The sequence below is a fragment of the Zonotrichia leucophrys genome, chromosome 4 (assembly GCF_028769735.1).
Source record: "Zonotrichia leucophrys gambelii isolate GWCS_2022_RI chromosome 4, RI_Zleu_2.0, whole genome shotgun sequence".
Classification (NCBI taxonomy): Eukaryota; Metazoa; Chordata; class Aves; order Passeriformes; family Passerellidae; genus Zonotrichia; species Zonotrichia leucophrys.
Window position 1 is genome coordinate 6,250,811 of NC_088173.1, and position 71,760 is coordinate 6,322,570.

The following is a 71,760-nucleotide window of genomic DNA, read 5'->3' on the forward strand; positions in this document are numbered from 1 at the left end:
CCTCTGCTCCCAGTCCTCAAGGTTAAGTCAGGACCAGCCAGGTTGCCTATATATCCTTCCAGCATCCTGGCCTGTTCCCCATTTCTGTCTTCCACCATAAAGACTGATCTATTCCTGAAATCACAGCAAAAGAATTCTTCCTACTTAGGTACAGACTTCTTTTGCCGGCATTTGCATACTAGTGGTATAAAATAATCAGGGAAAATTGCCTGAACAAATAAAAGTAATGATAGCTAGAGATAGTGTGGGAGAGCAATACCAGCTCAGATGATTATCAACTAGAACTCCAGTCATTAAGGATATACAGTAAGTTTAACACTCACAATGGTTTGGGGCAGCCTTTGCTATACACCAAGTTCTGTCTCAAAACAGATGCATGAACTACAAGATATATTTTAGACTGTTTCAGTGTATATAACTGTTCTACACAGCACTATTTATTTATTAGCTTAGTTTAAGATTAAAAAAATTCCTGAGCCAGAGATGAAGGAAGCACTAGCACCAGCACCCAGCTGAGATCTCCGGTTGGTGAAATGTTGGATTTGTGGTGCAAGGATATGAGAGAAGTAAAAAAAAAAAAAAAAAAGCAGCTGAACATGTTGGTTCCGATTTTATTCTTACTTAACATATGCAAATATATTGACTCACACACATGGGAATACTCCCAGTTCACAGTGATGTAAGCAAAACCAGAATCAGGCTTGATTAGTCTGACAGGCTTTGATGAATGGAAAGAGCTAAATTTGTCCTGTGGAAGGAGCAAGGTTAGCAGAAAGTCAGACTTTGTGTTCTTGCTTGCATCTTCCTGGAGTGGGTGCTACCACCGTTGGCTGGAGAGGATGGGGAAATCTGATTTCATTCAAACGACAGTGTAAAATGCAAAGCAGCTGAGACTTGGGCTTCTGCTAAATTTGGGGCTGCCATTGTTTCTCTATCTACAATGGAGCTGCCCTGTTTTACACTAAGGTGAGGAAGAACAAGTCCTGCTGCCGGGCTAGCAGCACTTTCCTCTTTTTCTCTGAAAGGACTGATACCCTTTGAAGAATATCTTTGCATAATTTTCCATAGTTAAAAAGCTGAAACTAAAGAAAATGTATACATTATTTTTAGAAACAAGCTCTCAACCAAATTATGTTCCTGGTGCTATCAGAAGATACTTATTTAAGTACAGAAGGATATCATAGTTTACACAGCTGAAGAGACACGTTAGTATTCAAATATATCTGAGATAAAATGGTAGCCTGAATTTCTAAGATAAACCCAAAGGCTTACTGCTGGGAAGTTATGGAACAAAAACACTGGATTGTGTCAGAGGTATTCTGCTGCCCTAAAACTGGAGCATTGAAAATACTTCGCTTTCTAATGACACCTAAAATGCATAGTATCTCGGCAAAAATATGATAATTAAAGTAATTTATTTCAATAATAATGGTTTAATATTCATTATAACTGTTGGCTATTCAGGAAGAAAAGTCAACAGGAAACATTTTTTCCGTTCTTTCTTTTAGCTTTCCTTTCATTTTCTTGATTATAATTAATTCAACTTTCTCTTTTTACTACCCTCATACATTTATTTCTCCAGGTGGAAAATAGCCTGTCTTCTCTAGCTTCCCACCTTCTTTTCATTTTATTCCCTTTCCTCCTGCCCTTCAACCCTTTTAAAAAATTTTTATTTTTATGGGAACATAAATAATAATGCTACTTGCCATTTATATAGCAGTTTGCACATTCAAGGTACTGCATTGACATTACAGATTGAGTAAGAACTTTCAAGAATCTTCTGATTCAGCACTATTTATCACAGAGGAAATGGAGAATTAGAGCCCCTTTCCTCTGACCTCAGTTGCAGGGCAGTAAAGCCCTTCCCAGAAAGGTCCCACCTTACTGCTGTCTGATGAATTGCTGTTGGCAGTCAGAGCTGTACTTCAGCAACATGGGAGAGCCCCTGTTGCCAGGGATATATAGATGAATTTGGAGTTCTGCACAACCCTGTTAACTTTGCTCCTGTAGGAAAGCTACATTCATACAGAAGAAGGAGGTCAAATACAGGCTACTATATTTTGTTAAGCAGAACAAAGAATATAAAATAAGAATATAAAATAGGTACTAGCAAAATTTATAGGAAGGCACTGCAAATTTAAGGGGGTGGGCAGAAAAAGACTGTTTCAATTTCTTTCTTCTCTAATTATTCTAGTTGTATGAAGATTTTTTTTTTAGTCTATCTGTCTCTGCACTCTAAAATAACATTGAAAGAAGATAATTCCAAAGAAGTAGCAAGAGTGTTAGAAAAACTGGGCTGGCATGTTATTCCTTTTTATTCCCTCCTTTAAAACCTGTTCAGAGCCTTTCCAGATTATATATGGCACAGATCTGTCCTTTTGTTCATATAAAATCCCACTCTAAAAATGGTGTGGTCTCCTCTTTCCACTGGAAGTAATACATCACTTTACCTGTGTCACCTTTACATTACATTTCAATTTTAAGCAGGTGCTTTGAAAGTAGGAAGAATTTTTAACACATAATCCCAGAATAACTGGCAGCAAATGACTCTTTTTATGCTGGTACCACATCTTCTGCAGCTTCACACTCATTATCACCTAGGCATGAGCTTGTTAGAAAAGAAATCCCTGAAGATTTCTACGACATCCTACCATCAACAATGTTGCTCCAAGGGCCAAACAGAAAACCATAGGTCCAGCGAGGTCTGTCTCGTTCATAATGCTGCCATCTGCAGGCTTCATGGGGTTTAGAACTGTTAATGTTTTCTGCCATATATGCTCAAAATTGATCCCAAGTTCTGCAACAAGAAATTTCAGGATTTTGTTAATTGCTCACAAGAAAACAACACTTTTACAAAACTCCATTAGACATCACAAAATTATAAAAAAATGCTTCAGTGAAGATAATACTGTAGGATGACATATTCTGTATTAGGAACATAATGGCCCTGCTATGTACTCAGTATATTTGAGAGTCAGCTTTAATTCTAAATTGGAATATTAATGTATTAAGTCTGATTTTAGTCAGTGAAGCAAAAAATGGCCTCAGCATTTTTGAGTTAATATTTGTTTTTCCTATATTTAAAACACACATATCTAATGCCACGCTAACATAGATGTTGAGAAACCCATTAATTAACAATAACTGCAGAATTTAAGATACTCTGCAACACTGAGGACAGAGATATATACTTTAATTCTGGAAAATGTGACAAGAAATGTGTCTTAAGCCTGAACTGCCAAAAGCACTTAAAAATGACATTTTTTCCTTCAAGGCAAGTTTATACTACTTTATACAGTGCTTTATAGGCTTAGGGGTTTGTAATGTGGTTGTTTTTTGGTTTTTGGTTTTTTTTTTTTTGGAGTGGCAGATATCTGCATTTAAAAAGTAATTAGTGAGACCCCAAAAAACAGAAGAAAATTCTGTCCCATTAAGGTTGATGGGAATGCTGCCATTAACTTTCCTGGGGCAAATCTTTATCTTATAACTTCTGGAGAAACGTTTCAGCTTGCATGAGTAATCATCTTCCCTGAGATTCTCCAGTAAGGGGAAAATAAGGTTCAGATCTGCTGGCAGAATGGCTGAGACTGACAATGAGTTAGATCTGTTAGGAAAGCCAAGTCTTTACCTTGTTCCACCTCTCCATCATCTTGAGCTCAGTCAAAACACTGCATATATAAAGCTATTCTGCATTAAAATGTGTGGTTTTGGTCAGATTTATGTGGTACACAGATAGGAATATCTCTAAAGCCTTGCAGATCACAAGCAGTTGTATTACAACATCCTTTTCCCAGGGTGAACCACATGGGGAATTAAATGGTTGGGGGTTTTAGAGGTAGAGATCCAGCAGTTATCTATATCAAACAGAATGATCTTGCTGGCTTTAAGGCAGTAGTCGTTCCTTTTGAGTAGCTAAAACTCCAGCTGCCTTCCAGTATGCAAACTAGCAGGCTGAAAATGCTCATTTTTTATTATGCTGAAATAATTGCAGACAAATGCTCCTTTTTTTTTTTCCTAATACAGCACAAGTATTTTACTAGCGACAAAATCAGCCACTAGCATTAGAATGGTCAATCATCATAAAGAACGGCGTTGCTCATCCAGTTAAATGATCAACTAATTGGAACTGAAAGCAGCTTTCTTAATTCCTTCCCCACTGAAACAAGCGACTTAGCATCTGCAAACTCCTAAATCAATTACTAGATAGGCAAAAAAAGATGATTATCCATCTTCATTAGTTATAGATTTTCCAATATGTACAGAGGATAAACGCAAGAATGGAAACTATTTTGGAAACGTGAATGAATGCAAAACTATTGTTCTGCTGTCATCTAGCGGTGGTACAGTATATCTGCTCTAGGCCACAAGGCTGCAGGAATCCAGGGCGGATTCGAAGGAGAAAACGCAGGTTTGGCCGCCAGGAGCTTTGGCTGAAGCTCACAGAGCGAGGCTTGCCAGCTCTGCTGCAGTTTCTGTGGTGAGTTCCATCTTCTAGCTGGCAGAGAAAAGTTAGAGGCACTCCCAGGAATCCTGGAGGTCATCTGTGGGATTAGTTTTGTTATAGATACATATTATAATATTGGCTTTTCACAAATATTGAAATAGATTTTATATGTGTAATGTTCAAGTAACTTTGTTATAATGATGCAGTTTTATTTCTGCTGTTAATCAAGCTAAGACATAGTAGTGAAATAGCTGATATACTTGTGTTAAAATATCTGCTTAGGTGAGTTTCATCCAATGAACATATGAAGAAAACACCTGCTACAGATATGCCAACTATCAGCACTCACCGTCTGAAGACAGTGTGAGCCAGAGCCAAAACTGAAAATAATGATAAAAAAAGACTAAAAGCATAACCAAAGAATACACATGCTCTAAAAAGGCAAATCCGAAGAGGAGATATGCTAAACAATTCTTAGAACATGTAAACTAGTTTGAAGGAAAAGTTTACTAAGCATAAGAGTCTATGAATATGCAAGAGGCTGATGTGAGGGACAAGATATTTAAAGTGTGTCCCCAAAGATAACAGTGTGCTCCTGACTGAGTGCCAGGGTGCACCCGGCCCCAATAACCTTTGCTCTGTAGTCCTTGTCTCCTATTGTCCTTTATTAAACTTAAATTTTCACAAGAGAGTGAATGTGCTTTTCACAGTTTTACCTTCTAGCAAAGGAGGTTCCTCATCAAATCCGTCAACGTAACCAAGCTGGGAAGGAGCGTTGGGGCTGCAGGCTGGCTGCAGGATGCTGCCCGAGTAGCTCTGCTGTGGGGACAGCAGCATGTCTGATGGCACAAACCCCCCGCCTGCAGGCTGCTCCTCTGCCTGGCGCCTGGGACAAGGAGCAAAGCACAAACTCATAGCTACAGTGAGAAACGTCTGTTACAGATGGATAATGAGATGATTGGCTCTCGCAATAAAGGGATAATTATTGTGTGAATATTAAGAAAAGTTTAGTGATGTGTAGTTATGCTATTGTAGTTTAGATGTCCTCTGTTCTCCTCACAGCTCCCTTTCCCCCCTGTATTGTGACCATCAGACAGCCGGGGTTGTCTAGGACAGGTAAAAGAAGGGGGGCACATGTGTCCATTGCATGGGGCAGTTGGGAATGGAAAAGCTTGGTGCTGAGGGGGTGCAGCATGGCAACACCTGACCTCCAACCAAGTTACACGAAAGCAATCTCCACTGATAAATGGCAAAGAAGAGCTGACTGACAGACTTTGGGAAGGACCAGGGCTGGCTGATGTAACCCCCAGGGGTATAAAAGACTGAGCATCCACCTTGAAGAACTGGCCACATGGTATGCATGAGGGGCAGTTCTCAGTGCTGCAGCTTTTTCCTTGTGTAGTCCTTTTGTTGTAATTTTGTCAAAGTTTAATAAACCCTTTTAAATTTTCAAAGTGAGCAGTTGTTTCTTACATGTCTTAGAGCTATTCACCATGTTCCACGTACTTTTCAGCTATTTTCAGTGTGGGGAACCTGGAATTTTTCTGGGTCCAGTCCTTGCTGTGGGGAATAAGAGCTGAGCTGTTGCTCCCTGCCAGCCTGCCAGGACTCTGCAGCCCCCAAACCCACTACCACTCCCACATCCAGGCACTTGGGGCTTTTTTCCCCAGCAGCCTGGTGACACTCCTTAGATCCATCCGTACTGCTAATGAAAGAACCATACATTTAAATTTTTTCCTTGAATCTCGGAAGGATCCTAAAGAATTTCCTGCAATATGCAGCCTAAATTTCACATTAATAACATGAAGCTCAGTTACTCCTGTCAGGTAAACAACCTGTAAGACCTCTACTAATAAAAGTAGCACAAAATCAAATCCTTTAAAAAGAAAAAAATCACTTATAAATATTCTGCCTTTCTGAAAGTTTAGATGATGTCTTGAACTTCTTTCCTGCTCCTGCAAGCCCCAAAACCGGCCCCAGAACCACCATCTGTTGGAGAGGGAAGCTGAACAACACCCACACTTACTTTCTGCTTTCACAGGGGTTTTTGTCTGAGCCATAGCTGTTGCAACCTTCTTCCTGGTCCTCTATGGTATAATTAGACTGGTAAAAGTCGATGTGAAACTGCTCAAAACTTGACATTCTGGTTAGAAAAAATGATTGCAAATATCATAAATAGCCTTTACAACAAGCCAAAAATCTATGTTTTGAACTGCCCTAAACTTAAATTAAAATAGCAAACTGTAAAGCCCCAAACTCAAGAGAATCTTTCTGTAGAAGCTCATGATAATTTGCAAGTGACAAAAAAAAGACCATTTAATTTCTTTAGCTGTAACAAGAGGAATTAATCTGCTTTTACTGGAAATTACAGTATATTAATTTAAAAGTGGTATATCAGACTTCCTATCTCAATATTGTTACCAAAAATAATGCAACTTTGAAGGAAGATATATATCTACAAAATATTTTTTTAAACAGTTCATTTTCCTACTTTCAATAAAAAAATTGTGACCCTATGTCAATGTTTAAAAATTAAGGTTTTAGGAAGTACTTAGGATTTCAAAAACAATTACTATTTACAATGTTTTGCAATATTATATATGACTGTAATAAAGCAATAGGAAAAAACCCCAGATTTGTTCACAAAATCTGTGATTTCTGTTCAAGGACACAGCTGGCACATCAGTGGTAGCAGAGGCACATTCTCACTGGCCAGCAACATGACTGGTAAAAGACAGCATACTGGATGATTGAATTGGATCAATGATTGGATGATTCCTCAGTGAAAAGATATGCTAAAGTATATATTTCCTTCCCACTGCATGTGTTTCCCCACTTGGCTAGCACTTAGGTAGTTAAGCCCTTCAAACCCACAGAGAAGTTACATAACCTGACTGAAAACCATAGCCATATCCAACTTACTTAGATTTTCATGTGAGATATTCATCTCTCCTAACATTTCTCTTTTTTTTCACTTTTGTCCTCATTTCCAACTTTCCAAATGCCATTGGCAAAATATGCTTTGGACCTCGCAGTTATTCTTAGAGTTATCTCAATATTTATCAAGCACACTCTGCTTATGGGAAAGATCTTTGCAAATCTCTTTGTAAGATAAAAGTGATAAAGATTACTGCTTCATCAGGGACCTTAAAATGCTGCATATTAGAATTTCTGATTTTTTTCCATTATCAGTCTAATCTTTGGGGACTTATTTCCTTATTTTACCTAGAGTTCAAAGTAGAAATTGCTCTTAGGTTATTTCCTTAACTCCTAATCAATTGTGCAGGTTTTCAAAATAATTTTTACATTTTAAATATGAATTAATAGAAATTATTTTACCAAGCTATTTACTGTGGCTTTATTTGGAATTGCACACCATTTAGTCATTCTTTCAATGAAGATTTCACACAGGGCATGTTTTAAGAAACTTTAGTTGGTAGCTCTACCTCAATAGTTCAATTCCAGTAAGTATTTAATGTCTTTTGCTGTCACTATACAGAATGAAATAATTGCTTAACCAGGTAGGGTTAACAGAGTTCAGAAAAGATAAATTTATTTTCCAAAAGAATTTGGAGTTAAGGTTACTTACGTTTTAAGATATTTGGTGAAAACTCCAGTCCGTTGAATTTACATGTTGGAGAAGACCTAAAATATCCTCTTGCTTCAACAGGGATGAGCTTAGTGCTATTTATAAGATTCTAAATTTGATATTTGAACAGATGCACATGAAGGAAAAAAACCTCACAACCTGTCAATATCAGGGCCAGCATTTAACAAGAGCTAACAACAATGGGCAGAGAAGGGTAGGAACCTTCGAGGAAAAATGAACAAAATGAACAAATATTGTTCCATATATTTCAACTCAATAATCTAGATTCCCTCTTAAGTAAGTATTCATGAAGATCTTGGTGGAGCCCTCATTAGCTGAGCTGTTGGACCTTAAAAAGGGTAATACTATCTGTTAAAGCAGAGGGCTGAATACACTTATTTGAGGGTGTGTTTCCAGCAGCCAGAGCCCTGGAATGGCTGTGGGATGCTCCCTGGGAACACTGTGGCAGAGGGAAGGAGGGAGGGAGGCTGAGCACCCTGCTGGGCCAAGTCCCAGTGCTGGTCCAGGGGCAGAGCCCCGTTCTCCAGGCACATCCCCCTGCCCTCTGCTCCTCCAGGGGCTCTCTCTGCTTGCAAAGCTGTCTCCTGAAGTGCAGTACCCACCTTGCCAGCATCAGTGCAAGGAACCTCTGTTCCATAGTCCTGGCTACTAGGAAACAGCAGCACAGGCTGGATTTTTAAATAGATTTCAAGCTTCAAAGATGACTTTTCAATTTACACCTGCTTTTGTTTGACAAACTTGACTAACCACAGCAAAGGCTGCTTTTTTCACTTCTTTATTTATTGGGTAGTTTCCCCAAAAAGCACTTGGGCTGTTAAATTTAAGGAATGCAACATTAAATTATATGTATTATCAGGTAATAAATCTATGCCTCAGGTGCATATTCAATCCTGTGATGTTGAAGGCCAAATAATTCCATTTCATTAGCAGAACAAAGATGAACTGGTAGCATATGACTTACAATGTTATAGAAGAGTTATAACGTAAGTGCATTTTAAAATAACTTAAAATGAAGTTTACCAAGTTTTTGCTCAGTAAGTATGTTCAAGAAAGAGTTCAGAAGTAAAGAATGGTGAAAAGAAGAAAAGATGTGACATTTGATTCTGAAGATTAAGGGTAATATAACTACAGTAGTTATCACAGCTATTGTTACGTCTCCCTCATGTTCTGCTATTTCTAGAGTAACAGTTTATGCTGCTACATCCACCTAGGTGAAATTTCATATTCAACTCATAGCAAACTGCTAACCTCTATAATGTTTGATCATCTCAGTTTAGATAAAATGGCTTCATCTTGTTTATACCGAATCCATAGGGGCAATGATACAGGATTAATTTCTGTCCCTCAGAAAGGTAATTCAAAAATTTCTTTTCAGGAATAGAAAAAAATCCTGACTTGCTAGGGTTTTGCCTGTTTATTTAAACTATAAAAGTGATTTGATTACTTTTGCTACTTTCTGTTAGAAATACAAATATATATACCTCTACACAAAAGTGGGAATAATTATCAGACAAAAAACTTCCCAGGAGGATTTTAAATAGAAAAAATTACAATGAATTGCATTGGAATGTGGCCAAATAATACTTTAATAGCCATTTAATATACCACAATTAGACAAGAAAGGCACCTGTAAATCAAAAAGAGAAAAAAAAAAAGGAACTTAAAATTGAGCCATATATATTTCTCTCCTTATATAAAATTATTATATAACTTATGATACATATTATATATAAATTATACACATATATTATATTAATAGCCCTGTGGATATGCACATATAAATGGACAAAAAATATAAAAATAGAAGATAATATTAGTTGGAAATTAGAAGTAGATGATTTAAAAAAAAAGCTAAGTTTAAGTAGCTGATAGGAAAGTGACTGGTTGAAATAAGGACTGCTCAAGTGCACTAAAAGCAGACAAAATTGAATTGCTACTGCCATGCTCCTAGCAGGTGTAAAAATAAAAGTATCAATAAACAAAAAGACAGATGTGTTTATTAGAAATGCTAAAAGCACCATTTTAAAATTCTGCATCTAAAAGTTTTAGAAGAAATAGTTAAAAACATTCTATATTATTGAGTAACAAAACAACAGGAAAGTATGGGAAGATCAAAAATAAGTAAACATGCTATCCTGTAAAAGGCTAAATAAGATGCCTTGAGTAATTACAGGCCTGTTCCCATGAGATTGATCCTAGCAAATTATGCGCTCAAATAATAACTAACTGCACTGATGAATCCAATCAACATGGGCTTTTAGAAACGAGCTCATTTCAAAGTAATTTATTTCCTAACAAGATTTGTACTTGGGAAAGGTAACCACTGATGACCCATATTTATACAAAGCCTTTTACTTTATTTTGGTTCAATAGATATGTAACCATCCCTGCTTGGTGTGACACCCATTATACTGATTAAATAGGTGCTATCTGATGCGTCTCAAATGTGATTGGGAAAGAGGGGAGGATTTGCATTGATGCCTTACAGGACAGAAGCTTTCCAAAGATCACCTAGCTGACACTCAGGTACATCACGGGTACCTGATGTTCAGTCCATCACTGAGAGACCACACTAGACAAGGCTGTCACAGATGCATTAACATAAAGGAAAAATAAATTATTGCATTTAAAGCCTTTAGAACAGAGTTTGAAGATATCTTCACTTTTCTTTGAATGGCAGGCACAGAGGATGCTAATAATCTACGGGGAAGATAGTTCGGATGAGGTCTAATCCTCAAAGATAAGAATGAGAATTTAAGCTGGGGAATACAAAAAAGATGAAGAAAATTAATGAAAAATGTGAGAATTTCTAGAAGAAATTAAAAACTTTTCTTAAAGGTTAACTCCTAGGTCTTCATTTACCTACTTTTTCCCATCTTTCCTAAAAAGGAAAATAGATGCAGCAAAAAGTGAAATGTCATCCCTTTTCATAAGTTTACATTTTCATTTTCAGGTTTTGTTTTTTATGAAATGGAATGATACTTCAACTTTTTTAAACTTTCAGGTGAGCATTTTTTGAAAAAAAATAATAGAATTAAATGAGATTAAATGGGAAAAGATAGAAAAGACTATAGAACTCTGGCTTTAGACTCAGGAATGTAACCATACATTTATTACTCAAAGTAAGCTGATGAGTATGGCAAATCCATTATAATAATTAGTCAATAATTTCATAGTTTTTACATCAAATGTAAAAGTTGATCTTATTAAGGATTAATTCAGCAAGCCTTAAGCTTAATTACTTACATTTACAGGCACCATTAATAATTTTGCAAGTGGACATTATTAAAATGTTCTCCTAAAGAAGAGAGGAAAATTTAATTGCAAATAAATATACCATTCACTACGAAATAGCATTTTTTTTACCACATTATTACATACATTATATAAAGTGGCGGCTTAGTGAATTTTATGTCTCAGACATATCATTACTGCAAGAGATAAATTCTTTCCTGTAACCAGTCTTCAGAAGGTGGATAAGATGCAAATTTTTAAAAAAAGAAATATGAAGCTATTTGTGTTTTCTTTTTTATGCATAACAAGTTTGCTAGAGTTGAAAAAAGAAGTGAGAAGTTACAGGTTCCTGCATGAGTAATTTTACCTATCAATACCCATTACAAATCAAACACACAATTCTCCTGCTAGTCATTATTAGGAAAAGATAGTAAAACAGAGGGCATCATTATCTCACTGCATGTATCTGTGATTCACTGACAAGTTGAATATTATTTGCAGTTCTTGCTGTGCTCTCTCAGAAAGTATTTGGGAGGATGGTGACCTGCTGAGAGAAGAGCAGGGGAGGTGTGTGAGGAACAGGCTCCATCTAACAACAACCAGGTCAGGTCCTTGGGCTGGAGAAGCAATGATTAATTGGGGTTTATGAAACTGTGACCAGGACTGCTGGGCAGGGAAAAGCTGGGGCCTCTTTCTTCTGCAAGACAAACAAAATTCAAGAGGCATTCAAAACTAGGAAAAAAAGGTTCATGAGTGACAGACTGCTGGAAATCCACGTCAAAGGAAGTTATGCATGTTAAATATCTCTATGGATCTGGAAGTCCATGACAGTTAAACCAACCAAGAATTACTGAATGCATAGAAACATTATGCAGCTCAAGAAGCCAATAAACAAGAATAAGTAGAAGACTAGAAAAATATTTATGGGAAGAATTCATGATCATCTTTGTGTATTCAATCATTGTCATTGTTAAACAGGGAATTCCTGTTTTGACTTATATAACCATTCAAATCCTTTATGTTTGTGAAGGAGGAAAGCAATGCATAAGATTACAGATTCAAATCTAAACAGGGAAGAAAGTCACTGCATAAGACCATAACATCCTTAATTCTCCATGGGCTGAATTTGCTGACTTCCAACAATTACCAAAACACTGCTTTGTATGACTTCTGTGATACCTTTCCTTCCACTCAGCTTCTACTTTTGATTGGAGTCCTTGTTCTCCCACGTCTGCTGTGAGTTAGCTGACTTCTGGTTTTGGATTCATAATATACATCTTCTCCATCCAGCCTTTTTTCTATCAGAAGCACAAAAACACAAAAACCAAACCAACCCAACAGACCAATGAACAAAACCACCAAAAAAAAAAAAAATCACCTTCAAATGAAGCTTTTTTTGGTGTATGAATCATGCACAAGAGCTGATTCCTAGCTTGATTCTTTGGTGTCTAATAAGCATGAGTGATGTTTTTATGTTTTGCTTAGTGTAGGTACCAACACAATTTCTTATCTCGTAGTAGCTGCCTATTTTCATGACATTTGTAGAAACCTTATTAGCATTAAAAGTTCTCTCTCTCTGTTCAACATATTCAAAATTACCCAACAAATTCAAAATTGTTGTGGAGAATGCCAAAACAGGTAGATAAGGAGCATGGTGAGGCAATACTTTGTCCTTAAGAAATAAAGGCTTGTATGAATTTGAAAGGATAGCAATAAATAAATCTCACTTCATTAATTTTTCTTTTTTTGTTTTCTTGTATCCTTTCTGTTGTTTCACTCTAGCACAGTTTCTTTCAAGTCTTCCTTTTCTTGGGGACAATCCATATATAGAGGCATATAAATTACAATATATATTTACCAGTACAATATGTATGTATGAGAACTCAATTTGAAAAAAAATTACAATTAAGGATATAGAATAGAAAACTTGTTTCTTGAGTTAACTTGTTTGAAGTTCAAGTATCTAATTATATTGGCTTGCATTAAATAAATTTTCAGGAATACTGAACCAATAGTCAATGTACAAAAAATAAAAATTTAAAATTTTTTGTTGTTGTGATAGGACTTTTGCTCAATAGAATGTGAAGGGTCTTATGCAGGTAGGAGGTATCATCACTAGTATACTGAAAATGGAGTTTAGGCACCCTTACTGTTTATTTAAACAATCACAATAAAGATGTTCAGCATTTCAGAAATGTGTTGCACATCTGCTTTTCAAGGGCCTCTTGAAGTAACAAAACTGCAATACTGCATCCTGCATAGGCATGGCTATTATTCCCAAATTGAACTAGGAACAGCAGATATGGCAATATTTAAGAAAAAAAGTTTCTTCTCCGTGGAGGTCACGAAGCTCCTAAGGGCAACTGTAATTATTTCTTTAGAATAAGCAGATACAGACTGTGTAAGCTATAAAGGTTTCAAAAGTGCAGTTACAGCACTTTGTGTCAATAATCTATGGATCACAAATTGCCTGAGGGGAATGTTAACTCCATAAAGTGAGTTTTACTTTTTTGGAAAGGCATATAAATGAATTTGGCATCCTTGAAGGGCTTCTCAGGCAAAATTTCAGCTTCTTGTCTGTGCCCGGAGTAATTATGGACATAGCAATACAGCCTTGCTTGGAGCCAGATGAAGAGCAGAAAAAAGATGCTGGTGATTTGTAAAATTTGCAGTAGACCTTTCAATATATTTGCTGTTTTGTATGATTTTACATATGTAGTGGTCTCATAGGACAGAAATGTTAAACTAAGAGAAGCCCATAAAATAAAAGCCTTTGTTACCTGTTTCTATTTTGCTCAGACAGAAGGGGAGCAAAGGGAAGGAGGAATTAAATCCAAATCTTGGAAATAAAACTAAATCACCAGAGAAGCATTTAATATTAATTAAACTGGGCATCCTGATGAATTTCTATTTGGCAGAATATATTTTGACCTTGCCCAGACATCAGAGAGATCCCACAGGCTACTAACAGGAAGGAAGGGGCTGGAGGCACAGGGTCTATCCCCTTGAGTGGCCAAATCTGTCGTGGCAGGCAGAATCTTCCTGGGCCCAGCCCAGTTTGAACAGGAAAAAGATACACGAGCCACATGTGTTTAGAAGCAAATTCCACACGCTCTTGGAATGCTCAATGCCAAAATGGATGGCAGGGATCCCTGAGCCCAGGATTCATCCCAGCCAAGGTCATCCAGGGTGCAGGCTTGTTATGACACACAGCGTACACTCAGTTGTAATCCAAGCAAGGGATTAGTGCCACAGTCCACACTGTGATTAAAGACCTTATATAAAGACCTTGCTGCTTATAAATTTGCAAAGTCTTAAGTATCTGGGATGATACTCTCCATATGTTTTATTTTCAAGGTGAACTAAATTCAGTGAAAAAAATGCTCATTGTTTTCTGAAAATAATTTTAAAAGTAACTAAAAAAATATGATTATAAAATTAAAAACATTTGATCAGGAATGAAAATGAATGAGCAGTATAATTCAAATTACATTTGTACGTAGGATTTCACTCCTAATGTTTTCAGACTTCATTTCTTTAGCCTAGGTTTTATGTGTTGTTACTCTATATCACAGTAGCCATTGTAAGACCAAGATAGAGAAGAAGAAATTTACTGGCTAAAAGCCAACATCAGACACTCCACCAGCAGGAAGCCAAGGTAATTGTCTTCTTCTCAACATAGAAAGATTGTCAGTGGAAAAAATAAAAGAAAATAAATACTACAATTATAGCTGTAGAAACTTGAGAGTCAAAATTCAGAAAGGAAAATTGTTTTCAAAAATGCTTATTCATTTTTTTAAATTGTTCTCTACTTTTATCTTTATTTTAACATGAAGATAAATACAGAGAAAAAAATTACAAAACAGTTCTGGTGAGATAACTAAGAAAGGAAAAAATGTAAATGGTGATAAGATTTACTAAAGTGCTTGCTGCATTCCACTTTACTCCTTTCAAAACTCCTTTCTGAAAGATAAAAAGGAAAAGAAACTCCTATATTGTACTATTAAGAAACTCTTATTTATTGATACAGAATGAAGAAGTAGCCAGAAATATATAATGTAATTTTCAGATAGGGATATTAATTTATTGGCCTGGACAAGTCATAGAATATAGATACTGCTAGCTCACAGGTAACTTATGTAGACCAAAAAGTTAAGTACATTATTCAGAAGGTGTGTATTCTTCTATTGTCATTGAAAATAAAAAGCAAGAATGCAATTATCATTCACAAGAGAGTGTGTTTTGAAAATCAAATCCTCAAAGCTGTCCTTTTGGAATACCTTTAATACATATGTCCAATATGAACAATCCCTTCTCTTCTGCTCAAAATATTTTTTTTACTTGCAACTCTTTTCAGGCAATAACCATCAAAAATATTTTAATTGTCTCTTCTCTACAGCTGGATGGATCTAGCTTTCTAACACAGCCAACTTAATGAGAGAGAAAAGCAATTAAAATTGGGATTAATGACCTTGGCCTGATCTATGTCTGGAGGGAACTGAATCACAGCAAGGTATGTGGACTGTGTTCCTCTAGACACGGTTCACATGGCTAAATAAATTCTGTTGTCATCCACAGGACTGTCCTGGTCATTGGGACCTAATTTTTAAATAATAAAGTGCTAAATTATCTTTTCTGTTTCCAAAACTAAGCTCTTAAGAAGAGATGGCAAACCAATGGAATTAAAGAGGATATAACAAATGTGAAAAAAAGAAAAGATGAAAAGAATGGAGGCTGGAATTCTTCATGCTGGAAAAAAGGAAAGGAGAGACATGATTGAGAGCAAGAGGGATGCACTGGAGGCCTTGGCCAGGCCTGTGTGTTCCCTGCACCTCCTGCTTCAGCTGCTGAAGGAAAAATACTGTTCTGGGCAAAGCATTCATCTCACCCAGAAGGGCATTTCTTATGTTCTTACTGATTTCTATGGTTGTAAGTTATCCTAAAGTATACATTTAATCAATGGAAAGATGGAGGTGAGTTGAGTCTAAAGAGTTTGTAAGGTCTTTTTCTATTATACATATGTAGAAATTAAAGCGAGGCCATTATTTTATGGATAATGAAATTAGCCATATTAAGCTCTATATACTGTCTTTGATTTTTTTCGACTTTAAGGAAGGCTGGTGATCCAATCAATCTCCATCCTCCTGCTACCCCTGTACAGTGTATTGCAAAGTATGCATTGGGCTGCCAGGGGTGACCAATGCTTCCTTGGGAGAAAAACCTAGCAGCTCCCAGTCCACTAAAGTGCTGAGCAGTGTGATGTGGCTGTGAGGGCAGCTGGGATGGTGGGAGGTTGATGAGGAAACCTGGCTTTTGCCCTAGGCAAGCCCATCAGATATGGGTTCTGCATGGGAAAGTACATTGCTAAGCACAGAGGCCATGCAGTCACAGGCTGGCTAGCTTTCCTTTTTCTAGGAAACCAGAAAATTTTAACATTTTAAAATATGTTTTATCCGTTTTGTAAATGTCTTTTATCATTTTGGAAAATTTATTTTCTAAATATCTTCATTTTCTTGTTCTTATACTCTGGAGTTCCTACATTTAGTCAGAAAATTCTAGGAGGCTGGCTACACCAAACCAAACACTAGTTTTACGAAAATGTTATTTCTTTGCTAGGCTGTTATGGGGAAGTACTGAGTCCCCGAGACACCCAACTAGGGAAGCAGAACAACTGCAGTATTGTATTCCTACAAATATTCCCAGTTAATGCAATTGTTTTATAACTACTAAATGCAAAGAAAGGGTCAACCTCAGGCAGAAGATGGGCAGGAGAATGGAATGGAATGGATGCAATCATAGAAGAGGAAAGACCTGAGGGTGGGAGAAAAAAAGGAGACATAGACATACATCATGCCATAGCATGCCACACTTCCTGTTACAGCACAAAGTCAGGGAACTCATAAAATGAGGACAGATAGCAGACATCTGCCTTGGAAGGAAGCCAAACGGACAAGATACTGCAGCAGACAGAGACTGACTTATTTACAGCAACAACAAAGGAAATACCTATTTCCTTGAAGAGCTTGGAAGCAGGATTTGCTCAGACTTCAAACAAATCAGGCCAAAAGGCCTAGGTCTCAAAGAAAACGAAAATATGCCAACTGCTCAACAGGCTGGAGTCGTTCAGAAACTGTCTTTGAAGGTGGAGCTGGACCAGGGCCACTTCACAGGATTGCTGTCAATATAGACTCTAAATACACAAGTTCATGGAAACAGGGGGAGTAAGTTCCCCCATTTTTCATTTTTTTAAGGGATATCCAAATTAAATAGTTAGAACTAATGTTTTTCTGGCTATCAAAGTGAGTGGTTACTAGATTTTCTTCCTCTTGATGTTAGGTTTGTCCTTCTGTAAGGAGAACTGCCTGTCTTGCATGACATCTCAAGGACAAGTAATAATGCAAATGAGCTATTTTCTCCTTAGACTCACCCTCCATAACCTTATTCTTTTAGTGCCATGGGAAAGGAGCTTCAGGAATAGGTAAAATGGATTGATCAACACATCACTGAGCAGACCTCTGGCATCCTGAAAATGTGTCTCCAGGCCTTGTATATAATAGACAAGGCATGCAGCATATTACAGTTTAGCAGCAATCTTTATTCTCACTGAAGCAGAGGTAATTAAAATCACCACATGTACAGAGGCACTTGCAATTTAATATCAAAGGCAAACTTGGGACACACATACCCCACACCCCTCCTCACTCCAGATTTAGTATGAAATAAGACAAAAATGTGGAAATAATTATCACTTTGATGCTGCAGGTGCTGTACTGCTCAAAACATCTATAACTAGTAGGTACTCATTTTCAGGTACTGCTGGTAGCTGAAAGATATTGCTGCTTCACTGATTTACCCTCTCTGTCTGAATGAAGCTGTATTTTTTAACAAGTCTTTATTTTCTAACATACAGCATTGTTTTGATTGTTTGCTTAAATAATTTTTTTTTGCTGATTTCTAGTTATCATTGAATCACTTGATTTCAGGAATCTATTGTGATGATATAGATGTAAAATAGGTTTCATACAAAGAACTGAATTTTTTCAGGTTAGCTCACAGTTAAATGACTTAAGTTTTTTGAAAATCCCCATGAGAAAGCAGAATCAGAGCCACAAATCTGGGAAAATTCAGATCCATTGTAAGCAGTCTAGAAAAGTAATACACTTCCTCCACCTTTGTAGATGATAAATAAAATATGTGAACTATGAAAAAGATAAAGAGCATTTTTTAATGTTCATGAGCCCCATTCTTAAAAATGTTGCTATTATTTTTTAAAAGTTTAAGCAGCATATTTATTAAATTGTTAAAAAACCACTTGTAATAGACCAAGGCACATTTTTACATTCTACAAACCAGTTATCCATGCACAGAAAATCAATCTTTTATAGTTACAAGCCAATCTTTTGCCTTTCCTATCTCTGTTTACTCATGCCTAATTACAGAAAATCTCTTGCAGTATTCCTATTAAATATTAACACATAAATAATGGCTGTACTATAGAAATAGCACAACATTAACTGAAACAGGACATATTTAACAAAGGGAAAGAGCAGAAATGGTTCAATACTAAATAAGCTACAAAACTTTGGTCAGTATCATATAGAAGGAAGATATTACAAGGTAAATATAATATTCAGTTAACTCTTTTGTCATTTACCTAGTCAAGACCTCCTAAAGCATAACAATCTCACAATTACTCATGCACATGCTAGGATTTTTAACTAGTTTTCTTTCACTATACCTGCAGGTTATGTAACTCATGGCCTTACAATTATTAATGGCCTTTTAAAAACAAAACAAGGCATAGAGACAATGTTTTCATGAGGCATTTTAAGATGTTCTAGAAAAGGTTTACTAACAGAAAGACACTAACAGAAGACAGAACTACAAAGTCAATCTAACTATCTTCTTCACCATGAATCAATTATTAGTGACCCATATGGCAAATCTGGGTTTATTAATTCTGTCAAAACCACTTATGTTTTAGAGGGGGAAAAAGGAAATGGCTTTTGGGGGGGGGAAAAAAAAGTATTTTCATACCTTTTTGGAAAGGATTGGGAAATAAACAAATGCAGAGTCGCATTCTACAACTGGGATTCCTTGGAGAATGGCTAAGGCTTGGCTGCCTTGACACGGCAACTCCAAAACTTTGATATTTTTTGAGAGAATAAGACAACTGTTAACATTTTAAAACAAAGCAACTTGTAGGGTGCTATGACTTTAACTCCTCTTAAAAAACCAAAGGACAAAAGTGTGGCCCTAGGAGACAGAGCTCCAGCTGCAGTCCGGAACAGCAGCAGTAGCAGAGCCCAAAGAGCCTTGGGGCACACAGCAAAGACAAAGGCCACACTGGTTCAACAAACCATTAATCTTAGATGGGAGGAAGAGGTATAAGGAAAAAGTAAGCAAGAAATGAAAGAAGGTGTAAGGTGGCAATAATTACTGTAAATAAGGAGATGAGAACTACCGATTTTTAGTAAGAGAGTTCTTTAGAAAATTTAAAGATGATTCATTGCCAACTCTAATATTTTTAGGTAACAAAATCCATTCCTCAGGAGAAAAAACCTCCAATCATATTTATGAATTGGGGGTGATTCACCTTTTAGAAGAAAAATAATATTTATCTTATTAATAGAGAACACTTCTTTTTTTGTCAAAATCCTATCCAGCAACCTTTATATATGTATGTCACACAGTAGAGAGGGTTTAATTTGTTATTCTAATAGCAATACTAGAAACCACTGTGTGGTTCAATTTTAAAATAGCTGTATCCAGATAATTTGCATACAAAACTTTTAATACTGCCTGACAAGCTCTGTGAACCATTAACATGGCTTTCCAGCAACTCTTGACATGCTGTCAGTTCAAGAACAGTGACAGAGAGGAAATGTGTTTAAGTTTTTAAAGAGGGCAATTATAGACCTGTCAGCTAGATGCCAATCATATGCAAAATAAAGGAATGGATGCTACAGGACTATAATCAAGAATTAAAGAAGGAGATCATAATTAATGCCAGTCAACTTGGATTTGTGAAAAATATACTGCATCAAAATAATTTTTTTTCTTGTTTAAAATAAGGTTACAAGTTAAGTTGACAGTGGTGGTAAATAACACTCTCTATACAAAAGATATAGGTTTCTATTTGGCATGTAACTTTAATAACATGATAATTTTTATTATAAAATTGCAACAAAACTTTTAAACTGAACATCAAATGGATTGGTGTATTTGCTAGGTCTCAAAGGTTTGGTTTGAGGAAATGGTCATCATGTACTTGTGTATCTAATGGAAGTCTAGGAGAGCTTTTCCTTACTCACAAACATTTTAACAATTCTGTTTATTATTTCTAGGAAAGTAAATTTTGATACAATTTAAAATAACACAAAGATTGAGGATTACTTAGATAATGAGAAGCATAAATCACATACAAAGCAATCTGAATTGTACTGTAGGGTGGGCATTTTTCAGACCTGGTATTTGTGATGGGCCCAAATGCAGTTACCCCTCTAGGTACAAACTGGTTTCTGCTTCTATGGCAGCAGCATCAGCTTCAGAAAATTTGTGTGAACACAATTACCCTTTAACACATAAATAGTTTAATAATGAGGAAGGGAAAGCTATGCTACTAGCCTTTTCTCATTAAAAAATCATTAATAGAGAACAATGCAAATGTGATAGGGAAATCGATTAACTGGGAAATAAAGGAAAATAATAAAAGAAATGTAATTCCTTCAATCAAATCCTTAGGGAACTTAGTCTGGCTTACAAAGACTTTACGGGGGGGGGGCTACTAATCAGGTAAGAACTTATAGAAAAGAGAATCTTTCCAGATGGTCTTTTCAGTCCTGGCAACAGGACACTGAGTAATTCAGAATAGATATAATTCCACTTTTTAAAGATCTAAAACTAGGCAGCTGTTAGAGTAATCATCCAATATAAAGTATTCTGCATCACTTTACAGCCTTCTAAATCAAGACTCTTTAGTTTTATTAGTAATTCTATTATACTGCAAAGAAGAATTAAATCCAGAAAGTACTAGAAACTCTTATTAAGTGCATGTGGAACATGAAAGACCTTTTTTCCCTTCTGTCTAGATACATATGATGCTTTTTTGAATATTTTGAAATGCCTAGAATGAACTTTGGATGAGTTCAATTTACTTCATTAACTTTATGCTTTTTCTGTTCAGAATGCTCGAATGCATTCCTTATGAAGTATCCTCTAAGATTTAGAACATTCTCAATAAAACAAACTGGATAAGAGAAGGGTGAAAATACATTTTAAAATGCTACATTTCTATGAAAAAGCTATTTCATTAGAAATAAAGAAAACCACTTTTCTCAAAATGTAGTTTGTTAAAGTAATGAAATCATAGAATAGTTTGGGTTGGAAGGGACCTTTAATGGTCATCTACTCCAAGCCTCCTACAATGAGCAGTGACATCCTCAACTAGATCTGGTTGCTCAGAGCCTTTCTGAACCTGACGTTGAATGTTTCCAAAGATGGGGCATCTAACATCTCTCTGGCTGGCCTGTTCCAGTGTTTCACCACCCTCACTGTTAAAAACTTTTCATCTGCATTAGCCCTCTTTGAATTTAACATCATTACCCTGCTAAAAAGAAGTTTGTTTCCCATCTTTCAGTCTCTGTCAGTGACTGAAATTTATAGTTTATGACCTAAATATTTTCATGAAAGACTTTTGCCTATTATAGCAGAACTGTGTTAGAAAAGCTGCAGAGATGACCACCACACCCTGAATGGGGCTCTGAGAGGCCCTACACTGTTCAATAAGGATGATAAGATAAAGTGATAACTCAGGATGGGGACATTCTCAACCTTGTATCAACAGGGATGAACCTATTAAATATGTTCGAACTGTTTTGTAAACACAAATCCAGCTGATATGAACCCATCTAGTATTTATTAAGCCTTCCAAGAAAATCTTAAAATAGGCAATTTTCCATTAGACTGGTAAACACATGCAAAACTCCATATACCAGGAATATAATATAGAGGATAATAAGGGGAAGAAGCTTTCTTATCACTGCTTATTAAAAATATGTTCAAGGAAGTTACCAGAACATACTTTTAAAATATTGTCTTTCTGGTAAGTAGAATATAGAAGATACATGTCTTAAATGAAAGAAGTTTCCAATATAAAGAAAAAGCAATTTTTCTGTTATGTATTTCCCTATATACTCCTCTTCCTCTGTAGGGTATGGCCTAGAAACATGCAGTTTGTCATTATTTATAGAAACAAGGAAAAATGCATTTTCTTTTTATTAGAGAGACATTGATAATCTCAGATACTTTTTTTCACAGCATATACTGCCATTTTCCTCAGTTTCTGCTGCGACTTCTGAAGATTAGACTGGAAGATACTAACTACTTTTTCTGCTTTATTTTAAGGCAAGAAGTATATATGTGTCTGCTACTTTTGTCAGCTTGGCTACAACAGAAATATTTGGCCATCAGCATCATGAAGTGCCAAGAAATAAAAGATTAAACTGCATTTTCAAGCACAATTGGAGAAGGGCTTGATATATTGCAGCAATCTGACAAGTCAGTGTCAAGGAACAGCTCCAAAATGGAAATTTGTCCCAAGAGGCAAAATATTAACTTCAGTCACTGCTGCCCCTTTGTCCATCCTTGCTTTGGTTAAGAAAGATGTAGAGCAGATATAACAGCAAGTATGGATATTGCACAGGACAGTTTTTGATGACAAAAAAATGGAAGAAAAGAAGAAAATAAGGGAAGAAAGATAAAGAATTTGCTAGATTTTGTCCTCCCAAGAACAAGGGCCTGTCAAACTCAAATACCCTGAGAAAAACTGGGTGACTACTGCAGTTAAAAAACTGGCAGATGAGATTAGTTAATTGAAGTGTCTGTTCAGACACCTCACTCTGCCACACAGACATTTATTTAGAAGATGAATGTTAGTGACCTGTCCTGTAATGTGTTTAGTTTGAGACTTCAGGTTTTTTCCTGGGTAAACTTCGTCCTTTTAATTCAGGTCATTACTGTGCAATATAAAGTGTTTGAATTTGGCTTAGGAGCATGTATTTTACAGATGGTGAAATTTCTGCCAATGTTATCTTTTAGGTTGTAATTCCCTTTTAGCATCTGCTGGCAACAGTGCTTCCAGTGACATGAAAGGCTTTTGCCACAGCTATTGCATTTGCACAGTAAGTACTTGTAGGAAATAGAAATCTGTTCTGTTACAGAAATCCTCACCAATGAAATAAAGAAATATTCTTTCTTTTTTTTTTTTTTTTTTATACTTACAGCTATTGAATGTTGCTTTGTTCTTATTTCTGCATTTCCACTATCTCGCAGTGCTTCCAAATGAGGAACACTGATGACTGAGTAGCAAGTGGTGCAGTCTCTGCTGTGTTTCACAGATACCACTGATTACAGATCTGTTTGGCGTTCTGCATGCAGACATATCTTACACTATGAAATCCTAGTTGCATTTTATCAGCTCACACTTCACTACTAAGGAAATGCTTCTTTACCTTTTGTATTACTCATTGTGTTAGGGTGTGCTATTTCACCCTGGGAGACTGTCACAGAAGTCTAGCAGGTAACTCTGATCCCTGACTGGGTAAATGCTTAATTTTGCATTATTTTCACTTTATGGGAAAACACAATTCCTGTTAAAACTCAGGCTATGAGACTATGACAGTTAGGGAGCATATTTGTTTCTTTGGAACACAACTGCCAGGAAATAGTACATAACACTAACTGGTTTGCATTTATGGCAATTACATTATGTCTTCAACTTAAATGGTTATTGATAGGACATTCAACACCTGCAGTCAAGTGTAGTTGAAACAAGATACTTGGGAATCAGATGTGCTTGTATTTTGTTTTCACCTTTTCAGTCAGGAATCTGTAAGCATCTGAATTTACCATTTATATGGTTGGCTCCAGTATTAGTGAAGGCAGCTAGTGACAGGTACATTTAATTTATCCTCATTACAACAAATGGCTTTTGATGTTCAGGAAATGTGTGCATCCATCCATCATATTTTGATGTGTAAATGATCACTTGAAAATTAATATTTCTTCTTCTGGCTTGCTGTCACATAAATAGTTTAATATTTATTATTCTGATGAAGTGTACATTGTTCTATAGTATTTCCAGTGAATGTGTTCCATTGCATATAGAGCTCAAATTGATCAAAAATCTTAATATTTTATTCATATATTTATCTGAGATGAAAAGCGAAAATAAAGACAGATGACTGTAATTTTTCTGTGCTCTATCATAGCTTATGATGGACCTCCAATCTGAAATTCTAGTTAATATATTTTGTTTGTATGATTAGGAGTCATGCTTGAAATGCAGTTCTATCCCAGTTTTCCATCTATCTCAGAACTCTAAAATACCTGCAAATAGCTTTACATTAAGGGCTGCTGTCTCACAGCATGGACCAGCAGTCATTCCACAGCTGTTCACTCGATGACAATAGGACAAGTTCCAGGATGAAGATGCAGCACATGGGCTCACTGAGTTACTCCAGCACAGCTCCTTGAATCCAGCCAGCTGAGTGCGCATGTGGTGCAAACACCTTTGTTCTCCAAGGTGTAAATAGGGAGTGCAAGTGCAACCTATTTGATTTGAATTATGCTGTTTTTCAGTTATTTTTGAGACTACATGATTTTACATGTCCCTACACACATCCTGGTAGTGTGAACAGGGGCTTTAGCTACCCCTGCTGCTGTTCTGAATTTGCTGAAATCTGCCATCTGTATAAATTGCTCAGTGCAAGAGTGCTCTCTCTTTAATACAGTATGTAGAGCATATTAGTTTAATTCCTGCTAAGAGAGCATTTTCTTAGATTTTTTTGATATTCATGTACCTTAGGACAGTGAAGACATTTACCCCTTTAGGAATGACAGTATTGCTGGGTATTGGTGTTCTCTGCTATTGCACACAGGCAAGCCAATACCTACAGTGCATCAAACTTAATCTGTGTGTAGCAGGGAGAATGTTTTCCTCCAAATACAGCTCCTATGCTCATATGCCTGCTCTGGATCATGGCTTTGGATTCTTGGTTCCTGTTGTATCCACTCACCATGCAAGGACATACTTCTCCTTCTCTATACATTTTCATGAATTTGCCAAAGGACTCTCTTTGTCCAGTACTACTCAAATTCCATGGGATCAGCCCAACAGTGAACCTTAACAAATTCATTACTGCACAACCCTAAGTCATTTTACATGGAACTCCTGCTGCTGCACTACCTCTCCCTTTTATGCAGCCTTTTCAGACCAAATCCTTCTAAGTTAAAAAGGAGTAAAAATTTTATACTCATATCCTGAAATCAAACCTCCTTTAAATGATTTTGCCCTCAAAATTTACTGTCTTGTTTTATTTAGCACACGCCTAGAATGTGAAACTGATTAAATATTTGAAGTTTTCTTAGCTAAGTAGTCTGCTGGCATTGAAAAAATATTTTGAAAAAAAAATCTGAAATATTTTACATAGCTGCAGCTGAAATCTCAATTAGACGGAGCAATTGAGAAAGGAGGAGTCAATATACGTAAACAGAACAGCGATCCTTGCCTGCACGTTTTCCCAGGTCTGTGAAACCTTAATGCAAAAATTTCAAGAAAAAACAGCAGAACACGCGGTTACTAAGAAACGCCAAACCAGGAAAGCTACAGCCTAGAAAAGTATCTGGAAGACCCGCAAAGACTGTGATGAAGAGTAACACACGGAAATCGCGTCTGAGAATACAACGCTCTTCTGCTTCCAGAATTTAACAAAGCACAGCTTTGACGGCCACAACAGCCATATGTCAGCAGAGCAGCCAGTATGGCACGCAATAAACCCATCTGTAATGCCCGCAGAGCAGCACTTTGCTGCACCAGCATCCCTCGGTACCACCGCCGCCCCGGCAGCGCTTCCACCGCCTCACAGCGCGGCCGCCGCCTCCCGCCCCGCCCCGCCCCGTCCCTTCCGGGCCACTGTGCCCGCCCTGCTCGGCGCGGCCTGACGGTACCGGGCCATGCCGGGCTGGGCTGAGCTGAGCTCGGCCGGACTGAGCTTGGCTGGGCTGAATTGAGCTGCTGCCAGCGCCATGGCCCTCGCCGGCAGGGCAGCGCTGCGCTGGGGGGCACGGCTGCCGAGCCCCGGCCCCGCCGCCGCCCCGCTCTGCCGTCCGGCCTGGCTGCCCGCGGTGTGCGGGCGGCCCTACAGCTCCCGCGGCAAGGTGAGTCCGCGGCAGCCCGGGCTCCTGCCTCAGGCCGGCTGCTGCCGGACCCTGGGCTCGCCGCATTGCCAGGCAGCCCACGCTGGCGTCCAGGAGTGAGACGGATGCGTTACTGCTTGGTAGAACTGCCTTGGTGTAGGGCTTGACATGTTTCAGTGATCTCGGTTCTAAGGACGGGTTAACAGAGCTTGGAGAGAACGATGTACTTTTAGTAATGGGCACAAAGAAGGCAGAATTCACGGACCAAAAGGACAGAGCTTCCAGGATAAGGAAAGAACTAACACAGTCAACTCAGCAAGTGTGCTGAAATCGGCTCTGGCTGGGTAAAAAGATGCTTGTGGCAGGGGAAGATCACGACCCCGAGAAACCCACCTACTCCAGAGAAACAGACCATGCTGGCTGGATAAATGAGGGAATCATTTAACCAATAGAATACGAATTAAAAGAACTATGTATCTTTTAGGCAGTCGATAATAATGCCTTCGTTTGCTAAAATATATAAAGAGTATAAAGTTTTAATAGTTCTTTGCTGGCTTTGTGGATTTTCCACCAAGTGCCCCTTTCTGCTCAGAACTGTAAATAAATAAAATACTTTGACTTTTGTGTGTGGATTGGCTTCTTCCACACTGTAGCATCCTTTTTCACTATCTCTTTGGTCCTTGTGATAAAGTTACTACGCGCCTAGTCTCTAGGTAATGGCTCTGTGTTCCTATCATGCTTGTGAAGAATGATGTCCTTAATGCCCCCCTGAATCCAGTTTTCTTAATCCTTAAGTTTAGTAGTTTCACCAACGTGAAAGTGTAAAACCAAGTTTTCCAGCTCCCCATGTGCATAAGAACATAGTACCTTTTACACATTTTCCAGCATAGTTCATAATTGTTTAGTGATAAAAGAATACATGTGTCTATATGACTAAAGTGAAATGCTGACATTTTAAACAATGGTGACAGTTCAAGCTTTTGTATCTCTGTTCAACCTGTACTACTTATAGAGAAAAAATATTAAAATAATTAATTTGCTTTTTTAAAGGCCAGGTCATATGCTGTATAGAGACTGTAACCTTGATTTATGAAAAGAAATTCCTGTTTTTCAGGAAGAAATAGATATGTCAACGTATCCTGTTGAAAGCATTAGAAACTTCAGTATTATAGCTCATGTAGATCATGGCAAAAGTACACTAGCAGACAGATTGCTGGAAATTACAGGTAAGCATTCTCATTTTATGCTACCTTTTCTTGACATGGAAGGTGGCATGTTAAGTTCGTGTACCGTTGATTATACTAAAATTTCTAATATTTTTGCTCTCCTAGTGTTGCTTGGGCTTTCAAGCTCTCAGTTGTGTAGTGTTACAGATATTTGGACTTTATGGTTGAGATATGCCTACACGTAGGCATAAGGAAGTGTGTAATTCATTTAAAGAAGTACATATTTTGGAAAGAGACTGAAAAGGAGTTTGAAGATGTTCCTTGTTTCAACATCTTCCTTGTTCAAGATGTCACTCCTGTCACTCTAACCAGTCATCCATTAGAACAGTACATGTTAAGTTTATGATGTTTATTGCCTGTGGTTGACGTGGACAGAAGGGGTGGGACTGTCATGACCTGGGAGTTCTGGACTCTCATTTAAGGGTGAATGAAGCAAAACCAGGGAGAGAAACTTCTGATCAAAGTTATTTTTTATGATTACCTCCCATGTGTCATCACCATGAGCATTTTTGCCTGATGCCTGTGATAGAATGGGATTTTGAATTCAGGTCTGTCACTCTATGCTAATGCTCGTCTGGCACTTGAGATTGATTTTAGAGCTGTGGGCCACTCTTCCTCAGTGATAAGAGGGAAAGTTTCCTTAAGTAACAAAAATATTTACAATTCAAGGGAATTTTTCCTTCTTCTTAATCTCTTAGGTGATGTTAGTATTTTATGTAACTTTATTGTGTAAACTTTATTTGACAAATGTAGAGTTGATGCACTCTTTTGTTTTTGATTGAAAATCTTTGTTTAGCTTAATTATATGGGAAAGCTTCATTTGCTCTTGGTTAACTTTTGGTTAATGGCATTTTCAAGATTTATGTCATAAATTAGGTAATAAAGCTTTTTTTTTTTTCCTTATTTTTAGGAACAATTTCTAAAACTGACCGTAATAAACAAGTGCTGGATAAACTTCAAGTGGAACGTGAAAGAGGAATTACAGTTAAAGCCCAATCTGCATCTCTCTTTTACAATCATGAAGGAATAAACTACCTCTTAAATCTTATTGACACACCAGTAAGTTAAATATAAACAGTGTTGAAATCACACAAATCTAAATGTCCTTATAGTTAAAAGTAGGAGCTTTCTGGCTTCCTGTGTTTATTCAATTCCTCTTTTATAAGAATGTGAACTCCATTATACAAATATACAAATGAAAGCAATGTAGTAATCTTTGCAAAAATACCTGAAATTGTAAACATTTGTTTTCTCCACAGGGCCACGTAGATTTCAGCTATGAAGTATCACGGTCACTATCTGCCTGTCAAGGTGTCATACTTGTAGTGGATGCAAATGAGGTGTAGTACCTAATTCTTGTTTTTTATTTAGTATTTCAGGATTTCCTTTAGCAAGAGGGAAACTAGGTTGTGGGATATTTTTTTTTTTTGTTTTTCTGGCAGTGTTTCTGCTACTGGGCTATCTCCATGAAAGTATTACATTGCAGAAAAATAGTAATGGGATTTTAAAGCAGTTGCATATAATCAATCACCTTTTATTTATCCATCTCCTAAATGAAAGTGTTGATAGAATAGCAAAGTATGCCTAAAAATACTCCCCAAAACTGAGGAGTTTCTGTGTTGAACTTTACAATGTTGTTTTCTAGGGTATTCAGGCTCAGACAGTGGCAAACTTCTATCTCGCCTTTGAAGCACAGCTTTCAATAATTCCTGTCATAAATAAGGTAATAAAGTTATTCACATTTTCTGTTAAATACTTGGGTTGTTTAAATGTGTATAGTGCTGATTAGAAATGTAACCTCAAAGAGAAGTAAAGAAAGTTATTTATTATAATATTTATAGGATTTAGATTTAACATGACTAGGAATTTTCTGTATTTGCTGTCTGTGTAAATTTTACAATTTAACTGCTGTGAAATTTTTAATTTAATGAAATACATTTAGGTATTTAAAAATGTAGCACCTAAAGACATGATTAGTAGTGGACTTTGCAGTGCTGGGTTTATGGTTGGAGTTGGTGATGTTAAAAGTTCATTAATATTGAGGAAATGACTTGACTAGGAGCTCAGTATTTAAAAAGTTAAGTCTTAATTTTAAGAGAAATTCTAAGTGTTGCTTTCTGTACAATTTTGAGAGCTGTGCTATTGGAATCACAAAATTAATTACTGCTCAGCTTATGTTAATTGCTTTTTGTAGGTTTATTTTGTACTTAATATGTAATCCTATAAACAGTGTAGGTAGCTCTTAATGATTTCAAATTACTTTGTAAACTAAAGATTTTTACCAACTCTTGGGCAAAGGTGTTTTCCCTAATGAAACAAGCCAAAATGAGACTGGTTATGGACAGGATCCTTCCCAAAATCAAGGAAGGAAGACTTTATAAAATGAATATTGATCTTTTCCTAAAGATGGACAATGTTTACTCATAAATACATAAAGGTTCTTTGCTGTACTTTGCTGTTCTTTTTTTACTTTCTATTGTACTTTTTTACAGTACTGGATGATGTGGGAGATCTGGTTTCTTGTATATTTAGCAGTTTGTTGTTTTACAGATTGACTTGAAAAATGCAGACCCTGAAAGAGTTGAAAAACAAATTGAGAAGCTGTTTGATATCCCTACAGATGAATGCATAAGGGTAAGATCTCTGAGTTTTACAACATGCCTGATAATATAACTTTGTAACTAACATGTGACATGTGCATGTTGTAAATTAAGAGTGCTATCTGTCTGCCTGTTCTTGTCTGACATAAGAATTTCTTTAAATTTTGTCTCCTGTAGGAGTGGAGAAAATAACTCTCAGCTAAAAATTCTAGTATTTTTTCAGGATTAGAATCCGGGATTTTAAATTATTTCTCGCTGTCAATCCATAAATGATTTTCATTTCTATCATGAAAATAATTGCCATTCACAGAAGACAAAAGACAGTATTTCTTAGTAATAGCATTCTAGAGTGTCCTTTTGAGTGCTTTTATGGGTGCCACCCAAACTGTCTAAGTTCACATTACACTATTTAATTAATAAATGTAAGATGTGTCTTATAAAGTTGTTGTTGGATTTGTTTTAGATTTCTGCTAAACAAGGAACAAATGTTGAAAAAGTTCTTCAAAAGGTCATTGAGAAGATCCCACCGTAAGTCTGTATTTAATTATGTGTCTAATTAACCTTTAAAAGTAATTAGAAAATCATGAGTTGCATTTATATGGTATTGGCAGTAGTTTTACACTTAATATGCATCTAATTAAATAAAATATTTTATAGATAGATGTAGGAGAAACAAGGAAAACAGTGACTTAAACAGGAGAGGTGAATTAGTCAGCAGCGAGGCTGAAAAGCAGAGGGACATTTTTTTCACCTCTTTCTTTACCAGCACCATTGGGCTTTAGGCCAAACTTAGGAAAGTGGTGGATTCCACAACATTGGACGCTCTCTAGTTTGTTTGGGAAGGGTGCTAGGCCTTCTGTTAAGCCAAGAGTGTTTTTGCCAAGAAAAGTTGGATCAGGTGATACTGGAAATCCCTTCCATCCTAGTGTGATTCTGTGAAAGTATTTGGGGTGGGCATGCTTGCTCATTCAATATTGAATGAAAACACACTGCATAATGTATTGTTCTATTTTTTTTTGGTGACAGACCCCAATGTAATACTGCTGATCCATTGAAAGCCTTAGTATTTGACTCTACCTTTGACCACTACCGAGGTGTCGTAGCTAACATTGCGCTCTTTGGTGGGGAGATTGCAAAGGGACACAAAATTGTGTCGGCACACACTAAGAAAAGATATGAAGTTCATGAAGTTGGAATTCTGACTCCAAATGAACAGCCAGCACATAAGCTGTAAGTAAAAACTTCTTACAGTGGAAAAAATAATATATTGGGCTAAGCTACAATGTCCTGCATTTCTGTTTGATTTTTGCTTTGAGAGGTAAAAACTGGGAGATGTCTAGGTTTTTTTTCTTGTTCTTTGGTGGTGGGTTTTTTTACTAATTACTATTTGCAATTTAATGCTCTGTGCCATTTTTTATTTTGGGCATGCCGAAGCAGAAGGTTTTACGGAGTGCTTTTGGGGCATTACTGTGGGAGGAATCCATTATCTTCTGTAGTACATGGAACATCTGGACAGCTAGGTGTTTAAAGGCTAGTGTTCGATATTCTTATTCAGCTGTCCAATTTATTTCTAGGAACTGCCCTGTTTGAGAGTGGAAGGGAATGGGGCTTCATCTTAGTTATTGCTGCAGCATATTTTGAGGGTGGAAAACTTAAAATCCATGAATGCAACAGCTTCCAGAAACTGGCTTCTCAATGGCAGCAGTGGGAAGAAAATCAGGTACTTAGAATCAGTGGAGAAGTTTTACCAATGTGCATCCAAATATACATAAATGACTTTACTGGGGTCATTTTCAGGTTACATTACTGTGTCTAGTGGGTTGAACCCAGCCAGCAACCCAGCCAGCCCCCTGCTCACTCCCCAACTCTAGCAGGATGAGAACTGAGGAGGTACCTGTGGATTGAGATAAAGACAGTTTAATAAATAAAGGAGGAAAAAAAAGAAATAAAAGCAAATTATGCAAACATAGTCCATTATTCACCACCTCCCACAAGCAGACTGATATCCTGCTAGTCTACAAGTAAAAGCCTTGGAAAGACTACACTTCTTTTGTATTGCTAAGCATGATGTTCTGTGGTATGAAATGCCCTTTTGGCCAGTTTGGGTCTGTTGTCCTGGCTGTGTCACCCCCCAGTCTCTTGCACACCCTCAGTGTGTTTGCTTGCAGGGGCACAGCGAGAAACCCAGAGGGCTTGCTCAGCAATACCTACATTGGTATGTTATCAACACTTGTGTCAGTCACAATTCCAAAACACAGCTCCATACTAGGCTGCTTTGAAGAAAGTTACTCTATCCCAGCCAAAACCAGTAACACTGTGTTTTGCTCAATATTTACCATGTATTCCCCTCCTGTTAGCATAATGTGCTGATGGAAAGTGTTTGTCTAGTTTCATCCCAGTGATATATGAAACTTGCAGTGCTGGCAGCTGGGAACTGTTCTGGTTTCTTTGTCTTAGGAGCCTCTCAAGGGTCTAGCTCTGGCTTTTAAACTGAGAGCAACACAGTATTCAAAGTCCAGGATCATAAATGTGCTGTTCAGCTGTAACAGAAAAAGAGCTAGTTGAGATTGTTCACATCTCAGAGGTGAAACAACTTAAATCTCACTTCTGGACTTTGGAAATGGGCTTTTAATGGGGTGATTTATTTGAATTTCTGGCTGGGCTAAATTAAGTAGGAAAATAGTAGAAATACTGCTAATGCCAACAATCATGTCCATATAATAACAATTTTATTTAGCTATGCAGGACAGGTGGGGTACCTGATTGCTGGAATGAAAGAAGTAACGGAAGCCCAAATAGGAGACACACTGTTTTTGTATAAACAGCCAGTGGAGCCTTTGCCTGGCTTTAAGTCAGCGAAGCCAATGGTTTTTGCAGGTGAGGAGTACATCAATATAAAGTTTTCCATTGACAAGAGTAAGAGCTGTTAGAACTTTTAAAAGAAGACATGTATATTAAAGAGTTGGGAGAACTAGAATTTTTAGCTGAGGTGTGTCACTTATGTAGATTTGTGTGTTTTCCCTGTGACTTAGCAGGATTAGCAATAAATACTGACTGGCTTTGCATGAATACAACACAAATGTGATTATTGTTTCTAATGGCAGTAAACTCTTAATAGCTGGAAAAGAAGGGTTGAAATAAAAAAAAAAAGAATTATTCATCTTGATAATGAGATTTCTGTAATTATTCTGTTGGTTTTTCTTTTTTTAAAATGTAGCAATTGTTTCATTTTTGTTAAACATGGTTAACTGCCAGAGCTACTATGCAGAATGATCTTGTAAAATATTTCACTTTTTGAGCTTGCCACTAGCTTCAGTAACTACTACAAATGCTACAGAAGGTGACTTTAGAAAAAATTCTGTAAATAATTTTCTAGACCTGTTGTGAAGCAGTGTGTAGAACTCATTTGAACTGTCTCATGGAGACTAGGCATTTAGATGATGTTTTTCTGTTCATGTGTGTTGCATCTTCATGTAGATGACATTTTCTGAGCATACAAGGATGTGAAAAGTGATGCAGTAGAATCTATTTCAGACAGTAGTTATACAAACAGCTGTTTTTATTAATTTCAAAAGAAGAGAGGAATATTTGCAACTTTGAAATGATGCTTTTTATTTTTCACTCACTCTTAGCTTTGAGGGAACATCTCAGCGAAGTCTATACACTTACACTGCAAAACAGTGGTTATACTCAACTATGAATCTTCCATAAATGTGAATGATTAGATGAATACAGTGATCCTACCATTATGGTTTAGATGTTAATTCAGAGGTAATCTAAAACATTTTTATGTTTTGACTAATTTTTTTTTTCCGAGGAATAAAGAATGCTTATGTTGTTTTTCACATTTAAAAACTGACAGAGCAGAAAGTAACTATTCCTGATTTTATTACTCTGTTAACTGTAAGTGGCATATTTGAAAGCCAGGTACACAGTAGCTAAAGCTCCCTGTCACATCACTTCTATTTAATATATTTTGACAGGAATGTATCCAATAGACCAAACAGAATATAATAATCTCAAAAGTGCTTTGGAAAGGCTGACATTGAATGACTCCAGTGTAACTGTTCATCGTGACAGTAGCCTCGCCTTAGGAGCTGGATGGAGGTGAGGTTTTTCTGCTGCTTTCATTTTTTAAACTGTTCATAAGTTAAGAACGCATGTTTAAGTCAACTGAAGGTAGAATTAAACTTAATTCAAAATTAGAAGCTGTAATTCAAATAAATGATAAAGATTATTAATTTCATTTGATTTTCTTACATTCTCGGTTTGCACAGAAAATGAAAATTATTGTGATTGTTTTTGTTCTCCAAGATTTTTCAACTGTATGATTATTTGGTCCCTTGAAGGTTGTTTGCTCTGCCTGATACTGCCATACTAGCACTGTAAACATGCTGGAGGGTGAAAAAGACCACTGTGAAATTCCAGGGGATACACAAATACTTTTACCAACAGGGTATTTATTTTCCAGGTTGGGTTTCCTTGGTCTTCTACATATGGAAGTCTTTAATCAGCGTTTGGAGCAAGAGTATAACATGTCTGTTATTTTGACTGCACCTACAGTTCCATATAAAGCTGTTCTTTCCTCAGCAAAGTTGATAAAGGTATGTTAAATTCATTAAAAAATTAGGTAAATATAATAAACATCTAGAGTCTCTTCTTAAATGTAGGCTAGTACTGTATTTTATAGTAAGCATTAGAAACACCAGTATATTACATAAATAGTTTTTAATTTTTTAAGGATGCTAACTCCTCTTTCCCCTTTCATTTCAAGCACTCTCTTCTTATGTCTTATACTTTTTCTAGAAAATGGGAGTACAGGACACATGCCTTGCTGTATTCTTTTAAGTGCTTACTGACTGGACTGCATTAAAAGCAGATGAAATAATCTTCCAGGCTTTATCCATCAGAAAACATGAACGTTTCTAGGAATAGCTTGTGATGATACTGTAGATTGGCAGGGGCTGGTGAAAGAAAGTGAGATTTTTTGATCACAATTAAATGGGCTTGTGCTAACTTCATTAAACTGACTGCAAATACAATTACTGTGTTTGAGTTCTAGAGAGAGAAAGAGGTAGACTTAGAGCACCTGCTGAGAGAGGAGGCTGCAAATTGACTGGCTGATTGTCCTGCAAATTACTAAAAACTTAGCATAAGAAAGGTTTCTGTACTTACAAACTGTGAGGCATAAACCTTTTATCTCTCTGGTTGTTTTGGTTTCTTAGGCAGTATAGCAGCTAGGAATGAAGTAGTTGACACCTTTAGTGTGTGATTCTGGACTGCTGATGTGGGATTCTTTTCAAACAATGCTGTAAGTTGGGTCCCTGTCAGTGGACAGGGAGGAGAGGGAAGTTGCATTTTCACAATAAGCAGCATAACTTTCCTTTTACCTTGGAAGGGTAACTCCAGCCCTTACTGGGATGTTGGACTGGAAAAAGTAGGTAATGAAAGCACTTACACAGGAATCAAAAACTTCATTTTTTAAATCCACTTCAGCATGTGAGGGAGCCTGAACCCAAAGTTCTACTTAGGGAAGAAAGTTTCCACCACTGAACTCTAAAATATTTAGAGCAGGTCTTCTGTTGAAGTTGTGTAATAGTAACTTAGAGGATCAGGATGAAGTAAGAAAGAAGATCCTCAGTTTACAGTGGAGAGAAAGATGGATAGAAAAGTTTTTTGTATTTCTATCATTTCCCAAGTCAAAAGCTAATTTCTGCATAATGATATTTAAGGATGTGCTGATAACAGACTTCTATATGTTTTATAAAAATCTCTTCTAAAATCATCCTTGGTTTAAACTTGGGTTGCATAATGCACCAATGTTTTAGGACAATTGAAACATATTTTAGCGTTTTTTCAATGCTATATTTGTCTCCTTTGCTATTCATTTTACTTACTAATAAATTACAATATCTGGTTTATTTTTTTTTCAGGAGTATGGAAAAGACCAGATTACTATTATCAACCCTGCTCAGTTTCCTGATAAACTTTCAGTATCAGAATATTTGGAGCCAACTGTTCTTGGTACTATTGTAACACCTCATGAATATATTGGGAAAATAATTACCTTGTGTCAGGTTGGTGTATAATTTTCATTTTAATTTTATAATTTTAATTTTATCTTTTGCATTTTTAAGCTCTTCACCTCAAAGTGAAGACACAAGATAGTATGATAATAGATATTGCTACTTAAATAGTATCTTTGAAATAATTATTGAATACTTTTGAAAGATGAAATAATTTTAAACATTTTATTTGTAAAATTTTGAACTACAGAACCCATCAAACTACAGAACTGAAAAGTTAATGATGAAATTCAGTGACAGCAAAGTGCTTGGTCTGTACTGGACTAATTCATAGCTAGTTCTGTTCTCCTGAAACAATGGAGTCTGCTGCAGGGAAATAAGATGTATTGGTTTTTTTAGAAGCATATTCATGGAAATACAACTTCTGCCAACACTTCTGACTATGTGTCCATGTACTTTTCTCAGTACTTCACTGAAAATAAATTTAGGATAGTGAAGGCCAAATTTGCCTAACTGTATTTGGAATACTTCTAATTCAAAATGTTTTAACTGCCATGCATACTGTGTTTATATTATTTCTTCACAATATTTTTCTTAGCTTCTGACATTCCAAAATGCATAATACAAAGCAGTACAGTGAAGAATAAAATCTATTGAAAAGAATTTCTAAATTAACTTTAAGAACACCTTTCTGGGAGGAAAGAAGATGAGCCTTCAAGTCCTACAGTGGCAACAATAAGCAGAAGCTGTTAAGGATTTCAGAAATTCAGCACTTAGAGAGGAAAGGCTTGAATTGAATTTCTAGTTAAGTTATAACCACTTCATTTGTTACAATGCTGCAGTTTGTCCTGTGACTTCAGCAAACTACCAATGAGAAAGTTACTTTGGAGCTTAAGTACAGGAATTCTCTTGTGTAGCTTGATTGCTGTTCATTCTGATTTGTTTTGTATTTTTTGTAGAAAATTTCAAGGGAAACTGAAACAATTTTTATTTGTCTAGGATCGTAGAGCAGTCCAGAAAGATCTGTTGTACATTGATGAAAACAGGGTTATGCTAAAATACCTCTTTCCACTGAATGAAATTGTGGTGGATTTTTATGATGCTCTTAAGTCTCTGTCTTCTGGCTATGCAAGGTAACTACCTCTCCTGTTCCCCTTTTCTTCCTCCCACCCTGGACCCTGAAGGGGGGTGGTATGGTAAAAAAAAGGCCTGAGGAACAGCTGTGGAAGGGCAGAAGTAAAGAAAATTCCTTTATGGTGCTGCTGCAAATCTAGTCTTTCTTCACCTTGAATGGATTAGATTCACTGTGAAAATGGATGGAAATAAGTCTGAAAAACATGAAAAGTGTGTCACTACCTAATAATCATTGTTTTTGGCAATGAGTATATTTTTCAAGGGCACCCCCAGGTGTGGCACTGGTTCATCTATATGAGTAAGACCTAAATGGTCTGTCCTTGTCTGAAGTGACACTGTACAATTTTTTTCAATGGAATCACTGAAACTGTACTGCTTACTGTATGAACTGTCTCTTGGTGGAAAAAGGAAACTAACCACATTGATTATTTAAAGCTAGTAAAAACAATGTGGTATTTAAAACAAGCAGTACTTACTTTATGTATATGCTTTATTTTGTGAAAAAAGAAAAGCATGTGTATTTTGAGACAAAATTTTCTGTTGTGGCTGGCTGCTATGAATTCAGAGTCTAGTAGAGTGCTCAGATGTTTGTGAAGAGCCTTTGTGAGTTTAATGAAAGTGAAAATGCTGCATGGTGATGAGCTTGTGCCCCAGGAGGCTCAATGGCTCTCACAAACCTGGTATGTTGAGATGTCATTAATGGGATATTAATGACACAATAGGAACTGGTTTACCTAATTACATTATTTATTTTATAAACATAAAAATGAATTTTATTGAAGGACTGAATTTGCTTTGAGTTTATGTTTTCTTTAATTATGTCTTAAAAATGTAAGTAAAACATGTTCTACCCAGGTTTATATATATATGCAGCAAAAGCATAAACAAAAGTGGAGAGGCAAGATAGAAGAAACAGAGGGATGAAATTTTGAATTTCCTCTTTGGATCTAGCTCCCCCACTACATAAAAGCTAACCTGTTTATCAAGAATCTATCTCATTAGCAGAATTATGCTGGGTTTCCTTTGATTTGGGGATGATTGCCAATGATGTTGCATTATCTTATTTATTTATTAGTATTTATTTCCTAATTGACTCCTTAATACAGCTTGTGTATGTAGTGCTCTCGGTAATCATATTTCTGTTATATGGATCCATTCACATTTCTGTGGTTATTAAGCCAACTGAGATAGAAGTACTTTGAAATAATCTCAAAGGATTTCCCCCCCCTTTTCTGGTATTTCAGATTTGACCACATTACAGTGATATTGATGATCCTCCACAATTATACTTACACACAAGATCCATCTGTCTGTCTATCTATCTGTCTGTCTATTGCATACACCACCTCCAAATCTCTTCCATTTTAAGAATTTTTGCTAACTACCACACAGACAGCAAGGCCCACACCTACCAAAGAAGAAATCTGATTTGGAAATTAAATGAAAAACTTAATTGTCAGAGATGGTGATAATAAGGGGTCACATAAAAAGTTTGTCAAATGAGAGGATGAAAAGAAGTCAGTCTTGGATTGCTGTTTGATTCCTGTGACATTCAGGATATGGAGTGTTCAATAGCTGTGAGACTGCATTAAGCATGTAGATTTCTAATTGCTGATTAGATTGGAAAGACATCCTTGAAGTCAAGATGACAACTTTCTGCAATGGAGGGGACATTATCTGTAGTGCATTTCTAGTGTGAACATGTACTGAGAGACTACGAAAAACTGTACTCCCATTATATTAAAAAGTTCAAGTGTTTTATTAAGAAATATGTCTATAAAATCTATAGAACAAAGAATGCAAAATATAATTTATACAATATCATGACTAATTTTTGAACTGTTTTTATTTTTTTAGTTTTGATTATGAAGATGCAGGTTACCAATCAGCAGACCTAATCAAAATGGATATTCTTCTAAATGGAAATCCAGTTGAAGAACTGGCAACTATCATACACAAGTAGGTTTACTGGATTCCTTATTCAAAAGGAATAACAATGAAAACATTGTCTATTAATAGGACTGGATGATCTTAAGGTCTTTTCTGACCAAAATCATTATATGATTCTAAATGACTCTAGGTATATATGTTACTCTTAATATGAAAAATGTGTTTGAAGATTTGCATTGAAGATTCTTCCATTTGATCACCTTCATTACCACTGAAAAAGAGAAGCATTTTGTAGTCTGAAAATTAGGAAATAATAACAGCAATTTTTTTACTTCTCTTTCTCAGCTTAAGTACTGGATATCATATTTTTGTGGAAAATGTAGTGCAGAGAGAAAGAAACGCAAAATGCCAATCTTGAAAAAAACTTAAGTGCAGAAAAATTTAAGTGCAGACCAATCTAGGAGATGGCAGATGAATAATTTATGATGCTTAGTACTGACAGAAAATTATTTTGCTCTCCCACTAATTCCTGTTCCATAGAAGTTTATTGTTACCTTGTTTCCAGACAGAGTACCAGGAGAATGTAAATATTTACTGGATGCAATTACCTCAGAATTTTTTTGCTAGAATGATTCTATTTCTATGGGCATTTCAGGTATTAGAGGTGAGAATAATGCCCTTCCAGCCTGTCCCCTAGCTTCTCACAAAGTTTTTACAAGGCTCCCTTCTGTAACTTCAGCATCCCTTTCCAATAATGCCTACTTTTGTGGGTTGTTTAGTTTTCCTTCTTAAAATACTTGTAGTTGCTAAATATTTGTATATTTTCATATTTTTTCACATAACTGCAATCTTGAAATCCTTAAAATTCTGTAACTCCCGAAAGCTGACATAGGAAAATAAACCCCTTGCCTTGTTCAGCATCATGGGGTTGAAGGGGAGTAACTGTCTTGCATTCAGTTGCCAGTTATGAAATAATGCATTTCTCATAAGCATGCAGTGTTTAGCAATCTACCTGAAAAGATGCAAAATGGAGTGGGGCACCTTGCAAAAGTTAGTTATTGCTTTAACATGTATTTTTTGATCAATTTAGCCCGTACCCTGAACTGTTTTACTCACTAAAACTAACTGTTTTTATTCACTAAAACTGTTTTACTCACTTTACTTTCTTTTGGCTTTAGATTGCAGTTGTTTGATTTTTTTAAAACTCATAGTTGTAATCATTTTGCTCTTGCTGCAGGTATTCTCAGTCTTCCCACTGTAAAAACTGCATCTGTAAAAATTATGCTGAATAACATTTATAGAGAAAGCATTACAGAGATTACTGCAAGCTTGGTATTAAGATAGTCATCAATTGTTCTTACTGTACAAGTAAATATATGTACCTCTTAAAACTGTAACGCTCAATGAACACAATTTAAGTACTTCATGTTTAAACTGTGTGCTCTATACAGGTAGCAAGAGTCACATTGCCACTACCTGAAAACATGTATGCTGGTACAAAATGTCTGCTAAATATGGATATTTTTGTACAGATAGATCCATTTCTTTCTAACAGCTTATGAAAGTATCTGTTAGTAGCTTCTTTAGACTTTTTGTTGTTTTCTCTTTCCAAAACCTGAAGCATATGCAGATGCTGAATATATTTAGATAATTTTTATTAGCAGATGACAAGATATGTTAATTTTTTTTTCTTGTGATATAAAACCAGACTTTGAAAGCATTCTGTAATATCTATATTTTGACCAATTGGACCTATGATCAATGAAAATTCTCGTTGACCTAGTTTAAAATTTCACTTGAAGCTATGGCAGTGTTCAAAATATCTTAATTTGTGATGGATAATCAGGGTGTTTTTTATAAAAGCTTTATATGATGTTATATACTGAAGTTAATACAGTCTTATCACCTGTTAGTATGAAACAGGTGACATACAGAGACCACTTATTAGATGTAAAATTTGATCTGATCAGCTTATCTCCTGAGTTAAGAAGAGGAAAACCTCTACTAAAATCCTTAAATCAAACAGCTTGATTTATGGGTATATTTTTAGTGTTGCTGACCTTTTTTTTCAGAGATAAAGCCTATGCTGCTGGTAAACTCCTATGTGAACGTTTAAAAGAGACTATTCCTAGACAGTTGTTTGAAATAGCCATCCAGGCTGCCATTGGCAAGAAAATCATTGCAAGAGAAACGTAAGTGAAGCCCTTCTGTTCCCCTTCTTTTTTTTCTGTCCGTATTTGAAGATACGTAAAATACAGACTTGTGAAGTCTTACCTAGTTTTATACATAACAGGACTTTGATTTTGCTATAAAGTTGTATTTTTCTTGATATATGCTACTTGAAGAAAAAAAACCACATTTGAGCAGTGACTATTGACTAAACATTTTGAATTAAATTTATACAAAGAAATGTATTTCTATTTTAGATTACATGGGGTCAGAATTGCACTTAGTGGATAAAGTGTAACTTCCAACACATGTCCACTTCCTCTTTGGCAGTAGAAAAAGTTTCTTACTACTGAAAAAAATTAGCCAGTTGTGGAATAATACTTTGCTGTGAAAGTCAGCAAAAAAATAGCTGATTTGTGCTGTTCCAAAGGAAATATGTTGCAGCTGAACACAAAAACATTTTCCTAGCACATGCTTCTTTAAAGCAAACCATTTCCTTATGTTGTGTTTCTCATCACATTTTTCTGTTGCTGTTTAAATAGGACTTAAACGGTGGTAAAATAATTAAAGGTCAGAATTCAGGCAGAGGTGCAGTAAGAATTTGTTGATACGTGTATATACACAGGGATGGAACGCTTCCTGTGAGTCATAGCAGAAATTCCAGATAAAAAGCCAAGACTGTGATTTCTTTATGTACATATTATATGCCCTAAGTGATGTTTCTAGAATTGAAAACTGTGAATTTTATCTTCTGTTTAAAGCTTCATATTTTGCATACAAAACCTGAAAATGTTATGATTCCAAAGCATCTTACAAAACTAGGAGAAAAACAAGTAACATTTTAACAACTCAAGTACTTAGCTTCACATGCAGATGTTCTAATATGTTAAGGTGTATGTGTTATTTTATTTTGCAGGCTGAAGCCTTACAGAAAAAATGTTGTGGCAAAATGTGTAGGTATTTTTTTTCTCTTTTTTTCAGTTTCTGACATTTGTAAACCTTAGAGTCCTGCTAAGATTATATGCCCATCTCTTCCTAGAAACCCAGCAAAGACATATTCTTCTTCTGCTTGTGCCCCTAAGTGTCTGTGGAATTCTAAGAGATACTTTTAAGCTTTTATTTTAAAATCCAACTCTTGTAACCCCTTGCTGCAGCTTGAGGAGTGGTTCAGATAAAATAATGGCATTTTCAGTCACACACTTTGAGTGTCTGTTTCATCTCCTCATCATTTTCTAATAGTTCAGGCACACAGTAAATGTGTGTGTGTGTTTGTGTACACAGGCATATAGGTAACTTCATGTTTCCTAAATTTGATCTTAGGTGATGGAAGGAAATATAAATGTGCTTCTTTTGAGACTTGATTGTGATTAAACTTCTGCTTAGATTTGCTAATTTGTAATAAAGCTTTAAATGTGCAATAGTTGACTATGGACAAGATTCAACAAAGCTGTTGGAAAACTGTGAGGCCTCTTACTTAGCTTGGATTTAGCTCTCTGAAGTGAACATATTGGAAAATATTAAACAAGTGTCCCTTTCTTACAACTGCAATAGAATTCTGCTAAGCCCAGCTGTGGGATGGTGACTGTTCAATACTGTACAAGGGTTTAGGTCACTTTTCTAGATGTAAGCACTTAATGCTAGTCAAGATGCCACAGTGTATCTGAGCTGGTATCCCGCTGCTATTCCAACGGGATTTGGATCTAATGTGCTCTCTAGTGTCAGCCAGGCTTACAGGAATGTATATATTTAGGTGACAGAGTTCAACACTCAGTTGTGCAAATTAATGTGCTTATTTTCATCCTTGTTCTTTTTAATTAGTGGCCTTTAGGCCAAACTATTTGGAATATAAAGTAATCTTTTTGTCAAAATATAACCAGCCTTTCTGACTATTTTTAGTTTTGTGTGGCTGGAATGTACTGTAGCTGCAGTTGTAGTTTAGGCTGAGTAAAATTTATTTTTTTTCACAGTACGGTGGCGACATTACAAGAAGAATGAAGCTTTTAAGGAGGCAAGCAGAAGGCAAGAGGTTGATGAGAAAAATTGGCAATGTTGAGGTTCCAAGAGATGCCTTTATACGTGTTCTAAAGAGAGAAACTGACAAATAGAGATGAGTGAAATTTGATCTTCCAGATCATGTCAGCTTTTTTGCAGACAGTAACAAAGTGAGCTAATACAGGATTTATCACTGTGAGATGGAACATATTTGACTTTAAATGGTATGAATTTGGTATGTGTGGGAACATGAATTGACTTTAAAAATGTACATATATTTGTAGATTATTATGAAATTAAATTTACTTGACTGCATCTAAAAGTTCACATTATATTGTTTCTTCTTTTTTTTCCACTGTTTTCATACTTTTAATACTTAAAATTAACATACTTTTGGGGTTTTTTTTCATTGCAAGTCTCTATGTATAGAGAGGAACCATATGGCAGAAAGGTTATAAAAATAATTTAAAGGTATGTATAGACAAACAATGCTGTGTTGGTTTGGTTTTTTTCTTTTAAAGTTTGAACTGCTGACACAAAAGTATCAAGCTGTTTCCTGTTTCACCTTCTCTAAAGGTTGCTGTTGTCAGGAAATCATGATGCTGGGAAACCACATCAGATGAAAAAATCAAAACTCTTTAAATTTACCATGCTGTTTATTTTAAACCAGTTGAAGTGTGTAAATTTACCATTAGTTCAGCCTAGCTGGGCTTATCTCCAGGAAAACGGTAAGTTTTCTTATATTAAAAGACAGAATCTGTAACAGTTCCACTAGTGAGACCAATTCAGGCCTTAAAAAAATTATTTAACATGAAGGTTTGGTTATAGGGTATCTTGGTGTAGTTGGTGAAGTTTTATTTCTATTGTTTACATACTAAAGTTTGTCAGTGCATCCCCAGTTAAATGCTGCAGTGTAGTGTGTGTACCAGGAAGTGTTACTTTTGGAAGTGTACACAAGGCAATTATAAATAAGTTAATGGCCCTACTATATACTGTATTTACAACTGTTTACCCACCTCCAAAAGCTTTTAAACTGCATTCGATTTTTTGATCTTCAGGGACTAGTTTTGCTCTTCACAAATCTTAATTTCTTGTTATTAAATATTTAGTAGAGAACAAATTGCTAGTCATACCTACTAAAGTACTCAGTCACCAGCAAAGTCTGCCCTTAAATTTAGGCTTGTACCTACACTTTAATTATAAAGTAGTTTTATTTCAGCCTGTGTACAAGGAGGAATTGGGAAAATCTTTGGAGGCATGGAAGGGAACAGGACTTGTTCCCTTTCAACCTGTATTAGTTTCAGGGTGTGGAAAAAGGGGAGAGGGAATTCTGATAAGTTAGCAGTTTGTTGGGGCTTTTTTCTGTTTGGTTGTGGTTGTTCAGGTTTTGGGTTTTTTTTATTTGAAGCTGTTTCAGGTGCACTGAAAAACCAAAGATCTGGATGTGAACAAGATATCTGTACCTTTACTAAAGGTACCTAAACTGCTGCTACTGACCCTGAAGAAAGGAAGGATGCTGTGGATAAAAGCTCTCTGACCCATTTATTATTCCTCCTCTGTGAAAGCCAGCATAGAAGGAACTACAGCTGCAGGGATACGTGCTAGGAGCCAAGGAGCTAAAACGAGGTCCTCCCCACTCCTTGAACCAGACCTACAAGCACTGGTTCTGTACTGAGGAATAAGGCAGAAACTGAAGGTGAGCTAGAGATGATCCAAATAGGATATATAAATTATATCCTTGCTGAGTGACAGACACATGAAGTGTACCTTACCTAATCAAATGAGTTACACAGATGGATAGAGCTGCCTTGAGAATCGGTTTTAGCTTTACTATAGTCACCTGAGGCAGAAAAAAATACAAATGGTAGTCTTAATTCTGAGAGGACTTGTACATAAATCAGTTTTCAGAACAAGAACTTTAAATTAACTGGTCAGTACCTGTGAAGTACATGAAGTATTAGTTTTTGTCACAAATGTACCTGATTCTGTTTAGTTACTTTTTTCATTTCCCCTTTCCTTTGGAAATACCTTAAAATGAGAAAAAGAATAAAATGATAACTTTGATGTGCTAGGCTGACTTAGAATTTATCTTTAAGACCTCCTGAACTTGAAAATGTTTGCTTTGCCATTACTGCAGAGTAACAGGTTAAATGTTATGCAACTTAAAGGGTTGACTTGTCCACTAAAGTAGTGGAAAGTTTGAAAGGTACTCTCTTGAAAAAATTGTATTTCATAAAATGATTGGAAGTATCTTAAAGAATGGAATAATGGAAACAGTGTGATAATACTTAAAAAAATTACATAATATACCACTCAAAATTAAAAAAAAAAAATAGTGTAACGAGAAACAAGCTGGAGAACAACCAAACCTGTGCATTAAAAGATGTAATAGTAGTCCTAGACCCAAAGACAGACAGGTTCTGCTGTACCAGTATTTAAACTGGGCTGTGTTTTACAGAACGTGGAGTAGTTAAAAAGGAAGAAAATATATTAATTCTGTGATCTGGCACATCTTGAGGACACAGAGGGCTTTAGTGAGTACGGGTGCCAAGCAAGGCACATGACTGAAAGGTGTGCTGGAATAAAGAACAAGAATGTTGTTTCAATAGAATTCTCCATTTTGGCACATTAAGGATAATGATCATCAAGATGAAACCTGATTCAATTCCATTAATACTAACCTAAATTAATGACTACTTTTAATTTCATGCTTTTTAATAGAATTGTTTATAAACTTGCTTAGCTGTAAAGCTAACACTGCATTTTGAGTCACATATTACCTGTAACAGCATTCTTCTGAAAGGCAGTCTTTTCATCTTTTTTCCCCACAATGTTGCATTATGCTTCAAAAACAAGCCATATGCACAAACTGAGCCTTAAAGCTGAAAACCTGTTTTAAATATGTGGATGTTCAATGTACTGTTGAGAACTGAAACACTAGGCCTGGCATCCTACACTGCTATAGACAGATTCTTCTGTGCTTTTGTAATTTCACAGAATCAGAGAACAGTCCAGATTTGAAAGGACCCTGTAAGACCATTTATGAGAAAGGTGAGCCTAGATGAGTCTAGAAAAGTCACCTAGATGAAAGGCAAGCCTGCCACATACCTGGGGAGATTATGTGATTTTGTAATAAAGACTGCATGGCTGTCATTTGGGTGAAAAGTTGAAGTTACACTTAGTTATACTTTCTTGCAGTGAGTATTTTCAACAAGGACTTTCCCAAGAAAAGGCTTCATCAGTAAACTCTTACCTTTCTCCTTTGGTGCCTAATCACTCCCTGAAATTCTGAACTATTTACTCATTACAATTTATTTTAGAAATAAAACAATTTTGAAACTAAGAGATTTATATTTAAGTTTTACTTATATTCAAAGTAGGAAATAACATTCCTTGTAACAGCTCAATGTTTATAATGATACAATGAAAAAGTGATTAACAGTTGGCTTTAAATGATTATTTGCAGACATTATAGTCCTGTAAATTAAGCTCTTTTCAGGCATTTAATTGTAACATCGGTTATATAATTGACCAGGTACCTCCAGGAAGGAACGTTGAGATTTCTTCCTTATGTATAAAGCTTGATTACCAAAAATATAAAATCCTAAAGTAATTTGAAGTACATGAGAGGAAAAAGTGCTATTGTAGAAGTTTAATATTTTATCCATGGAGCAAGTTGTAACTTCAAAGATTTTGGTGCATTTTTAGGCACTGTTTTTGTGTCTTCATTTGCCTGAAATATACAGCAGGACTTGAGATGCCCAAAAACTGTTTAAGACAAATTTAAGGCAACCAAGTGCAAAAGCTCAGTGTACATTAGATATATGTAAACAGAACATTTCATAGTAGAAATTGTACAACTATTACAAGTCCATAGTAATAGCAAAGGCCAAAACCATTCTGCCTAGAGACACAAATGCAAAATGTAGTTACACTAACCAAGCCAAAAATTAAGAATCTGGGAAATGAAGTGTCATCATCTCTAACATGAGGCAGATGCAATACATTGCTGTGCTAGAGTAAGTGCTCTGCTTTTCCCCTCTCTACATAACGTGCAGTCTCTCCCAAGTTTGTTCTGTTCCATTTAGTGATGTACCAACAGCGGAGCTCCAAATGTTAAAGCAAAATGCACAACACAGCAAACAGATGGAATGTGAATGTACAGATATTGGACCTTTTTAAAAATACAGTACCTAGGATTTCCCATTTTAAACAGTTTTCAGCATATTGCATAGCAGTGAACTCATCTGCTACCTAAAACTGTTGCTGCTGACCCACATGGAGTTCCTCTTCAGTCTTCTTTCAGTTTTCTTTCATACTGTACAGTGGGTCCACAAGCTTATTGTGCACATGCATTAAACCTTGAGGGGAAAGCAACAATGCCAGCTTTACATTAGTTATACTTTGTTAACATGTTCTTCTATCCACATTTTTATTTGGAATTTGCTTCAAAGCATACATTTTAAATAATTCATTGAAGAGAACAAAAATGGCTATTTAAAGTAGTTCAGAGTCAGAGACAGCAGATATATTCCTGTATCACTTGCATACTAATGACATATTCAGTATCAGCTGAGCAGGGACCAGATAGTTCTCTAATAACAGGCCCAAAACCCCACATCTGGAATACTTCCAAATGAACTGAATATATCTTCCATGTATTAAAAACTGTGTAACAGCAATGTAATTCCCTCACACCACAATGTGCCATAAAAATTAGATGCACACATAGTGAGACTTTGACAGCTTGAGTTCTTTTGAAATGTTCTAGCATTGTGGTAATACTGTCTTTGTAATAATCATATACTTGTGGTCCTAGACAGGCAAAATCAAATTAAATTATCCAGACTCTTAGTGCAGACTCAATTTCAGCAGTTCAACTGTTTTCTGTTGTAGCTGGGCTTTTTCTTGTCATATACAAGTCCTTCATAGCTATGATTAGGGGGTTTATTTTTTTCCTCTTCAACTACTTTATTTCTGATAAATGCTGAAGTGCAATTAATAAAAAAAGATGCTTCCTTCTTAACTTTGCTATAACTTAGTAAAAATGTTACCTACATCTAGGTATGTGTGACATTGGATAACTGGCAGGTTTTCAACATTTCATCTTGAGTACTAATAACAGTAATGATCAGTGTTCACAATCCACCAAGCCCATTTTAGTATTGAACTAAAGACTTAACTTCTAAACTCAAAACATGCAACACTTAAAGTAATTTTCTTAAAAACCATGAAAGAAATCTCACATTACTGCATATTTATTATCTATGGTAAAGAATATTCAAATACCTTTGCTACATGATGCAGCTGGTGGCAGCCTTAGTGTCACTGCAGCAACATGAAATGAGTTAACTCTACAATCTGAGGTCATTACTGTAGGTGACCATAAAAAAAGGCATCTTATGCAGCATCTATTACTAATCAGTATGTGATTAGATCAAGTGTAATATTTTAGATCAAGTGTAATATTTTTTCAGTTTAACAGTGACAAAAACTGAAGTACACATTTGACATAAGTCAAATGACATAAAAGACTAACAGCTGCATACACAATGTAAACTAGAAACATGTTTTGAGCCTTAAAACATTTAACTTTCTACTAATATTTTCCTCTTCTAAAAAGGGGAAATGAAATAATTACCCATTATCCTAGATGCATGAAAAATAGTTACAAAGTATAGCTTCTGTCATACTTAGTGAAGAATATTTAAATCCTGGTAGTGAAAGTGTTACAGGAAAAACAGTGAGAAACAAAAGAATTTTTTAAAGGAATGCACCAGAGTTGGTAGATGCCAAAACAATTGTTTCAAAGGAAAGTCCCACTGGATACTCAGGTATGCTTTGAATAAACAGATTTCTGCACACAGTTTTAAGAGGAGCATGTGTAAGTATGGAAAAAACTATCCTGAACTAACTTATCTGCAGATAAATCAGTAAATTCAAAATTCATTTTATGTTTCATTCTTCAAGAAAGTTGCAAGTAGGACCATAAGCACACTTGATAATTTTAGCCTATTATAGGTTTGCAGAAAGTTAGAATAAATGGAATAGGTTAATCTATTTACCAGCCAGTGTGGTACTTGATTATAAAACAAAACAAAAGCAGTTTCATATTGAAAGTTTTAAGTGGTGAAAAATCTCCATAAATCATTACTATAAATAGCACTATTAAGAACTACCTAGCTTCCCCAAGAAGTCTAACCTGAAGATCAAGTTTCAGAAATAATTCCAAATTTGACCCATGCTAACTTCTCCATTTTACAAGGGGAAAAAAATCTCACTGATTTGAGAGCAGGTAAAATTAATTAAGTTTAAAGTAAACCATCTTTTTAAAAGTTCTATTGCTGTGTATTACAGGGTAATTAAATACAGTGACACAATAGCACACATTCATAAGTTGTAGCCCTTGATGTTTTTTAAAGCAATGTTCAGTGTAATTTATATTTACTGATTCTACATTAGGTTTGTATTTCCCAAGCAAAGCCTCTGCTTATATAAAATACAGGATACTGTTTAAAACTTTTCCAAGCAGATAGAGAAGTTTATCTTTGAAAACAACAGTAAGTGCTGTGTAGCAGTGTGATACAAGAAAAGACTAACCCTCCCTCCTACCCCACAAATACATAGCAGAGAACAGTATACTGAAAAATTCAAAATTAACAAGCTGGCCACAAGAGGTATCAGGATAAATATCATAGAAATATCCAAATTGCAATCCAATACATATATGAGCACTGGTAATATAATGCTCTAAAAAATAAATTAATAAATTACAATCTTGATCTCTGATACCTTGGCTACTACAGGTACCCATGCTAGTGAGAACAACAGCTGAGTCACACAACTGCATGTGCTGTGCTAGTGCAGTCAGGACAAAACTACTTTTCTCAGCTTCTGCTGTCTTAGTCAAACATAATTCAGTCTAGGCAGTCTCAATTACTATCTAATACCCTGACTTACTTTAAGTTTGCTCCAGTATACCTACTACAAATACAAAAAACACACAGTAAAAGGGTGCAGTGTTTCAAAGGTAGTATAGATTGTTATGCTAATTGCACATGAAAAATGTTCTCAGGTGGCTTCAAAGTCTGTATCGCAGTTTACCAGACATCACATTACAGCACGTAGCAAAAGCAGCATGGAAATGTATCAGGATTAATAAATGTATTAAGATTTTTTTAAGCTAAACTTCTGGAACACCAGATTACTGCTGTTTAAAGTTAAAGATTACTAAACTATTGTTTAAACTGGAAGCAAAGGAAATACTCTTCCCAAGTATATTGTCTGGAATGTAGGTAGCACAAGTTATGCCTCCTGGCAAATTTCCAAACACAAGAAATAAGTTAATATTTATATTTTGACTATATACCATTATACATTAGTGACTGCAAAGTGTTGGAAGGCTCAGATTTAGATCAGTATAATTTCAAAGCTGTCGGTTTTGCATAAACACGTGACCTCTGATTCAGTGCTCACCTTTAAAGTACTTCACAGTTTTAACTCTTAGTTCTAAAGTAGCATCTTCATCACACACAAAGATAGTGCGAGGGTGTTGCTGGAAAGCAGAAACTGTCCACATATGATTGACTCCTTCTTCAATTGCTTTGTACAATGCAAAAGCCTTGTGTGCACCTGTTATAAGAATCATCACCTGCAAAACAAAGGTCTCTTTACTTTCAATCCCAGTATCAATACCAACTAATCTTGAAAACACACATGCAACTAGAACTAAATGAGTTCTTACTTCTCTAGCATCCATCACTGTACCCACACCAACTGTTAGCGCCATAGTTGGTACTTTAGATAAGTCTCCATCAAAGTATTTAGCATTTGCCAAAATGGTGTCCATTGCTAAAGTCTTTAATCTTGTTCTTGAAGACAAACTTGATCCGGGTTCATTGAATGCAATGTGGCCATCTGGACCAATGCCTTTTCAAAGTTAAAAAAAATAAATCATTCCAGACCTGAGAGTCAACACATATCCTCAAACATTGTAAATTAATAAAAAAGGGCTCATCCTTTCCTTTTGCTTCCCCATTTTCAATAAAAACTTACTTAAGTCATTAGAAACTTGGACACCAACCATTCTCTTTTGAAATTTATACTGATTCTTTGTTAGTGACAGAACTTTCTTACACAATAATTGAAAAATTTGTGTTTTAGTCAAGTTATGAAAATAGCAATTAAAGAACTGGTGTATGTGCTTGAATTGTAACTAACCATAGAGCATTTCCTCATACCTCCAACAAACAGATCAATCCCCCCTGCTTCTTCAATTTTCTTTTCAAATGCATCACATTCCGCCTGTAAGTCTGGTGCATTCCCATCAAGGATATGAGCGTTATTTGGATCTATGTCAATATGCTTAAAGAAGTTATTCCACATATAGGAGTGATAGCTCTCTGGATGATTTCTGGGAAGCCCTGAAATGATTTACAGGGAAATTACTGTATGAAAAGATTTAACCAAACAGCTTTAATTCTAGTTTGTATCTAACAGATGTAAGGCTTGCAAAGCAAACCTGAGTCAAATAAATCTTTCAAATAAAGATTTGAAACTACATTGAGAAGAAAGGTTGGCACGTACAAGGTAACAGGTTTACATTCCCTCCACATACATCTTATCCCAGAGTGTAGTCTTCAACAGAAATGCAGTCCCAATATTACATGACAACATAATTTCTACAGAAGTACTGAGAAACACTGGATTTAGCCTGGTATTTATTATTGTATTTTTGTAGATAAAGGAACAGAAAAATACTGGGACACCAGTCTAATATAGGAATACAAACATACTAGACTAATCTGGTACTTTGACAAAATATTTAATAGTTTTTATAAGGGAAAAAATCCCAGTACAGTATGTTCTCAAATAATAGCACATCTTACCTACATACTCATCCATGTTGAAAGTCTTTACGTATTTGAAAGAGAGATCTCCATTTTTGTGATATTCTATCAGCTTTCTGTAGCATCCCAAAGGTGTGCTTCCTGTTAAATAAAAGTTTTTCTACTGTTCTGTGTATCTGCACATTTTCAGTGTATTTAAATGTCTTCACAGTCAAATTTTGCTACAGTGCTTTTCAACATACAAGCAATCTGCTGCTTCTCATTTAGTATTTATCAGTTTCTCAAACTATCACAACTTTTCAGAGAAATCAAATTAATAATAAAAAAGTTAGAATATTACCAAAAATATTCTATTACCATAGAATATTATGTTCTTTTAAATACTGTATCTGCTACCAGTGATACATTGTTCCAGGCACAGTTATTTACAATGACATTGAATAAAACTTGCCTGTTGGTAGACCAAGGGTGAAATATCTTCCTTGACTTGGCTTGAACTGGATAATACGATTACAGATGTATTTGGCTGCCCATTCACTAGCCTGATCATAATCTTCAAGAATTACTAGCCTCATTATGGCAGTGAAGAACTTGTATGATAAAACAAACTTAAACCTGGAGAAAATTTTGAAGTTTTAAAAATAAGCACCACGTTAGTTGCAAAACTCTTAGATTACAGAGGAGATAAAAAAATCATCTTCCATACCAATGACTTGCATTAGCATACCACACTCTTGCAGACCTAGTTCAAGCTGGACAATCAAGAGAAAAGCTACAGAATCCAAATGACAGATTACAGTTAAAATATTTATTAAATCCACAGACTAATTTAAAGCTATTAACAGGAAAAAGCTAAACCAAGATGAGAACAAGCCATTTTGAACATCAGTATTTTCATCACTGCCATCAGAAAAGAGGAAATACTTATATACCAAGATTAATTCCTGTTTCTTATGACCAGCTGAATGCCTACAACTTCAAAAACAAGACCCAGAGTAATCCCATGTTTCTATAATCAAAATACCTAACTGGGACTAACTTATTAAAGCTCCTTTCACTCCCATTCTAGCTCCTTAATAATGCTTCAGTAAGTTTATTAATCTGCAAAAAAAAAAAAAGTTTAAAAAGCATTAGAGATATTTGAAATGTTTACAATTCACAGGAAAAAACACAATACCACATTTTTTCTTTGCCACATAAATTTAAACAGAAATTTAAAGGGCTTTGAGTGCAATTGTATCAACTTTTAAGATGAATATCCAGAAAACAAGCTTGGTTGCAAGAAGTATACAAACATCTCTTGCATTTAAGTGAAACTCATTTTTCCATGAATTTCTGCTCAACAGAGTCCGGTAATTACTCCAGGAAGACTAAGGCTCTTTCCCCAGTTTGGGATGCGTTACTCTTCCCAGGTCTGGGTGGGCTCAGCATTAGCCAGAACACAACACAGTTGTCAGAAGCCCAGGGCCAGCGGTGTGACAGACCACACTAATTTAGCTGACCTCAAATGAGCGGCTGATTTCAAAACAAATATGAATTAAAGGACTTAACCATATTTGTCCCACTAACGAAGGAAGAAAGTGATGATCACGGTGTGCTGCCTGTGCTGCTCCATCTCCCTGGACAGCTGAGCCGTGACAAGTCAAACTCACCTTTGCCGAGGAAACGCTATTCGCACACACCCGGGAGTTAGCACACCTTCCCGAGAAGGAACAGCATGCCAGCAGGAACAGACTGCGCGGCTTTAGGCCGGTTTCATAAAATCCCAGCAGTTTTACGCTGGGAACACGGGGATGCTCTCAAGAGCAGGGACCCAGGGACAGCAGCAGAACCACAGCGAATTTTCGGCTAAGGACACTTTTTTTGGTTTTGTTTGGCGATAGTGGGGAGGGAGTGGTGATAAACCTACACTGGCAGAGGAAGAGCCCTGCAGCCGGAACGCCGCCGGCACAGCAGCCCCGGGCCCCCGCGGCCTCCCCTTCCCCGGCCGGCCACGGCGCGCCCTGCCCGGCCCCGCTCACCCGGGACAGCCCGCGGCGGCCACGAGCCACACCAGAACCAGGACGAGATGAAGGAGGGGAGGAGGAGGAGGACGAGGAGGAGGACGGGAACCGCCGCCCGCCCCGCAGCTCCCGCCCCGCCGCCTCCAGCGGAACCCGCCCCGCGACCCGGAAGCGGCCGGCGGGGCCGGGAAATGGGCTCCTTCCCCGTGGGCATTTCCGGGCCGCTGCGGGAGTCCGGGACGGAGCGCTCGGCCCAGCGCTGCCCAGCGGCCCGGGAGATGCCGGGGGCTCCAGCCTGGAGCACGGCTGTGCTCGAGAGCTCCTCTCGCAGCCCCTCTGCTGCGGAGCACATTGAGATCTTAATGGAAAAAAAGGTTCCCCTGTAGCCTAAATGTTTGCGTGATGCAGCTGCAAAAGCCGTACGTAGTTACTGACAGAAATTAATGTGGTGAAGCATCAGTGTCTTGGTGAATCACAGCTGACCATAACCCGCGGTGCCATTGCGGGCAGGAAAGGCAGTGGTATCCTGGGGTGCACTCCTGTGGGGGTGCATTCCTGGGGGAACAGTGGCCAGCAGCCGGGAGGGGGATCCTGCCCCTCCACTCAGCCCCGGTGAGGCCGCATCTGGTGCTGTGTGCAGTGCTGGGCTCGCTGGGCAGGAAAGGCAAGGAACTCCTGCAGAGGGCCCAGTGGGGGCCACAAGGATGATGTCTCATCATCTCTTATACAGAGAGACTGCAGGAGCTGGGCCTGTTCAGTCTGCAGAGGAGAAAACTGGGAGGAATCTCTGCATGTAAATATAAATAAATATCTCAAAGGCAGGTGTCAGAGGATGCTGCCAGACCGTTTTTGGCAGTGCCCAGCAATAGGATGAGGAGTAACAGGCATCAACTAAAACAAGAAGTTCCACCTTGACATTAAGAACTTTACCTTGAGAGTGGCAGAGCACTGGAACAGGCTGCCCAGGGAGGTCCTGGAGTTTGCTGTCTCTGGAGATGAAAAACCCACCTGGACACATTCCTGTGTCACCTGCTCCAGGTGACCCTTGCCTCAGCAGGGCAGTTGGACCAGATAATCTCCAGAGGTCCCTTTCAACCCTAACAATTCTGTGACTTGCTTTTTGCTTTGAAAGCAGTCAAGTAATTCCACAGCCTTAGCTAAGCTGTAATTAAACAGGCAATCTAACAGATAGATCTTGATATGTGGAAAGGGCTAATAGTCTGAAAGGGTGGTGCTTCAAACTGGAGTGAGGAAACGAGTGGGGGGTGAGCAAGCAACATAATTCTCAATATATGTGTATGCACATACCTGTAGGCTTCACTGAGACCTTACCATAATAGAAGACCAGGATAAATCTGTTTATTGGGTATGAGCATAATTGTCTGAGGAAAAAAATGATTGAATGATAAAACAGGAAGCTAATAAAGGGGAGTGTGTATTTGAAAAAAAAAATCTGCGGTCATACATGAGCATAATGATACATTTTTTTGGCAAGACTTGAGTTTAGCTCAGGTTGTTAGAGCATGATGCTAATAATGCCAAGGTTTTAATGTGGCTTTGATCCCCATGTAGGTCATTCATTTAAGACCCATCTTTGCAGGTCCCTTCCAACTCAGTATATTCTGTGATTCCACGAGCCTGTCTAGCAAGGTTTAGAAAGAGAAATTGTATTTCTCTTTCAAGGTATTGAGAAATACTTTGCCAAGGGCATGAAAGGTGTGTTTGCAAGCTTGTGAGGGAAAATATGTCTTTCTGAGGTCTCTGGGGCTTAGCAGGCAATCAATAAAAATACCTTTGTTTCAAAATTGGCCTTTCATTTGAATTTAACTTTCTAATATAAACAGTTTTAATTCATGCATGTTCTTCTGATAAGTCTTTATCTCAGAAATTTTACCAGGTCCTAAAGAATAGTGTTTTGCACCATTTCTTGAGTGACGCTCTGAGCCTCTGCTGCTCTCATAGTTTCAGAGTATACTTGCAGTGGAGGTGATTTTCAGATTCTATGTAAGAATATAAGGTTTGTCTCTAGATTTCAATTCTGGTTTTTTTCTTACCTCTGTGGACCATATGTAACACCTCAGAGGTAAACTACTTCTGCATACAGCAGACTAGTTAACACATTTCTTTGGTATTACTACACACCTAGGTACCTACAAGGCTGAAATCTCACCCCTCCCCCAAAAGCTCTGTTGGTTTCCACAACTTGAAAATTCTCTTTTTTTTTTCATCACTACAGAACATCTCTTAAAATTCAGGTAATAGTCTCCCCCTTGTTGCATGTTCTCCAGGAGGTCTGAGAATATATGATGTACTGTTCCACACTCAGTGGAAGTTGTCCTTTTTCCCACTGCCCCTAAATTTGGAACAGCAGCTTGTCTGTTGCCTTTTAGCAAACTTCACAATCCTATCAACTGCTTCTATGAGATAGACAAAATTCCCTGTCTTTTGTAAACATATTCAATTCTTACTCTCATTGTTTGTATGCTAATACCTAGGGGATAATTTTCCAAGTCATTCTTTAGAATTTCCTGTCTAATTAGTAGCAGATAAAAAATGCTCTATATGCAGTGAATGTTGTTGCTACGATTACTAATTAAGATGTTGCTAAAAAAAAAATCTTAGTTCCTTATTATGTTTCACTGAGTAGCAAAACTAGAGATTTCAAAGTCTCACATTTATTATAAATATCTTTTGGTTTTGGAAACAGTCTTTCTTTGATTTTTAAAATTTTATTTTCTAAATGGCCCCTTCTTTTAAGTATTAATTAATTTACTCCTGGTGATCTGATTTGTACACATCTGCTATGATCAGATCTCTTTTTTAAAACCTGTGTTTAAGTAACTATGAATTTAAACTGGATGTACTTCAGTAGTACCCAAACTACACTGAGTTTTACCTGAGAAGGACCACCTCAATTTCAGGTGAACCCAGACTTTTAACAAGATAGCTCTGTTCCTTCAGATTCCCTCTGGTTTAGTTGGAAGAGCAAAGGATCCTGCACAATGCTGGGACCTGTGAAGGAAAATGACACGTATGGATGTTGACATGTAGGAAGGACTCTGAGAACAAAACAAAAAGGTTGCAATGAAAATACTTGCCAAGGCATTAAATATAGAGATTGAGAAACATGTAATTGCTGAAAACACTTAAAAAAAAAAGACTCACTCTGAATGAAACACTTCTATTGAGTCTGGCTGAGGTGGGATAATTTTCCCTACCATTTCTCACAGTGCTGTGCTTTGTACTAGTAGCTAGAAGGATGTCAGTGACACCCCAGTGTTTTGGCTGCTGCTGAGTAGCCCTCCACAGCATCAAGGCTGTCTCTCCAGCATTCCCCCTGGCCAGGAGGCTGAGGTGGGCAAGATCTTGGGAGTGGGCACAGCCAGGACAGTTGATCCACTCACCAGAGGATATTCCATAACATAAGATATCTGCTCAGATACAACATTTAAGAGAAGGCTGAAGAAGGAAGGGTGTGGAGAGGAGAGAGCCAGGTATTTTTTTATTAACAAATGTGTTATTTGTCTGTCTTCTAAAGCAACTGGTACACACACTGAAGCCCTGCTTCCTGGGAAATAGCAGGACATCACCTGCTAATGGGAAGTAGAGAATAAATCTTGTGTTTTCATTTACTTCCATGCACAGCCTTTTTTTTATCGAACAGCCTTTATCTTGATACATGAGCATTTTGTCCATCTTATTTTCTCCCACCATCTCCTGCTTAGAAGGGGAGTGATAGGGTGGCTTGGTCAGCACCTGGTGTCCAGCCAGGGTCAACCCACCAAAATTCTGCTGTGTAATGCCTGTGCAGTCAAGCATAAGGATACAGAATAACAGCAGCTGAGACCTTTTAGGGGGTGGTAACTGTGTGGGGAGAAGGGGAAAAACTGCAGTGAAGATTTTTTTTTTTCCTAATTTTCAGAAGTCTGAAAGAATGTAAAGACGTTGGTTGTTACCCCTGGTGCTTCATTTAATGCCACAGGGTCAATAGTGTGCTGTTTTCCTGCCATTAAAACAGACTGAATTTCTGCTAACTTCATTTCTCTTCTGGACGTAAGCCTGAGGGGACCAAATCCACTTGGCAGCTTTGCTTAGTTCTCACAAAGCCTGAAGATAGTTTCACATGTGCATTACATCCCTGTACTTGTCACAGCTTTCTTCAAAACTTCACTGGTTAGATCTCACCACATTTCTATCAGCTAAGGCATACATGGCATGTGATGTCTTTTGGGCTATGCTATATGCAACCAGCCCAGGGAAACAATTTTCCAGTGAAATAGGAAACATGAGATTCTGTGATGCTAGGACTGTGTCAGCAGATTCACAAATGAAGCACCTAGCTAATACTTAGCACCATCTTAATTTTCATAGGCAAGGCTTTGAGTCAGTATGTGAAGCTCTGCACAGTAACAGATCCATACTCTATGCTTTTGTTGTCTGATTGTGTTCTTGCAATGTGTTGGTGCTTCCTACATGGATTCTGGTGGAGTCTGTACCAAAACAGTCAGTACCAGCTGGTTCTGAATGTAGGAGTTGGTTACTACAGAGAAAACAGTAGAGGTGATGAGAGGAGTATTTATTGTACGATCACCCTGTTACCTTTTTGCTGGTAGATTCTTCAGTTCTGAGGGTAGGGATTTAGTGTGGGAGTTTGCTACTTGGTACTGCTTTATTTTGCCATGTAAAGAGACCTGATGCTGATTGTTTTCCTGTGTGCTGAGGTACCAGGCTATTTCTCCACAAGTCTCTCTGCCAGAACAAGCAGGCAGAGGTGCCTGCTGCATTCCCTCCAGATCCGATCTTTCCCTTTTGCTGATGTGCCAGCTGTGTCACAGGTATGGGTGCACTGATTGATGGTTGGCTGTGCCCCTGCAGTGTGGAGCATTCTTGATGTATGCAGGGGTGGTGAGAGAAATTTCTGATAGTGCTCTCAGCTGCTGTAAAGGCCTGCTCCTTTCAGAGTACACGGTTTAGGCTGGGCACAGCAATACACAGGATGTGTTTAATGCTCCATGCTACTCCAGACATGCAGATGGGAAATAGGTTCCCTGATTTGCAGCCAGGCCATTCTATGCCAATCACCTGAGTACTTAGGCATGTTTCTGGATATCTGTTATTTGTGAGTATCAAAAAACTTTGTGAGTCCTTGGTGGTCGTGTAAATATTCTCATTTGACCGTGTTTGTGCAAAACTAAACCAGGATTTAAAGTTTCATGCTAGGTATTCACAGATGCTGGAAGTTAGCCAGAATAGTTAGTAAGTGTCAATAAGTGTTTTTTTAGTACTTGAAAAGAATGTTGCATCCTATTTAAGACTGTTGCATTTTTGTGCAATGGACTTTGTCTTTAGCATCTTTTTTAAAATAAAAGCTTGGAGAGATCAGTTATAAAGTGTAGTGGTCCCAGTTATGGGTTTCTCTGGGTCTGGATTGAAGGCACTTGAGACGGTAGTTCATGTTCGGACTCAAGTGTTTATTATTTCTTATCAGTAAAACAGTCTCACTGCTGTGAGTTCGGCAGCTTTTCATTAGAAGGCACAAAATGGCTAACAATCTCTTGTTACAAGGTCTTTTAAGACTAAACTATGCAATTAAGAAAGAACACCTAGATTATTTCCCCTTTTTAACCCAATAAATGATCCCAAAGAGCCTGCAATGTGGATTTTTCTGCCCAGTTACAAAATGCCACCCAAACCCATGAAGAAGAAGGAAGAAGCAGCATGAAGAAGAAACCCAGGATGACACCCTGTGCCCTCCATCTTGCTTCCATCCACAACATACTAAAAATCCCAAAACTTAAATTTCTCACCAAGTCATACACCTACACTACTCTCTATAATCTATTTCACACTTTTGTGGATTCTAGTCTATCTTGAAGTCTAGGAAACTTTCTCCATGAATGAGGGTCAAAGTCAGTGCTCCCCTGGGCATCAGGGCACCCCAGAGCAGACAGAGAAATATTCCTGGTGGCTGAGTTTCCACAATAAAGCATATTCAAAAAATGTAATATGGACCTATTATCAGTGTATTGAGTAAACGTTTCAAATATCAGCTTTGGCTTTGGTTTTTTAAGCTTTTTTTACTCCCCAGGTGCCGCTGTTCGGGCAGGGTGCCGGCCGGGGCTGCCCGGCGCGGGGCGATGGCGCGGCGTGGCCGCCAGGTGGCAGCAGCGGCCCGCGCCCAGAGAGCCCTGGAATTCCCGGGGCTGCTCGCTCTGGCCGCTGCCTGCCTGCCTTTCGACAGCTGCCGTCAAACGCACAGAAACACCTTCTGACTCCTTGAAAACATAAATAAACTTGTATCTATATCTATGTGAAAGACTCTAGTAAAGTGGGATTCATACATTGTTTCTTTACAGCTGATTTCTTTCACACCCATGGAAATTTATTTTGGGGAACTCTGCTGGTGCCCTCTGCCGTGGGGGCCATGCTCTCTGTCTAGGCTGAGGCATGGCTCGGGCAGATCAGAAATATATTTACACCTAGGTTGGAGAATGTACAGCGAACTGCTCTGGGTGTTTATCTGGACTCACTTGGTGTTTTCTGTGCTACCATTTTAACTGGAGACTTTTTCAGTCTACACACACTTGTCTGCAGCTGCCCAATATCAAGCAGAGTTCAGAAAACGGTTATCACACCGTGCAGCTGCTGAAGTGTGGCTCCTGCCTGGGTCACTTTCCCCAAAGGGAAGATAATGCTTCTTGCCCAACCTGGCGATGTTACAAAAGAACTGAGAAAACAGAGGAGGCTTAAACACATTCCTCTCCCAGGAGAATTCCTTTTTTTTTTGTAATCCCAAAGAAGAGCAGCTGCCTGTCAGCAGAGAGTGGGCTGTTCTCTGCTGACTGCACAATTTGAGGCTGTGTATGTACCTGTTTCAGAGAAAAAAAAGCTGATCTCCAGGTGACTCCCATTACAAACCCTTTTTCTCTTTTAGTGCATATCTGACTGCTCTTTTGGTGTGATTTTTGTTCTTATATGAGGAGTTAAAGATCTCCTATAGCAATGCAGGTGTGTTGCTGTTCCCACCACTCTACCCCTATCCTGGAACCAGTCAAAATTTCCCTCAAACTTTGGCACTGGAAAGCACTCATCATTCTCATCAACTTTTTAGTATAATTTTGAACTTTGAGAGAGATAAATTGTAACAAAGTTAAATAGTCCCTTTAGAAATGTATTTATATGTCTTAAAACTACCTTAGCTTCATCAGTTATTTTATAAAACGTGGGATGAAAGACAATTTGGACATGACAAACCCTCCAGAAAGTGTGTTTTATTGTACCAAACTAATGGTTTGGCATATATATGCATACATATATGTGTGGATATATATGTGTGTGTGTGAGAGTTTAAAACAGTTTGTTATTTTATTTGACTTGTCAGATATCTGTGGCCACCTCTCAAGCCAAGAGGATGGTGATCAGCAGCAGAGGAGGTGTAAGACCTGAGGCCAGATTTGTCCCTGGCTCTCTAACATTGTATGCTGTATTTCTTTAACAAGGTCTGTGTAGAGTCAGGCTTTCCAAATACATATTCCTTTTTTAAGACCTAAAAATATACAAAATGCAACCCATTTACTTCAAAACCTATAAAATCTATTCATACTCTACAGGTAGATAATACTGGCACAGAATTTATAATTCACCTCAAGGTTAGTGCAGTTTGTGAAAGGAAATACATTTTTGCTTGACATTATCTTTGGTTTTAACTGTTGTTTATAGCAGATACTCAGGCAAGCTTGAAACTGTGCCAGGTTCTGACTTAGGCAGGCAGAGCAGGCAGAAAGTATCCATCACTCCAGCATCTCCTGCACCTTCCAGGGGCACAGGGGAACAAATGAAATAGCCAATGGGTAGAAAAAGTTGGAAAACACAGGAAAATATTTAGGATGGCTACTGTTTGCTGAGCTCTCCTGACACTTGGAGTTGCACCTGCAATTTGGCAAAAGGACCAACCTCTCTGCCTGTGGGCTGGGATCTAAGGGTGGCACAGGTGATCCAGCTCACCTGAGCAGGGACTTCAAGTGTCACTGCTCTTTGGTTAAGGGTTTGCACACAAGGCTTTATGAGTTTGCCTCTCCATGTTCAGTGTGCCATCCTTAAACAGCACACTCTTTCCACCTTCCTCTCATGGTCTTTCCCTGCTGAGGCCTTACAGTGCTTGATGTCCTTCTCTGGCAGGAAGGATGGGGCCTCTCCTAGTCTTGGTTTGAATGATGTAGACAGAAGATAAAGACACTTTTCCGTGAGTAATTGCCTAGCTACATATAAAACTAGTCTTTTTCATAGGCAGTGTTTATGACAATGGCCCATTTCAATTAATTTGTGTGTTATCAGTGATACAAATGTTTTATCTGTTAGTGGAAAACATGTACTTTGTGCTGAGCTCCTTTCAGAAGTTTCACATTGGTGGCTGCCTGTGTGCAGTGGGACAGCAGCCAGTACTGGGGAGTTGTTTCCTTCAGGCTGCCCTAGCACTCCCCCAGAATGTTTAGACAACAGAAAACAGGCTGCATATTTCCTGCTGTGGCTTTGGCTTTCCCTAGGGGAGAAGGAGTATTCTGAGAGAGTATAGGGTATACTCTGGGAGCTGAGATGACCAGTGGGTTTGTGAAATGTTTGAAGAGTTTGTAGACCCAGGCCTGACTTGTGATGCAATGTAAGGTTGTGGTAAAACTCACTGCTGTGATGATCTCACCATAGTGGGTTTTACCTTGGAAGGACAGGGGGCTCTGCTTGTGGCCATAAGGTTGAATAGAAAATAAGGTGGGGCAGGCTCAGGACAGGTCTTAACATGTGGCAGACAGGCCTGTATTGATTATTTGCATAAGCATATTTGTCATTTTCAATATATTTTCCTCTTTTCACCTATGCAGAGCAGAGATGTGAATTATAAGGGGTGCACATTTGTGAGTGATAGTAGCAAAAACCTTCAGAAACACTTCTTGGCTTCATTTGCTTTAAAATTCAATAAATTAAAAAGAAGTCTTCCAGTACAAATAATCTCTAAATGTTATTAGCCTTATTCCTAGAATGACTGTCCTCCTGCAATAGCAATAAGATTTTGTTTCTAATTGCTTGTTGTCGCATCTCCACCTCTCAACTTTTCATACCTCTTGTAAGGTTAAAAAGCCTTAGTAGGAAATAAAAAAACATTTTAATGCTGCAATATGTTTGTGACTCCATGAGGCAGAGGAAAGCAGGGCTTGCTCTGAATATGAATGATGGTTGCAAATTGTGATTTTTAGGTGGTGGTCTGATTTGTGGCCGGACCTGTTGGAACTTGCACACGGCACCTTGGGCTGCTTGCACTCTGAAATTCAGTCTCATGCCTGTGTTGTTACAACTGACATCTGTTTCAGTAACCTGCAGCCAATGTTCCCCATGAGTTCCTGTAATTGCTGCTGGCAACTGACACAGCCAGATTATGTCTGGGAGTAGGTGCTCCTGCTGATTTCAATTTAGGCAAGGCATGAATCCACAAACAAGAAGCCACAAACGGATGGAAGGAGTCAGCTCATAACTGATTCACTGATGTGTGGTGGGGGTGTACTGAGAAAGAATCACATAGATGGTTTTTTGCATACAGACGGCCTCTTGCCTAAAGAACACCTTCTTTATTTATTCTGGAGATATTTCAAATGCTCTTTGACTAAGGGGCAGTTGCCTCCATCCTTTTACCTACTTCTAATTCAAAAACTAGTAGCACCCACTATGCTAAATTTCTCTTCTGATCGTAGAAACTACTGGGCTAGATGGATCTTTGCTTTGATCCATTCCAGCTCTTCTTGTATTCTTATAAAACACTCAACTATAAAATTAAAATCGAATTATAAATATTATTATAGAAATAAATATTACATTTTGTTATATAGCATTTATGTGATTCTATAAAGTTAAAATTTAATTAGGAAATTAAAATTTGCTTGTCTTACAGTTTATCTACAGATGAGGAACATTCCTGACACAGGAGAAAACAGCTGAGAAGAACATACTGTTGGTTAATGCCGTGGAAAAGCAGTGGAAGCTGGAAATACAAAGAAAATCTGAGAGAACCTAAGAGAAAAGTGAAGATGGGCTTGTGGGAGAGAACCACTAGAGAGATACAGAGAAGGTGATACAGAGGAAAAGTGTGGTTTTACTGCCTCCAAAACACAGAACCCATTCTGCATGAGTTGGGTTTCATTTCTGTGCACAGTGGTCCAAAACAATTTCGTGTCAGTGTTTAAGTTACTCTTTGCAGATTTTCAGATGTGCACATGCATTTCATTTGCAAACTCTTTTATCTGTGCAAGTTGAACTGTGCTTCTTGAACTAGCCCATCTCATTTAAATGAATTTTCCCAAAAAACCCCTCCTTTTTTTTTTCCAGTTCACCGTTCTGTTTCCCCATCAAAGCCCAAAATGCAGTGATTTCCTTCCCTTCCCCAATTTCCAGCTTAAATGCCTTGTACCTCCACCTCTCTCCAAATTCATAAGGCAGCTGGTCTGCATGGTTTTTAGGGCAGTAGGTGTTTACTTCAGCAAGAGGCAATGGGTTGGACAAGAGACAGTCCAATCTGAAACTCCTCACTCGAGTGAGTCCCAACTGCTGACCTTCCTATCCTAGTAAAGCAATGGATTTAGGGCAAACAACACCTAAGGAGTTATTTCACTGCATAGTTCTGAGGTTTTTCTGAAAGGCATTCCCTTTCCTGCATATCTCCTAGGTTGGGAGACAATAAACTTTTGTCTTGGAAATTCCTCTGATGATCCTCCAGTGCATAGGATCACAAAGATATGTTATGCTGTGCTATTTAAGCGTGTAGGTTTATTTGGACAGTAATTGTGAAGTGAAATTCTGATTCAGAGGAAGGATTGTCAAATCATTTGTAATTAATATTGCCTACCCTACATTTTGAGTTTATCTGCATTGTTTATATGAAATAAACAGAAAAAAACCCAAACAAGGAAATGTTGCTGTTCTTTACCCTTTTTTTTTTCTTCCTTTCAGCCTAATTATTGTTATTTGGGAAAAATTTGGTGGTTCTTTATTTTTTTTTTGTAGTGAAAAAAAATTGCTTTTGCATCATATTTTTCTGATTTCTTAATTCTGACATTTGATAACATGAAATATGCTCCATGAAAGACCATTTTACTCACAGAATCATAGGATCATTAGGTTAGAAAAGACCTCTAAGATCATCAAGTCCAAATATTAACGCTGTCAAGTCCACCACAAACCATGCCTCTAAGCACCATATCTGTGTGTTTTTTGAGTAATTGTAGAGGTGGTGATTTCACCACTTTCCTGGGAAGCCTGTTTCAATGCTTGGAAACCCTTTCAATGAAAAAAGTTTCCCTGATATCTAATCTGAACTTGCCCTGGCAAAACTTGAGCCTGGATTCTCATCTTATCACTTTTTACCTTGGAGTAACCTCCTTTTAGGTAGTTGTAGAACATGACAAGGTCCCCTCTGAGCCTCCTTTTCTCCAGGCTCAACAACCCTCTCTCCCTCAGCAACCCCTTGTAAGACTTATGTTCCAGGATGTTCACCAGCTCCACTCCCTTCTTGGCCATGCTTCAGCACCTCAATGTCCTTCTCACAGAGAGGGGCCCAGAGCTGAACGCAGGCTTTGAGATGTGACCTCACCAGTGTCAGGGGGCCACCACTGCCCTCATCCTTCTGGCCACACTATTTCTGATACAGGCCAGGTGTCACTGGCCTTCTTGGCCACTTGAGCACAGCAAACTCATGGTAAGCCAGCTGTTGACCAGCATCTCCAGGTGCTTTTCTGCTGAGCAGCTTTACAGCCACTCTTCCCCAAGTCAGTAGTGCTGAAGGGGGTTGTGGCTGAAATGCAGGGCCTGGTACTTCACCTTGTTGAGCCTCTTACAATTGGCTTCAGCCCATCAGTCCAGCCTGTCCAGATCCCTCTGTAGACCCTTCCTACCTTCCAGAAGATCAACACTCCCACCCAGTTTGGTGTCATCTGAAAACCAACTGAAGGATGCCCTTGAGACCCCCATCCAGATCATCAGTAAAGATATTGATTGGGACTGGCCCCCAGCACTGAGCCCTGAGGGACATCTCTCATGATTAGCTGGATGTAACTCCATCCACCACCCAGCTCTGACCCAGCCATCTAGACAGTTTTTACCCAGTGAACAGTGCACCCATCGAAGCCACCAGCAGTTTCTCCAGGAGAATGCTGTGGGAAATGGGGTCAGAGAGTTTACTAAAGTCCAGGTAGACAGCATTTACAGCCTTGCTTACCCAGCATGTCACCTTGTCATAGCAGGAGATCAGGTTGGTCAAGCAGAACCTGCCTTTCACAAACTCATGCTGGCTGGGCCTGCTGCACTGGTTGTTGTCCTGTATGTGCCCTGTGATCTCCTGTAGCCTCTTACAGCAGTCAGCTGCTGTGTCCTGACACTTGCACGGAAGGAACTTTTTGAAAACTTCTCCTCAAAATCTGTCTTTCTTTCCCTCCTCTTATCTAACTCTTCAGCTCATAAGGTACAATACCTATCAAACCAAAGGCATTTGATTGACCATCTGAGGGTGCATGGTGTTTTATGCTGAACTGAAACACATCCATCATTTCTTCAGGAGTTTGAAGGCTTCAGGGAGCACATGTATTTGCATACAGGAGGAAAACATTCTTAGGCATCAGATGTACAATGTACTACACTGTCAAGAACTAGGATTAAAGGGTTTGCCCTACCATCTGTCAGACTGTCATTTTCAATAAATGCTGTGTCACTGTGATACTACTATGGCAGTGTCTCTGTAACTATGTATTATCACAGTAAAAGTACATTTGTACGCATCATCCTAGGAGAATATTTCTGAAGTAAAAAGATAAGGTTTGGCAATAATAAAAGAGTGAGGTTTTTTTCTTTGTTTGTTTTTATTTTTTCACATCTGTTGGAGAGAAAAACAGCCAGAACTTCAGAATTTCTGTGGAAGCCAAATACTGGACAATGAGGAAAAAAAACTTTCTTCTTGACCCAGTTACATATCATACACAATATGTCACAGTCATTTGAGACCATCACATGTAATATAATTGATCCAAGCCCTGGCCCTTTTTCTGTGTTTACCTGTACTCCTAGCTGGGAAGGAAACAGCCCAGTGAAAACAGTCACGTAACCACACAACTGTTCCTGCTGCTTTGCAGGTAGGAAGGCAAAAGCATTCCAGACACTGTCTTGCTTGAGGGCTATTTCTCATGGGAACTTACTCAGTCTCCTCGAAGATATGGGAAAGTTCATGTTGTTTTTGGCTGTTGGAGAGATGCAGCAGAAATACTGAAATAAGATATTTAATTGATAAAGTAGTTTTTTTTTTTCATTGGAAAATGTCAAGAAGAAAATTACAGAGGCTGCTGTGAGTAGTTCTTCTCAAACTGTCCAGTGATCTGTGCAAGGCAGTTCAGGATTTTCACCGAGACTTGACCTGATGTGCCCACATCTCTGTCTCCCACTAACACACATGGCCTGGGATAATCTCTTAAAAATATCCTATGCTCCTTTCTACAGATGGGTAAAACTAAAGCACCTTTATTAGAGATAATCCCTTTGTTGTTGGTCTCAAAAGTAGCCAGGTGGGCTTTTCTGTGTGTTAATGCTGGTCAAGAGTCCTTCGGCAATGCAAAATGCAGACAGTTGTGTGCACAGCAAACTGGACACTTAGGAGATGTGCCTTGTGAATGCTGGCATTCTGGTTTGAGCCTGAAAATGCACACCAAGACATTAGAAAGCTGTGCCTGAGAACCAAGGCAAGAATTCCAGAGATTTGCATGTTGTTCTTGTGAATATAGGGGCTTTGGTTCTCCTAAAATGCTTTTTCTATCTACAAATTTCTGTGCAATCTCAGTGCATGAAAGCTACACGTTTCTCTTTCTGAGATTTTTTTTAGTCCACTGTTTTCTTCTGCCAGTGCTAGCTTACATAACTTGCAGCATGATAAGGATCCCTTCACAGACAACAGCAACCCAAGCATGAAATCAAGATCTTTTGATCATGTTTAAAGGAAGAGCTTGGTTTTCTTGTTTTGTGATTGTATTGAGCTGTCCTTTCTCTTCTGGTGTCATTGAAGTTAGGCAGTCATAAGTACAGTTGCATAATATATTAGATGAAACACTTGTATAGTCATTAATAAAATGACTAAATTGTTGACAGTTCTGCTACTGCCCCTGCCAATTACCTCATTTCCATTCTAGGAACAAATTTGGATCACTTTGGGCTAAATGAGACATTCTGGAAAACACGGTGGTAGGTCTTTGTGCCAGAAGAGCACGACAGTCTGTAAAACACTGCAGGTGCTACAGGTGAGCAGCAAGAGGAAAAGTGCTTGCTGGTACCTCCAGGGGCAAAACATGGATCAAGGTTTCCCACATTTTGGATCAGGAGGAAAAATTCCAATATATGTTATTTTATTATAAAATACAGACAAATCAATTCTTTGTGTTTAGTTTTATTTCCAGGGAATAGTTCGGGGCATGAATAGGCCATAAGTTCATAGGGAATCAGCAAGTTATTAAAAAACACTGGTCTTTAAGAGAGCATTTAGTCCATTACTCAGCTTCAATTGTAGCCATATCTTTCCAGGCTGTTTCTTGTCTAAACTGTTTTTTAAAACATTCTGTGGTGGTTATTTCATAGTCTCCTCCAGTGCTCAATTATCCTTGCTATTGTAATGTCTGTTCTGATGTCTAACCTAAATTTCCAGCTTGTGTAATTTGATACAATTACATTTGCTTCTTACACAGAGGTCATGGCATCAAGGATTCCTTTTGTCATTGCAGACACCTTTCTTCTTTTTTGAAGACCACTCTGATGTTTCCCCTCTGTTCCCTCTTCCCTAGACAAAACAGCTCACAGTCTTTCAGTCTTGAGAGATCTTTTTTCTCCTTGCTTCTGTGTAAGACAAGAAAACAGCTTGCTTTTCCCATTTTTCTGGCTAACTGCACGTTCAGAATATTAATCATGTTTCACCTTTTCTGTTCAATAATCATTTGTTATGATTTTCTGAGTGGGTCTGAAATCCATCTAACAAAGACAGGATAGAGGCAGAAACTGTCAAAAGTCATAGTAAAAGAAAGTAGAACATACAAGCTTTGGATGTGGGGTTTAGTTTAACATCTAAGTAGGAGTTGTGTGAGAAATTAAAAGTGCATGGGATATCTCAGAGGGAGGTAACTACAGCCTCAGCACTGGTCCTCTTCCTCATCTCTCTCCTGTCTTCTGTGAGAGCCATTCTGGTTCTTGCAACATTTCTGCAAGAGAGTTATGATTTAACTACAGAAAGTTACAGTCACAAAATTACTTGCAAATCTCTTATAAAGAATAGGAGAAATGTAGGGATTTTGACCTTGTGATGAAAACCACAATGTTTTTTCTTCCTCTCCATCTGTTGAAGAGTTAATAAGTGTATGTCAGAAAGACAAAAAAGCCAGAGGGGGGAAGGAAGGGAAAGTAGATTTAGTGCAACTTCCTGGCACAAAGGCTTTTCTGTGAGTGCCAAATAGATAGAAAAGTTGTTTTTCCAATCTTTGTAACAGCAAGTGTCGGTGCAAGTGTGTTTCAGTTGGATCCTTCAAAGTATTTGATTTTTCTAATTTTGGTGAAAGCACAGAATAGAAGGAAATTATTCAGGATAGCTACAAAGCTAGGGAAAGTTATGGGTGAAATTCAGATAAGATGAAATCACTCTTTCGCACCATCAAAAAAGGAAGCAGAACCCATTTCCAGGTCTTTCCACTTCACTAACAGTGAAGATGAAGATGATCGTGATTGAGTGCTGAGAAGATGGAACATGTTTTATTTCTACACAGATATAGCAAAGAGTGCCTTCTCATCAACTGTGTTGTTCTGAAGGGCAGAGAGCTGAGGTTTCTGATGGAAGCCTTTGCTATTTAGTTAAGCCCTTTGCTAACAAAACTGCATTGAACTGATTTTAAGATCTATCTAGAAATAAGCAAATGATAGTATTTCTATTCTATAGATAGAAGTGAATTGTTCTTGAAAACTTAAAATATGAATTACCTGTACATATTGGAGAACTGGTCAGGGATTTGTTCTGAAACACAAAATTAGTAGACCACTGACTACTGCAAAAAAAAAAAAAAGCAAGCAAGCAATATGTGCCAGTTTTTACTACAAATCTACCAATCCCTTTCTTCCAGCTTTCATAACTAAATAAACAAGTTGAAGAATTAACTCTTCTGTGCCCTAGAAATTATGAATGCAAGCTGCACTGGATGAAACTTCTGTTCCTTCTGATATACATACTTCAACTTTTACTTTTAGTGAAGTCCTTTCTGTTTAAAAGCAATCCAAAAATCCAATATTTAAAGTAAGAGTGGTTACTAAACTATTGGCAGTGTGTCACAGAGGGTGCATTAGACAGAGGAATGACCTGTGTTCAGTTATGTGAGGATTGTTTTGATCTGGGGACTTTATGTTCTCCTTACACATTTTTCAGCAATGCAGTGTGTGCTAGCAGCTGCCCTGGGTGCAGACCATGTGTTTGCATGTTACAAGCAATGCAGAGCAGTCATCTGTGTGCCTTGCTCAGAGGCAGGCAGCTTCTGACTCATGCCTCTCCAGCCAGAGCTTGTTTTCCTTTCTGGTGTGTTCTGCAGTCTGTTCCGTCTCTTGAGCATTAGGAAAACTCACCTTTGGTGTCTTCCTCACTTTGATCTTACTGAGTAGATATTTAATTGCTCCCATGTGCTCAGGACAGTGCTGTGATTAGAGAGTAATCCTCAAAACTCTGTTTTAGGAACACTGGCAAGAGTTTTTAATCAAGTGTCATGAATAATATTATGGCTTTATGCATACTTATGTCTTGGAGTGAGAACTCCATATGGTTTGAATATATGGCCATACAGCTTGGTTAATCTCATGTGAACAGAAAAATCTGGGCCAGAACTTCCAGTCTGTGCAATGCTTAGGGCAGGAGGTGGGGAGCACCAGCTCCAGAATTCGGGATGAGGGGGCAGTGCAAACTGTCATGAGGACAGTCTGCTTCATGGCAGCACCTGCATATCCACTCCCATGCAGGATGGTGGGGCTCTATTTGGCCAGTGGCAGACTGGTTACAGCAATTTGACAGCGTCTCTCCATCATGATGCTGCAAGGTGCAGCATAGGCTTCTCTGCTATCAGAGGCAGGGAGCTACCTGATGATCAATGAGGTGCCTATGGACTGGGACTTTTGACAAGGGTGTGCAGTAATACAACAAGGGGTAGTGGCTTTGAAATGAAAGAGAGTAGGTTTAGGTTAGGTATTAGGAAGAAAATCTTTACTGTGAGGTTGCTGAGACACTGGAACGGGTTTCAGATGTCTGGGAGATGCCATTCTGCTACAAGAATATGTATATTTAAATCTCAAAATAGA

At 37.6% G+C, this 71,760-nt stretch overlaps 3 protein-coding genes across 8 annotated transcripts in view; 1 reads left to right on the forward strand and 2 right to left on the reverse strand.

The window, feature by feature from the left end:
• The window catches only part of YIPF7 (Yip1 domain family member 7), a 13,073-nt gene extending 6,487 nt beyond the window's left edge, over positions 1-6,586 (reverse strand). The window contains exons 1-3 of the mRNA XM_064712182.1: positions 6,471-6,586; positions 5,161-5,330; positions 2,652-2,797 (exon numbers count right to left, since the gene is read on the reverse strand). Coding sequence (XP_064568252.1) covers positions 2,652-2,797; positions 5,161-5,330; positions 6,471-6,586 — 432 coding nt within the window. The remainder of the gene's footprint in view (positions 1-2,651; positions 2,798-5,160; positions 5,331-6,470) is intronic.
• Positions 6,587-26,272: 19,686 nt separating this feature from the next.
• Positions 26,273-43,962, forward strand: GUF1 (GTP binding elongation factor GUF1). Of its 2 annotated transcripts, XM_064710331.1 has the most exons (17): positions 26,273-26,507; positions 27,601-27,712; positions 28,623-28,771; positions 28,972-29,052; positions 29,358-29,435; positions 30,263-30,346; positions 30,776-30,840; positions 31,339-31,542; positions 33,050-33,189; positions 34,296-34,419; positions 34,784-34,916; positions 36,246-36,389; positions 37,338-37,471; positions 39,330-39,431; positions 41,435-41,554; positions 42,448-42,484; positions 43,499-43,957. In XM_064710331.1, the coding sequence occupies exons 1-17, from the start codon at positions 26,376-26,378 to the stop codon at positions 43,634-43,636; spliced, it is 1,977 nt and encodes a 658-aa protein (XP_064566401.1). In that variant the 5' UTR covers positions 26,273-26,375; the 3' UTR covers positions 43,637-43,957. The 2 variants fall into 2 exon arrangements, with proteins under 2 accessions (XP_064566401.1, XP_064566402.1); XM_064710332.1 differs by lacking the exons at positions 26,273-26,507; positions 27,601-27,712; positions 28,623-28,771; ... (2 more) ...; positions 30,263-30,346; positions 30,776-30,840 and adding an exon at positions 31,887-32,032 and having other exon boundaries at positions 31,416-31,542; positions 43,499-43,962.
• A 3,198-nt stretch (positions 43,963-47,160) lies between these two features.
• Positions 47,161-54,542, reverse strand: GNPDA2 (glucosamine-6-phosphate deaminase 2). 5 transcript variants are annotated; one of them, XM_064710337.1, is made up of 7 exons: positions 54,394-54,542; positions 52,824-52,987; positions 52,412-52,513; positions 51,764-51,946; positions 51,268-51,452; positions 51,000-51,174; positions 47,161-47,884 (listed from the first exon to the last, which is right to left on the reverse strand). In XM_064710337.1, the coding sequence occupies exons 2-7, from the start codon at positions 52,945-52,947 to the stop codon at positions 47,826-47,828; spliced, it is 828 nt and encodes a 275-aa protein (XP_064566407.1). In that variant the 5' UTR covers positions 52,948-52,987; positions 54,394-54,542; the 3' UTR covers positions 47,161-47,825. The 5 variants fall into 5 exon arrangements, with proteins under 5 accessions (XP_064566407.1, XP_064566405.1, XP_064566406.1 ...); XM_064710335.1 differs by adding an exon at positions 53,412-53,473 and having other exon boundaries at positions 51,000-51,452; positions 54,025-54,533; XM_064710336.1 differs by adding an exon at positions 53,402-53,473 and having other exon boundaries at positions 51,000-51,452; positions 54,025-54,533.
• Positions 54,543-71,760: the final 17,218 nt, after the last annotated feature.

Excerpts from the sequence above, each read along its gene's own strand:
- GNPDA2 (XM_064710333.1), bottom strand. The coding sequence starts at position 52,947 with ATGAGGCTAGTAATTCTTGAAGATTATGATCAGGCTAGTGAATGGGCA. Across the intron at positions 52,514-52,823 it reads CACCCTTGGTCTACCAACAG|GAAGCACACCTTTGGGATGC; the intron begins GCAAGTTTTATT and ends TTTATTTAACAG. Across the intron at positions 47,885-50,999 it reads AACTGTGAAGTACTTTAAAG|GTTTAATGCATGTGCACAAT; the intron begins GTGAGCACTGAA and ends TTTCCCCTCAAG.
- GUF1 (XM_064710331.1), top strand. The coding sequence starts at position 26,376 with ATGGCCCTCGCCGGCAGGGCAGCGCTGCGCTGGGGGGCACGGCTGCCG. Across the intron at positions 26,508-27,600 it reads CCTACAGCTCCCGCGGCAAG|GAAGAAATAGATATGTCAAC; the intron begins GTGAGTCCGCGG and ends CCTGTTTTTCAG. Across the intron at positions 36,390-37,337 it reads AAATAATTACCTTGTGTCAG|GATCGTAGAGCAGTCCAGAA; the intron begins GTTGGTGTATAA and ends TTATTTGTCTAG.